Source organism: Trachypithecus francoisi, unplaced genomic scaffold, assembly GCF_009764315.1.
Source record: "Trachypithecus francoisi isolate TF-2019V2 unplaced genomic scaffold, Tfra_2.0 Lachesis_group6, whole genome shotgun sequence".
In the NCBI taxonomy this organism is placed as follows: domain Eukaryota; kingdom Metazoa; phylum Chordata; class Mammalia; order Primates; family Cercopithecidae; genus Trachypithecus; species Trachypithecus francoisi.
In genome coordinates, this window is record NW_022681471.1 from 88172748 (window position 1) to 88242301 (window position 69554).

General features: G+C 51.9%; 4 protein-coding genes, 1 non-coding gene and 1 pseudogene across 5 annotated transcripts in view; 4 read left to right on the forward strand and 2 right to left on the reverse strand.

Moving 5' to 3' along the window:
• Window positions 1-19481: 19481 nt before the first annotated feature.
• On the reverse strand, window positions 19482-19621 carry LOC117078718. Its single transcript, XR_004435133.1, has one exon. It is a non-coding gene; the product is annotated as a U4 spliceosomal RNA (small nuclear RNA).
• A 1678-nt stretch (window positions 19622-21299) lies between these two features.
• Window positions 21300-27306, forward strand: WDR45 (WD repeat domain 45). The gene is given in 14 exon segments (XM_033201789.1): window positions 21300-21697; window positions 23871-23942; window positions 24071-24145; window positions 24235-24339; window positions 25220-25234; window positions 25237-25324; window positions 25445-25538; window position 25932; window positions 26021-26100; window positions 26213-26421; window positions 26501-26602; window positions 26689-26834; window positions 27057-27134; window positions 27137-27306. Coding segments are annotated over 14 exon segments (1152 nt in total). The 5' UTR covers window positions 21300-21639; the 3' UTR covers window positions 27166-27306.
• Window positions 27307-27737: 431 nt separating this feature from the next.
• Window positions 27738-30803, forward strand: PRAF2 (PRA1 domain family member 2). Its single transcript, XM_033201788.1, has 3 exons — window positions 27738-28154; window positions 29344-29561; window positions 29987-30803. Exons 1-3 carry the CDS (start codon window positions 27976-27978, stop codon window positions 30124-30126), a joined length of 537 nt encoding a protein of 178 aa, XP_033057679.1. The 5' UTR covers window positions 27738-27975; the 3' UTR covers window positions 30127-30803.
• A 1284-nt stretch (window positions 30804-32087) lies between these two features.
• Window positions 32088-41771, reverse strand: CCDC120 (coiled-coil domain containing 120). The gene is given in 16 exon segments (XM_033201400.1): window positions 32088-33409; window positions 33412-33458; window positions 33460-33489; window positions 33941-33955; window positions 33957-34512; window positions 34515-34852; window positions 36242-36340; window positions 36459-36633; window positions 36994-37008; window positions 37011-37055; window positions 37424-37718; window positions 38106-38246; window positions 39386-39428; window positions 39542-39674; window positions 39816-39906; window positions 40037-41771. Coding segments are annotated over 16 exon segments (2124 nt in total). The 5' UTR covers window positions 40106-41771; the 3' UTR covers window positions 32088-33377.
• A 16406-nt stretch (window positions 41772-58177) lies between these two features.
• Window positions 58178-59078, forward strand: LOC117077781 (annotated as a pseudogene).
• Window positions 59079-60117: 1039 nt separating this feature from the next.
• Window positions 60118-69554, forward strand: part of TFE3 (transcription factor binding to IGHM enhancer 3) — a 15598-nt gene continuing 6161 nt past the window's right edge. The window contains 5 exon segments of the mRNA XM_033200843.1: window positions 60118-60521; window positions 63090-63203; window positions 64245-64548; window positions 65213-65458; window positions 65541-65645. Of these exon segments, the coding sequence (XP_033056734.1) occupies window positions 60406-60521; window positions 63090-63203; window positions 64245-64548; window positions 65213-65458; window positions 65541-65645 (885 nt within the window). The 5' untranslated portion in view covers window positions 60118-60405.

Genomic DNA, 69554 nt, shown 5'->3' on the forward strand with positions numbered 1-69554 from the left:
GGCAATATGAGACCCCATCTCTACAAAAATTACAAAAAAATTAGCCCAGTTTGGTGGTGCACACTTGTGTCCCAGCTACTCAGGAGGCTGATGTGGGAGGATCACTTAAGCCTTGCAATTAGAGGCTGCAGTGAGCCATGATCGCACCACTGCACTCTAGCCTGGGCAACAGAGTGAGACCTCATCTCAAAAAATAAATAAATAGGCCAGGCACAGTGGCTCATGCCTGTAATCACAGCACTTTGGGAGGCCAAGGGAGGTGAATCACCTGAGGTCAGGAGTTCAAGACCAGCCTGACCAACATGGTGGAACCCTGTCTCTACTAAAATATAAAAAATTAGCCAGGTGTGGTGGCTAACGCCTGTAATCCCAACTACTCTGGAGACCAAGGCAGGAGAATCACTTGAACTTGGGAGGCGGAGGTTGCAGTGAGCCAAGATCACGCCATTGTACTCCAGCCTGGGCAACAGGAGCAAAACTCCGTCTCAAAAATAATAATAATAACAATACAAATATTAGCTGGGGGAGGCCGGGCGTGGTGGCTCATGCCTGTAATCCCAGCACTTGGGAGGCCGAGGCGGGCAGATCACCTAAGGTCAAGAGCTTGAGACCATACTAGCCAACATTGTGAAACCCCATCTCTACTAAAAATACAAAAACATGAGCTGGGCATGGTGGCACACACCTGTAGTCTCAGCTACTTGGGAGGCTGAGGCAGAAGAATCGCTTGAACCCAGGAGGTGGAGGCTGCAGTGAGCCCAGATCACGCCACTGCACTCCAGCCTGGTGACAGAGTGAGACTGCATCTCAAAAAAAAAAAACAATTAGCTGGGGGTAGTGGTGGGCGCCTGTAATACCAGCTACTCAGGAGGCTGAGGCAGGAGAACCACTTGAACCCCAGAGGTGGAGGTTGCAGTGAGCTGAGATCATGCCACTGCACTTCAACCTGGCAACAAAAGTGAAACTCCATTTCAAATAAATAAATAACAGAAACACACCCTTTCTTATCTGTTCTACATACTTAAATAAAAGAAACAGCTGGGCGCGGTGGCTCAAGCCTGTAATCCCAGCACTTTGGGAGGCCGAGACAGCGGATCACGAGGTCAGGAGATCGAGACCATCCTGGCTAACGTGGTAAAACCCCGTCTCTACTAAAAAATACGAAAAAAGGCCGGGCGCAGTGGCTCACGCCTGTAATCCAGCACTTTGGGAGGCCGAGGCGGGTGGATCACCTGAGGTCGGGAGTTTGAGACCAGCCTGACCAACATGGAGAAACTCCGTCTCTACTAAAAATACAAAATTAGCTGGGCCTGGTGGCACATGCCTATAATCCCAGCTACTAGGGAGGCTGAGGCAGGAGAATTGCTTGAATCTGGGAGGCGGAGGTTGCGGTGAGCCGAGATCGTGCCATTGCACTCCAGCCTGGGCAACAAGAGTGAAACTCCGCCTCAAAAAAAAAAAAAAAAAAAACGAGAAAACTAGCCGGGCGAGGTGGCGGGCGCCTGTAGTCTCAGCTACTGGGGGGGCTGAGGCAGGAGAATGGCATAAACCCGGGAGGCGGGGCTTGCAGTGAGCCGAGATCCGGCCACTGCACTCCAGCCTGGGCAACAGAGCGAGACTCCATCTCAAAAATAAATAAATAAATAAATAAATAAATAAAAGAAACACACCCAAAAGTATTATAAATAAAGAAGATGGAGGAGGAAAATAAAATCTTTAGCTTATTAATAAAAGAATGGGCCTATTTGAATAGTACAAATGCTAAAATAAAAATTCTTCAATGTGTATAGCTTGCCTTTTAAGTCTGTAGCCATTTAAATTATAAGAATTTCATCACTTGCTGGCCAGGCACGGTAACTCATGCCTGTAATCCCAGCACATTGGGAGGCTGAGGTGGGTGGCTCACGAGGTCAAGAGATCGAGACCATCCTGGCCAACATGGTGAAACCCCGTCTCTACTAAAAATACACAAATTAGCCGAGCATGGTGGTACGCACCTGTAGTCCCAGCTACTCAGGAGGCTGAGGCAGGCGAATCACTTGAACCCAGGAGGCAGAGGTTGTAGTGAGCTGAGATTGTGCCACTGCACTCCAGCCTGGCAACAGAGTGAAACTCCGTCTCAAAAAAAATAAAAAATGAAAAATTTCATCACTTGCCAAGCCTGGTGGCTCATGCCTGTAATACCAGCACTTTGTGAGACTGAGGCAGGAGGATTTCTTGAGTCCAAAAGATTGAGGCTGCATGAGCTGTGATTGGGCCACTACCCTCTAGCCTGGGCAACAGAGCAAGACCCTATTCAACAACAACAAACAAAGGAATTAGGTGATGGGAAATGCCTACCATTTGAATCTATAAAGATAAGCAAGGCAGGGTGCAGTGGCTCATGCCTATAATGCCAACATTTTGGGAGGCTGAGACAGGAGGATCGCTTGAGCTCCAGAGTTCAAGACCACCCTGGGCAACATAGTGAGAACCTAGTCTCTACAAAAATAAACAAATTTAGCTGGGTTTGGTGGTGTGTGCCTGTAGTCTCAGCTACATGGGAGGTTGAGGTGGGAGGATGTGTGAGCTCAGGAGGTTGAGGCTGCATGAGCCATGATTACGCCACTGCACTGCAGCCTAGGCGACAGCAAAACCTGTCTCAAAAAAAAAAAAAAAAAGATAAGCAAGAGTTACTCATGATGCTTGAACTTGGGGGAAGATGCCAACTCCGGCATATATCAGTTACTACATAAAAAGTCAAGTGCAGTGTCAAATCCAAAGCATCAAGAGGAAAAAAAGTTCAGTCCCAAGAGAACATGGATAGCTTAACAATGTAAAACTTGGCCAGCACAGTGGCTCACACCTGTAATCCCAGCACTTTGGGAGGCCGAGGCGGGTGGTTCACGAGGTTAGGAGATCGAGACCATCCTGGCTAACATGGTGAAACCCCGTCTCTACTAAAAATACAAAAAATTAGCCAGGCGTGGTGGCAGGTGCCTGTAGTCCCAGCTACTCAGAAGGCTGAAGCAGGAGAATGGCCTGAACCCAGGAGGCGGAGCTTGCAGTGAGCCGATATCGCTCCACTGTACTCCAGCCTGGGCGACAGAGCGAGACTCCGTCTCAAAAAAAAAAAAGTAAAACTTAATCTAGACTATATCTGCATTAAGTTAGTACTGCTGAAACAATACATTGAGGAATTACAGTAGCACCTGCAAGTTCCTTCTAATGGTTCTAATAAATAGAACCATGGAAGCTTTTATATTATCTGTTTTATGACCTTATGGAATTAGTGAACCAAATAAAAACTAATCATTATTTCAAATAATATAATTTATTTCTAGACAAAATATTTCTTATTTTCAAGGTAGTTTAGTGTCAATATTTCTTTTTTTTTTTTTTTTTTTTTTTGAGGCGAATCTCGCTCTGTCGCCCGGACTGGAGTGCAGTGCCGGATCTCAGCTCACTGCAAGCTCCGTCTCCCAGGTTTACGCCATTCTCCTGCCTCAGCCTCCCGAGTAGCTGGGACTACAGGCGCCCGCCACCTCGCCCGGCTAGTTTTTGTATTTTAGTAGAGACGGGGTTTCACCGTGTTAGCCAGGATGGTCTCGATCTCCTGACCTCGTGATCCGCCGTCTCGGCCTCCCAAAGTGCTGGATTACAGGCTTGAGCCACCGCGCCCGGCCAAGTGTCAATATTTCTTAAGCCACAATCATGGAAATCATGTCTTAACTTTTTTTTTTTTTTTGAGACAGTCTGCTATGTCACCCAGGCTGGAGTGCAGTGGCATGATCTCAGCTCACTGCAACCTCTGTCTCCTGGGTTCAAGCGTGCACATCTGCTAATTTTTAAGATGGGGTTTCACAATGTTGGCAGGCTGGTCTTGAACTCCTGCCCCACCTCCCAAAGTGCTAGGATTATAGGCATGAGCCACCATGTCCAGCAAAAAATACTTTTTCATGTTTAAAGATAGCCAACCTTTCGAAACTTTTTTTCTGATTAAGTATTAATAGTCTTACTGGCCGGGTGCAGTGACTCATCCCTGTAATCTCAGCACTTTGGGAAGCCGAGGCAGGTGGATCACCCTGAGGTCAGGAGGTCTAGACCAGCCTGGCCAACATGGTGAAACCCCATCTCTACTAAAAATACAAACATTAGCTGGGTATGGTGACGCACATCTGAAATCCCAGCTACTCGGGAAGCTGAGGCAGGAGAATCGCTTGAACCCAGGAGGCAGAGGTTGTTGCAGTGAGCCAAGATTGCACCACTGCACTCTAGCCTGGGTGACAGAGCAAAACTCCATCTCAGAAAAAAAAAAAAAAAATTAGCCAGGCGTGGTGGCGGGCACCTGTAATCCCAGCTACTTGGGAGGCTGAGGCAGGAGAATCGCTTGAACCTGGGAGGCAGAGGTTGCAGCGAGCCAAGATCGCACCACTGCACTCCAGCCTCTGCAACTCTGCCTCAGAAAAAAAAATTATAAAAATAAAATTTGCGTTATAGGCCAGGTGCAGTGGCTCATGCCTGTAATCTCAGCACTTTGAGATGCCAAGGCGAGCAAATCACTTGAGCCCAGGAGTTCATGACCCACCTAGGCGACATAGAGAAACCCCGACCCTACAAAAAATTAGCCGGATGTGGCCGGGTGCGGTATCTCACGCCTGTAATCCGAGCACTTTGGGAGGCCGAGGCAGGTGGATCATGAGGTCAGGAGTTCAAGACCAGCCTGGCCAACTTGGTGACACCCCATCTCTACTAAAAAAATTACAAAAACAATACCCAGGCATGGCAGCGGGCGCCTGTAATCCCAGCTACTCAGGAGGCTGAGGCAGAGAATTGCTTGAACCTGGGAGGCAGAGTTTGCAGTGAGCCCAGATCATACCATTGCACTCTAACCTGGGTGACAGAGCGAGATACCGCCTCAAAAAAATAAAATAAAATAAAAAAGCCAGATGTAGTGGTATAGTCTCAGCTACTCAGGAGGCTCACCCACCTCGGCCTACCAAAGTTCTGGGATTACAGGTGTGAACCACCATGCCCAGCCTGTATTTTTTGTAGAGATGGAATTTTGCCATGTTGCCCAGGCTGGTCTCGAACTCCTGGGCTCAAGAAATCCTCCCACCTTGTCCATGCCCAGCCGCAACAGTAATTTTCACAAATGGTCCCCTGTAGTCAAGTAGTCAATTTTCATCCATGAAAGTGATATCACTGTAATTCTTCTAAACTTTCACTAAAATGCATGCTCCCTTTGCAGAGGGAAAGCTGAATCACAGGGTCAAGAGATGTCCTGGATGGTTGGGCACGGTGGCTCATGCCTGTAATCCCAGCACTTTGGGAGGCCGAGGCAGGCGGATCATGTGAGGTTGGGAGTTTGAGATCACCCTGACCAACATGGAGAAACCCCGTCTCTCCTAAAAATACAAAATTAGCCAGGCGTGGTGGTACATGCCTGTAATCCCAGCTACTAGGGAGGCTGAGGCCAGGCTGGTCTCGAACTCCTGACCTCAGGCGATCCGCTTGCCTCAGCCTCCCAAAGTGCTAGGATTACAGGCTTGAGCCACCATGCCCAGCCCTATGAATTATTTCAAATGCATTAGATCCATCTAATCAAAACTCTCTCATTCAGCATATAATTTTGAGTGCCAACTGTGTCTCAAGGTCAGTGTTCAGCCCTACAGTAAACAACATGGACAGAGCTTCTGCCTTCACAGAACCTCCATCTAGGGAGCAGGTGAATATATCATCAGGCTGTAATTGGTTGCTTAGCTCCAAAATAGTGAATTTAGGGTCAATTAAGATAATAATCTACCTAACTCTAATGACATCTCTAGTGTATTGTGTCTTTTAAAGTACAGTTACAGCCTGGGCAACCTGGGAAACCCCGTCTCTACAAAAAAAAAAAAAAAAATTTTTTTTTTCTTTGAGTCAGTCTATTCTTTCACCCAGGCTGGAGTGCAGTGGGGCGATCTCAGCTCACTGCAACCTCAAACTCCCAGGTTCAAGCAATTATGTCTCAGCCTCCTGAACAGCTGGGATTACAGGCGTACACCACCACGTATGGCTATTTTTGCAATTTTAGTAGAGACGGGGTTTTGCCATGTTGGCCAGGCTGATCTCCAACTCCTGGCCTCAAGTGATCTGCCCACATTGGCCTCCCATAGTGCTGTGATTACAGATGTGAGCCACCGCACCTGACCCTTCCTGTCTCTCTTAACATACATTGCCTCCTTATAGAGGTCCAAGCACCATGCTAAGCCTGGGAGGTAATACAAAATGAATGAGCGGACCTTGTGGGTTCCATGCTAGTTAAAGACACCCTATGAGACCAGTCTGGCCAACATGGTGAAACCTGGTCTCTACTAAAAATACAGAAAATAACCAGGCGTGGTAGTGCATGCCTGTAATTCCAGCTACTGGGGAGGCTGAGGCAGGAGAATTGCTTGAACCCAGGAGGTGGAGGTTGCAGTGAGCTGAGATCACACCACTGCACTCCAGCTTGGGCGACAGAGTGAGACTCTGTCTCGAAAAAAAAAAAAGACACCCCGGGCCAGGTGAGGTGGGTCACACCTGTAATCCCAGCGCTTTGGGAGAAGAAGGTGGGAGAATCACTTGAGGCCAGCAGTTTGAAACCAGCCTGTCCAACATAATGAGACCGCATCTTGACAAAAAAAAAATGTTTTAAAAAGCTGGGCATGGTGAAGTGCGCCTGTAGTCCCAGCTACTCGGGAGGCTGAAGTGGGAGGATTGCTTGAGCCCAGGAGTTCGAGGCTGCAGTGAACTATGATCACACCACTGCACTCCAGTGTGAGTGACAGAGGGAGACCGTGACTCATTTAAAAAAAAAAGAAGAAGAAGATAAAGAAGGCTGATTGTGGTGGCTCACGCCTGTAATCCTAGCACTCTGGAAAACTGAGAAGGGAAGATTACTTGAGCCCAGAAGTTCAAGATTAGCCTGGACTGGCCGGGCTCGGCAGCTGAAGCCTGTAATCCCAGGCAGGAGAATTGCTTGAACCCGGGAGGTGGAGGTTGCAGTGAGCCGAGATCATGCCATTGCACTCCAGCCTGGGTGACAAAAGCAAAATTCCGTCTCAAAAAAAAAAAAAAAAAAAGATTAGCCTGGGCAACATAGTGAGACCTCGAGACCTCTCTATTAAAAGAAAACAAAGTATCAAGCTTAAAAACATAATACTGGAGGCCGGGCGCGGTGGCTCAAGCCTGTAATCCAGCACTTTGGGAGGAGGCCGAGACGGGCGGATCACGAGGTCAGGAGATTGAGACCATCCTGGCTAACACGGTGAAACCCGTCTCTACTAAAAATACGAAAAACTAGCCGGGCGAGGTGGCGGGCGCCTGTGGTCCCAGCTACTCGGGAGGCTGAGGCAGGAGAATGGCGTAAACCCGGGAGGCGGAGCTTGCAGTGAGCTGAGATCCGGCCACTGCACTCCAGACCGGGCGACAGAGCAAGACTCCGTCTCAAAAAAAAAAAAAAAAAAAAAAAAAAAAAAAAAAAAAAAACATAATACTGGGCCCGGCACGGTGGCTCACACCAATAATCCCAGCACTTGGGAGGCCAAGGAGGCGGGTGGATCATGAGGTCAGGAGATCGAGACCATCCTGGCTAACACAGTGAAAGCCTGTCTCTACTAAAAATACAAAAAATTAGCCAGGCACAATGGTGGGCGCCTGTAGTCCCAGCTACTCCTGAGGCTGAGGCAGGAGAATGGCATGAACCCGGGAGGTGGAGCTTGCAGTGAGCCGAGATAGCGCTACTGCACTCCAGCCTGGGCGAAAGCGCAAGACTCTGTCTCAAAAATAAACAAAAAAAAACCCATAATACTGGTCAGGTGCGGTGGCTCATGCCTGTAATCCCAGCACTTTGGGAGGCCGAGGTCAGGAGATCAAACCATCCTGACCAACATGGTGAAACCCGGTCTCTACTAGAAATACAAAAATTAGCCAGGCGTGGTGGTGGCCACCTGTAATCCCAGCTACTTGGGAGGCTGAGGCAGGAGAATGGCTTGAACCCGGTAGGCAGAGGTTGCAGCGAACAGAGATCACGCCACTGCACTCCAGCCTGGCAACAGAGCAAGACTGCATCTCAAAAAATAAAATAAAAATATTAATAAAGGCGGGGCGCGGTGGCTCAAGCCTGTAATCCCAGCACTTTGGGAGGCCGAGACGGGCGGATCACGAGGTCAGGAGATCGAGACCATCCTGGCTAACATGGTGAAACCCCGTCTCTACTAAAAAAATACAAAAAAAAAAAACTAGCCGGGCGAGGGTGGCGGGCGCCTGTAGTCCCAGCTACTCGGGAGGCTGAGGCAGGAGAATGGCGTAAACCCGGGAGGCGGAGCTTGCAGTGAGCTGAGATCCGGCCACTGCACTCCAGTCCGGGTGACAGAGCGAGACTCCGCCTCAAAAAAAAAAAAAAAAAAAAAAAAAAAAAAAAATATTAATAATACTAGGCCGGGCACAGTGGCTCACGCCTGTAATCCCAGCACTTTGGGAGGCCAAGGCAGGCATATCACCTGAGATCGGGAGTTTGAGACCAGCCTGGCTAATACGGTGAAACCCCATCTCTACTAAAAATAAAATTAGCTGAGCGTGGTGGCGTGCGCCTGTAATCCCAGCTACTCGGGAGGCTGAGGCAGGAGAATTGCTTGAACCCAGGAGGCACAGGTTGCAGTGAGCCGAGATGGCGCCACTGCACTCCAGCCTGGGTGACAGAGTGAGACTCCCTCTAAAAAACAAAACAGAACAAAACCAAAAAAAAAAAAACATAATACTAAGTGAAAAGAAACAGAACAAGGAAACACAGACCTGCATGAGTTAGGATTGCAGTTCCCAAACTGTGTTGAGGCACCTCAGAATGCCATAGTGAATTCTCAGGGACGCTGCAAGATGCTTAAATTGTTTGAGGGAAATATATGGGTACTCAACATATCGGATACATCATAAACTATTCAAGGGAGTTCAAAGTTTCAAAGTACATTGAACTACTTTTCTTTCAATGACATCTCTTTGCAAAGCTGGGTTTACAGCAGTTACTGTGATAAAAAGCAAACACCTGACAAAAATCAGCATGGATCAACTCATTTAGGTGATATCATACAATCTGATTAAGGTTTGGGAAGGTGTGCAGAGTCTAACAAACATGCATCAATTAATAAGCAATTGTAGTTATTTAACAGTTTTTTTTTTCTATGTGTTGTTGATTTTCTAAAATGCTACTTTTTTTTTAGGACATAAATAGGTATTACATTTTGGTCCAAGCAGGTGGTGGGAGCAGGGTAAGTAAAAAAAATTTGGTCCAAGAAACAGAAGTGTTAGGTATTTGTTTTGAAAAAAATAACATATGCATACACTCATGAAACCATCACCATAATCAAGATAGTGAACATATCATCGTCTCCAGGTTTCCTCATGCTCATTTGTAATCCCTTCCTACTGCCCTACCTCATCCCCAAGCAACCATTCATCTGCTTTGTTACTATGGGATACACAATATAACAAAGCATACAAAATATACTTTGTTATATTTTGCCTTTTTTTTTTTTTGAGATGGAGTCTCGCTCTGTTGCCCAGGCTGGAGTGCAATGGCGTGGTCTCACTCACTGCAACCTCCGCCTCCCAGGTTCAAGCACTTCTGCCTTAGCCTCCGTAGCTGGGACTACAGGCAAGTGCCATCACATCTGGCTAATTTTTTTGTAGACACAGGATTTCACTGTATTAGCCAGGATGGTCTCGATCTCCTGACCTTGTGGTCCACCCTCCTCGGCCTTCCAAAGTGCTGAGATTACAGGCGTGAGCCACTGTGCCTGGCATATTTTGCCTTTTTAAGAGCTTTATATAAATGCATCTGAATATGAACTCTTTTCTAAATTCCTTCTTTCTTTCTTTTTGAGACGGAGTCTCACTCTGTCACCCAGGCTGGAGTGCAGTGGTGCAATCTCGGCTCACTGCAACCTCTGCCTCTCGGTTTCAAGTGATTCTCCTGCCTCAGCCTCTGAAGTAGCTGGGATTACAGACGTGCACCATCACACCCAGCTAATTTTTATATTTTTGGTAAAGATAGGATTTTGCCATGTTGGCCAGGCTGGTCTCAAACTCCTGAGCTCAAGTGATCTACCCGCCTCAGCCTCCCAAAGTGCTGGAATTACAAGCATGAGCAACTTTTATAGAGTCACTCTATAAAAGTTATTGGAGGCGGGCGCAGTGGCTCACACCTGTAATCCCAGCACTTTGGGAGGCCGAGGCGGGTGGATCACGAGGTCAGGAGATGGAGACTACCCTGGCTAACACGGTGAAACCCCGTCTCTACTAAAAATACAAAAAAAAATTAGCCGGGCAAGGTGGCTGGCGCCACTCGGGAGGCTGAGGCAGGAGAATGGCGTGAACCCGGGAGGCGGAGTTTGCAGTGAGCCGAGATCGCGTCACTGCACTTCAGCCTGGGCGACAGAGAGAGAGAGACTGTCTCCAAAAAAAAAAAAAGGCCTGGCGTGGTGGCTCACGCCTGTAATCCCAGCTACTCGAGAGCCTGAGGCAGGAGAATGGTGTGAATCTGAGAGGCGGAGCTTGCAGTGAGTTGAGATTGCGCCACTGCACTCCACCTGGGCGACAGAGCGGGGAGACTCCATCTCAAAAAAAAAAAAAAAAAAAAAAAAAAGGCCTGGCTTGGTGGCTCACGCTGTAATCCAGCACTTGAGAGGCCGAGGCAGGTGATTCACCTGAGGTCAGGAGTTCAACACCAGCCTGGCCAACGTTGGGAAACTGCCCATACTAAAAATATAAAAATTAGCCGGGCGCAGTGGCAGGCGCCTGTAATCCCAGTTACTCGGAAGGCTGAGAATCACTTGAACCTGGGAGGCGGAGGTTGCAGTGAGCCAAGTTCATGCCACTGCACTCCAGCCTGGACAGAGTCAGACTCCTGTCTCAAAAAAAAAAAAAAAAAAAAAAAACCTTCATTTCATCACCTCTAAAAGAAACCCCATAGCCATTACCACTCACTACACTCACCCCCTAGCCTTTAGCTCCTAAAAACCATGAATGTATTTTCTGTCTCTATGAAGTTGCCTATCTTGATTTTTCATATAAATTAATCACAAAAATATGTGGCCTATTGTGGTGTCTGGCTTATTCCATATAGCACAATATTTTCTTTTTGAGACGGAGTGTCGCCCAGGCTGGAGTGCAGTGGTGCGATCTCGGCTTACTGCAACCTCTGCCTCCCAGATTCACGCCATTCTTCTGCCTCAGCCTCCCAAGTAGCTGGGACTACAGGCGCCTGAACCATGGCCAGCTAATTTTTGTATTTTTAGTAGAGACGGGGTTTCACCGTGTTAGCCAGGATAGTCTGGATCTCCTGACCTCATGATCCACCCGCCTCCTTGGCCTCCCAAAATGCTGGGATTACAGGCGTGAGCCACCGCGCCCAGCATAGCATAATATTTTCAAGGTTCATCCATGTTGTACCACGCGTATAAGTACAGTACTTCTTTTTTTCTCTTTTCTTTTCTTTTTTTTTTTTTTTGAGATAAGATTTTGCTCTGTCACCTAGGCTGGAATGCAGTGGCCCAATCTCAGCTCAATGCAACCTCCACCTCCTAGGCTCAAGCGATCCTTCTGCCATAGCTTCCTGAGTAGGTGGGACTACAGGCACGCACCACCACGCCCAGCTAATTTTTTGTAGAGATGGGGTCTCACTACATTGCCTGGCCAACATGGCGAAACTCCGTGTGTACTAAAAATACAAAAATTAGGGGGCGTGGTGGCACACGCCTGTAATTCCAACTACGTTGGAGGCTAAGGCACAAGAATCGCTTGAACCCAGGAGGCTGAGGTTGTAGTGAGCTGAGATCACACCACTGCACTTCAGCCTGGATAACAGAGTAAGACTCTGTCTCAAAAAAAACTTTGTCTAGTAATTACAACATCTGAGGTTCCTCAGTGGAAGTTTTTATTTACTTTTTTTCCTTTTTTTTTTTTTTCCTGTGTATGGTCCACTTTCTAGTTTATTTATTTTTTGAGATGTAGCCTCCCTCTGTCACCCAGGCTGGAGTACAGTGGCGTGATCTTGGCTCACTGCAGCCTCCGCCTCCCCAGTTCAAGTGATTCTTCTACCGCAGCCTCCTGAGTAGCTGGGATTACAGGCGTGCATCACCACGCCCAGCTAATTTTTGTATTTTTAGTAGAGACAGGGTTTCACCATGTTGGCCAGGCTGGTCTCGAACTCTGACCTCAAGTGATCCACCCGCCTTGGCCTCCCAAAATGCTGAGATTATAAGCGTGAGCCACCGTGCCTGGCCTACTTTCTAGTTTCTTTGCATTTTTTAATCCGGACATTTTAAATAATGTGGCAACTCTGAAATTCAGATTATCTCCTTCCCAGGGTTTGTTGTGGCTGCTGTCTTTATTATCACTGCTGTTTAATGACTTCTTTTTGTTTGTTTGTTTGTTTCTGAGACAGGGTCTCCCTCTTGTTGTCTAGGCTGGAGGGTAGTGGCATGATCATAGCTTACTGCACCTTAAACTCCTGGGTTCAAGCCATCTTCCCATGTCAGCCTCCCAAAGGCATGAGCTACTATGCCTGGCTGTTTAGCAACTTTTCTAACTAATTCTATAAAGTCTGTATTCTTTGTTGTGTGTGGCCACTGAAGGTCCTGCTTCATTAGCTTACTGACTAGTTAACAGTTAGGCAAAGTTTCCCTTAAATGCCTTGAACCATTACTTCTTCCAGCATTTGCCTAATATGTGTCCGTGTTTGTTGGAGAATGCCTTGAACACTCCCTCAGGTAGTTCACAACTGTGCCTTAGCCTTCACTTTTTCCTTGCCCAAAGCCTGAAGTTCCCCCACAAATAACAGCTTAAGGCCTTCTTGGTTCACTTTGTTGTTGTTGTTGTTGTTCTTGAGACCGAGTTTTGCTCTTGTTGCCCAGGCTGGAGTGCAATGACGTGATCTTGGCTCACTGCAACCTCTTGCGATTCTCCTGCCTCAGCCTCCCGAGTACCTGGTATTACAGGCATGCGCGCGCAACCACGCCCGGCTTTTTTTGTATTTTTAGTAGAGACCGGATTTCACAACGTTGGCCAGGCTGGTCTCAAACTCCTGACCTCAAGCGATCCACCCGCCTCGCCCTCCCAAAGTGCTGGGATTACAGGCGTGAGCCACCACGCCCGGCCTTTTCTTAGTTCTTTCTTGGGCATGCTCACAGCCCTATGCATGTACGTGCATATGGCATTCCAGATATCCAGCAATGTGTCAGAACTTTTCATAGACATCTCTTTCCCCAGCTTTTCCTTTCATGCTTTTTGGTCAGCTGCTTGTTTACTCCAGCTCTTATCACCATCTCAAGGAGCTATGATGTTAAACAACTGCCACTGATTTTTTATGTTTTTAAAAATTTTGAGACTGGGTCTCGCTCTGTTGCCCAGGCTGGAGTGCAGTGGTACAATCATGGCCCACTGAAGCCTCAACCTCCGGCTAAAATAATCTCAGCAATTGCTCAGTCTTCCCACCTTGGCCTCCCAAAGTGCTCAGATTACAGGCATGAGCCACCGCACCTGTCATTGAAATGCTTTTTCCTTTGACTTTCTGGAATCCTCTCTTGGTTCTACTCCTGCCTCACTGGCTTCTCCTATTCAGTCTCGCTAGTTCCTCCTGGTTCCCCTGAGCCCTTTATCTTAGCAATGTCCCAAGTGTTAGTCCTCTAACCTTTTCTTTATTTACATTCACTTGCTAGGTGATCTCTTTCATTTTAATTAATTTATTTATTTGATACAGAGTCTCGCTCTGTTGTCCAAGCTGGACTGCAGTGGCACAATCTCGACTCACTGCAACCTCCGCCTCCCGGGTTCAAGTGATTCTCCTGCCTCAGCCTTCCGAGTAGCTGGGATTACAGGCATGCGCCACCATGCCCAGCAAATTTTTTTTCTTTTTTTGAGACGGAGTTTTGCTCTTGTTGCCCAGGGTGGAGTGCAATGGCGTGGTATTGGCTCGCTGCAAACCTCTGCCTCCCGGGTTCAAGAGATTCTCATGCCTCAGCCTCCCAAGTAGCTGGGATTACAGGCATGCGCCACCATGCCCAGCTAATTCTGTATTTTAGTAGAGGCGGGGTTTCACCATGTTGTCCAGGCTGGTCTCGAATTCCTGACCTTAGGTGATCTGCCCGCCTTGGCCTCCCAAAGTGCTGGGATTACAGGCGTTAGCCACCATGCCCAGCCTTCTTTATCTTTAAAACAAACAAAACAAAACAAAACAAAACAAAAGTGTACTGAGGGCTCCTAAATTGCACTGAGAAAATAAAACTAGTCTGGGAGCGGTTCCTCATGCCTGTAATCCCAGCACTTTGGGAGGCAGAGACAGGAGGATCCAGACCCTGTCTCTAAAAAAGAAAAAAAAGAGGCTGGGCATGGTGGCTCACGCCTGTAATCCCAGCATTTTGGGAGGCCAAGGGGGGCAGATCATTTGAGGTCAGGAGTTCCAGACCAGCCTGGCCGACACAGTGAAACCCCGTCTCTACTAAAAATACAAAAACTAGCCCTGCTGTGGTGGTGCACGCCTGTAATCCTCATTACTTGGGGGCGCTGAGGCAGAAGAATTGCTTGAACCAGGAGATGGAGGCTGCAGTGGGCGGAGATCATGCCACTGCACTCCAGCCTGGGCGAAAGAGCAAGACTCCGCCTGGTTGGGGGAGGGGAGAAAAGACAAATAGCCCAAGGGCAGTCTGAGCTATGTAAACTATGCAAAATTATCAGTCTCAGAGAGAAAGGAGCATCTCAGCTCAGTCACATCCTCCACCCACCCACCCATGCCCAGGGGCAGTTGTTTAAAGAGATGTTGTTTGGCCAGGCACTGTGGTTCACGCCTGTAATCCAGCACTTTGGGAGGCAGAGACAGGAGGATCCAGACCCTGTCTCTAAAAAAGAAAAAAAGAGGCTGGGCATGGTGGCTCACGCCTGTAATCCCAGCATTTTGGAGGCCAAGGGGGGCAGATCATTTGAGGTCAGGAGTTCCAGACCAGCCTGGCCGACACAGTGAAACCCCGTCTCTACTAAAAATACAAAAACTAGCCCTGCTGTGGTGGTGCACGCCTGTAATCCTCATTACTTGGGGGCGCTGAGGCAGAAGAATTGCTTGAACCAGGAGATGGAGGCTGCAGTGGGCGGAGATCATGCCACTGCACTCCAGCCTGGGCGAAAGAGCAAGACTCCGCCTGGTTGGGGGAGGGGAGAAAAGACAAATAGCCCAAGGGCAGTCTGAGCTATGTAAACTATGCAAAATTTATCAGTCTCAGAGAGAAAGGAGCATCTCAGCTCAGTCACATCCTCCACCCACCCACCCATGCCCAGGGGCAGTTGTTTAAAGAGATGTTGTTTGGCCAGGCACTGTGGTTCACGCCTGTAATCCCAGCACTTTGGGAGGCCCAGGTGGGCATATCACTTGAGGTAAGGAATTCGAGACCAACCTGACCAACATGGTGAAACCCCATCTCTACTAAAAATACAAAAATTAGCCGGGCGTGATGGCACGCACCTGTAATCCCAGCTACTTAGGAGGCTGAGGCAGGAGAATCGCTTGAACCCAGGAAGCGGAGGTTGAAGTGAGCCGACCTGAGCAACAAGAGCGAAACTCCATCTCAAATAACCCTCTCTTGGGGTCTGGATCGGGACCCCTTTCTGGTAATAAAGGAGGGACACTAATATTAAAGCTGGCACAACTGGGTCTGAGCAGAGTAATTTTTACCTTACAGATTTGTGTTTTAGGTGTACACTTTCAGTTTACATTGGAAGCTGTCTCCCCAATAAAAAAAAAAAAAAAAAAATCATGTTTCGAGGAGATTTTCTCTGAGATATAGATACAATTAATTTGCACAAGTCTGGAATACCTAAATTTTCATCCAAGTTTCCACAGATTGGAATATTGTCCTTTTCATTTTATTTATGTATTTATGTTTAGCGACAGAGTCTCACTCTTTGTCACCTAGGCTTAAGTGCAATGGCCCCATCATGGCTCACTGCAGCCTCGGCCTCCTGGGCCCAAGCAATCCTCCCACCTGGACCTCCTGAGTAGCTGGGACTAGAGGCACACGCCATCACTCCCAGCTAACTTTTAAAATTATTTGTAGAGACAGGGTTTCACCATGTTTCCCAGGCTGTTCTCCAACTCCTGGGCTCAAGCAATCCGCTCACCCTCGGACTCCCAAAGTGCTGGGATTACAGGCATGAGCCACTGCACCCAGCCTCCTGATTCTTTTTATGCCAGGTAATCTTTGTTTGGATAACAGACATTGTCAATTTTACCTTTTTAGGAGCTGGGTCTTTTTTTATTCCTATCAATCTTTGTTATTCCTAAGGATCTTTTCCGGTCTTCTTTTATGATGTGTGAAGTGAGCCTGGAGCAATACTAAGTCTAGGGCTAGTTACTCCCCACAACTGAGACGAGATGTTCCTGTGTACTCTATGCCCTGTTGAATTATGAGTTTTCCACTCTAGTTGGTGGATGCAGGCACTATTTTCAAAAGCTCCATGTGAGCGTCAGGACCTGTTCCCTCCAATCCATTCGGATGGTTCTTTTCCTGGCCTTAGGTAGCTGCCTCATATGCATGTGTCGATAAGTACTCTGCTAAATACTGAGGGGCGACCCTCTGCAGATCTCTGCGATTCTCTGTGCTCTCTATCTGACATTCTGTCCTTTTAACTACAGCTGCCCATGTCTCTCTGGACCACCTCAACTTAGGGAGTCCACCAGGCGCTGCCTCAGTTTCCCCTTCCAGTGCCATAGCATGGAAGCTCTCCAGGCAGTGTGCTGGGACAGTTGTAGTGTTCACCTTGTTCCCATCTTTCAGGGATCACTGTCCTTTGGTGCCTGATGTCTAGTGTCTTAAAAATCATTGTTTTGGCTGGGCACAGTGGCTCACACCTAATCCCAACACTTTAGGAGGCTGAGGCGGGCAGAATACCTGAGGTCAGGAGTCCAAGACCCGCCTGGCCAACATGGTGAAACCCCATCTCTACTAATACAAAAATTAGCCGGGCATGGTGGCAAGGCGCCTATAACCCCAGCTACTCAGGAGGCTGAAGCAGGAGAATCACTTGAACCTGGGAGGCAGAGGTTGCAGTGAGCCGAGATCTTGCCATTGTGAGATTGTGCCTGGGCGACAAAGTGAGAGTCCGTCAAAAAAAAAAAGAAAGAAAATTATTGTTTCATGTATTTGGTTTTTTGTGGGGGGCAGAGTTGGTTGTTTCCTGTGAGAGGGCAAATTTGGTCCCTGTTATTCCACTTTGACACAGTGCATGACACCTTTTTTTCTTGTAGAGACAGGGACTTGCCCAGACTGGTCTCAAACTCCTAGCCTCAAGGAATCCTCCCACCTCAGCTTCCCAAAGTGCTGAGATTACAGGCATGAGCCACCATGCCCAGCCCATGATAACTTTCGACAGTGGGACCAACAGAATTTGCCAATGAAAATATAGGGGAATCAGCTGGACGTGGTGGCTCACGCCTGTAATCCCAGCACTTTGGGAGGTTGAGGCAGGTGGATCGCCTGAGGTCAGGAGTTCGAGACCAGCCTGATCAAGATGGTGAAACCCCATCTCTACTAAAAATACCAAAATTAGCTGGGTGTAGTGGTGGGAGCCTGTAATCCTAGCTACTTGAGAGGCTGAGGCAGGTGAATCGTTTGAACCCAGAAGGCAGAGGTTGCAATGAGCCGAGACCACGCCATTGCACTCCAGCCTAGGCAACAGAGCAAGGCTCCATCTCAAAAAAAAAAAGAAAGAAGAAAAGAAAGAAAAAAGAAAAAGAAAACATAGGGGAATTAAGCATGATATATCTGCTCTTTGACTCAAGTAACAAAATATATTTTTATTTTTATTCTTTTTTTTTTTTAGACGGAGCGTTGCTCTGTCACCCAGGCTGGAGTGCAGTGGTGCAATCTCAGCTCACTGCAACCTCCGCCTCCCGGGTTCAAGCGATTCTCCCACCTCAGCCTCCTGAGTAGCTGTGATTACAGGCACGCACCACCACACCCAGCTAATTTTTGTATTTTTAGTAGAGATGGGGTTTCACCGCGTTGGCCAGGCTGCTCTCAACTCCTGACCTCAAGTGATCCACCCGCCTCACCCACCCAAAGTGCTGGGATTACAGGCGTGAGCCACCATACCCGGCTACAAACTGCAATGTGTGTTGGTTGAGATAAAGGAGACAGTGGGGGAGCATCTGAGTAAGGGAAATAGGATAAATATCTGTTTGGATGGATAAGCAATATGCGACACCCACATGAACGTCAAACAGGTCACTGCAGTATGTTTGTGTCTGGTGTTCCAGAGAAAGGTCTAAGCTGAAGGCCTAGAGGATCTTCCAAATATCTGCAATAATGAAGGCTATGGGAGAAGAGGCAGTCACTTAGGAAGAGAGGATCAGACAGGATTATACCCAAGGATATTCTAATACTTGGAAGTTTGATACAAGTGGAGTAGCCAGAGATGGAGAAAAAAAAAAAAGAGAGGCCTGGCATGGTGGCTCATGCCTGTAATCCCAGCACTTTGGGAGGCCGAGACGGGTGGATCACGAGGTCAGGAGTTCCAGACCAGCCTGACCAACATGGTGAAACCCCATCCCTACTAAAAATACAGAATTAGCTGGGCGTGGTGGTGCGTGCCTATAATCCCAGCTACTCAGGAAGCTGAGGCAGGAGAATCGCTTGAATCCAGGAGGTGGAGGTTGCAGTGAGCCGAGATCGAGCCACTGCACTCCAGCCTGGGTGACAGAGTGAGACTCCGTCTCAAAAAAAAAAAGAATTCTGGGCGTGGTGGCACATGCCTGTAATTCCCAGCTACTCGGGAGGCTAAGGCAGGAGAATCACTTGAACCCAGGAAGCAGAGGTTGCAGTGAGCAGAGATCGTGCCACTGCACTCCAGCCTAGGTGACAGAGTGAGACTCCATCTTAAAAAAAAAAAAAGAAATAAAGAAAGAGAAAAACCAAGAGAGTGAGAGGAATTGTGGGTTTCACTAGAAAGTCACAGGAGAGGGCAGAGAATTGATGCTGGTTTGGCAAGATTATTATGCATCGGTGGTCTGGTTAAGAGCAGTCCCAAAAACATGGGAGTCACACACACCAAATTGAATTGAGTTGAATATGGTCTGGGATATGAGGAAGTGGAATCTGAAGAAAGCCAGATGACTGGCCTTGTTGAGCACAGTAGGGGAATCATGCCAAGGGGAGTATATAGGGCCAAAATTCACAAGTAAATATGTCCATGGGAATTAACAACACAATATCTGAAACAACCTAGGCAGCCATCAGTTGGGGAAGGGCTGAACAATGCTACATAATATCACGAACCAGTTAAAAAGATGTTCTTATATAATATATGAAGAAACAGAAGCATCAAAACAATACTTCAAAAAAAGTAAAGGATGGAGGGATTGCATCAATGTGAAACCCTGATGTATTAAAAGTATGAGATTTCTCTGTATTTTTTCATTTTTTTTTCTTTAATATTCAGTCTCCATAGACTGTCAAAAATTGCCAATGCCGACTATATTGCAAGTCTTCGGGGTGGGGTACTGGGAAAAGTTTCCAATTAGCAATAACCATACCTTGGCTAAACCTCATTGGCTATGATACTGCCACTGCAAAAAGCATATTTCTTTTTCTTTTTTTCAAGAATATTCTTTTTTTTTTTTTTTTTTTTTTTTTTTTTTTAGAGACAGGTTTCCCTCTGTTGCCCAGGCTGGAGTGCAGTGGTGTGATCTTGGCTCACTGCAACTTCTGCCTTCTGGGTTCCAACGATTCTCCTGCCTCAGCCTCCCAAGTAGCTGGGACTTACAGGCACGTGTCACCATGCCCGGCTAATTTTTTGTATTTTAGTAGAGAGGAGGTTTCACCATGTTGCCCAGGGTGGTCTCAAACCCCTGAGCTCAGGCAATCCACCTGCCTCGGCCTCCCAAAGTGCTGGTATTACAGGCATGCACCACCATGCCGGTCCTTTTTTTTTTTTTTTTGAGACGGGAGTTTCACTCTTGTCACCCAGGCTGGAGTGCAATGGCAGGATCTGGGCTCGCTGTAACCTGCCTCCTAGGTTCAAGCGATTCTCCTGCCTCAGACTCCCCAGTAGCTAGGATTACAGGCACGTGTCACCATGCCCGGCTAATTTTTTTTTTTTGAGACAGAGTCTCACTCTATTACCCAGGCTGGAGTGCAGTGGTGCGATCTTGGCTCACTGCAACCTCTGCCTCCCGGGTTCAAGTGATTCTCCTGCCTCAGCCTCCCGAGTAGCTGGGACTACAGGTGTGCACCACAATGCCTGGCTAATTTTTTGTATTTTAGTAGAGATGGGGTTTCACCATGCTGACAAGGCTGATCTTGAACTCCTAACTTCGTGATCTGCCTGCCTCGGCCTCCCAAAGTGCTGGGATTACAGGTGTGAGCCACCACGCCCAGCCTATTTATTATTTCTTAATGTAAAGTTTAATAAAAATCCTTCCAGCCGCGCGCAGTGGCTCACGCCTGTAATCCCAACACTTTGGGAGGCTGAGGCAGGCGGATCACCTGAGGTCGGGAGTTCGAGACCAGACTGATCAACATGGAGAAACGCCATCTCTACTAAAAATACAAAATTAGCTGGGCGTGGTGGCACATGCCTGTAATCCCAGCTACTTGGAGGCTGAGGCAGGAGAATCCCTTGAACCTGGGAGGCGGAGGTTGTGGTCAGCCGTGAGATCGCGCTAATTGCACTCCAGCCTGGGCCAAAAGAGCCAAACTCTGTCTCAAAAAAAAAAAAAAAAAAAAAAAAAATGCCTTCCAGTATGCATATAATTTGGGGCCTTTTTAAAAAAAAAAAAAAAAAAAAACCTTTATCGTAGGTAGGACCTCTTTTTTGTTTTTTCTTAACCCAAAGTATTAATACCTTTTACATCAAAAAGCTATTTTGTATTTTGTAAAAATAAAAGCAGAGGCCGGGCGTGGTGTCTCAAGCCCGTAATCCCAGCACTTTGGTAGGCCGAGGCGGGTGGATCACCTGAGGTCAGGAGTTCGAGACCAGCCTGACCAATATGGTGAAACCCCGTCTCTACCAAAAATACAAAAATTAGCTGGGCGTGGTGGCGCATGCCTGCAATCCCAGCTACTCCGGAGGCTGAGGCAGGATAACCGTTTGAACTCGGGAGGCGAAGGTTGCAATGAGCCGAGAACCCGAGTCTGTCTCAGAAAACAAAACTAAACAAAACACAAAAGACAAAACTCGGAGCTGGCGGGGCGGGGGCAGGGGGTGGGGAGAAAGAAAGCGAAATCTGTTCCTTGGCTTCCCGGAGCCAAGGTTTCACCACTTTCGAGGTCTCCAGGTCCGCTGCCGCCTGTAGCCCCGGCACCGCCCCTTTGGAAGCCTGGGAGGACTGTGTGTTGCGAACGGGGGCGGATACTCTCGGTCGCCGCGGAGGTCCACATCTTGTTCGCAGGGAAGGTTTACTCTCCCATCGTGGGTGACCGAGGGGCTGAGGGCTCAGCCGGTTTCGCTCTGCTGGGGGCAAGGCACGCTCTCTCTCCCCACCTTCCCGGTTCCTCAGACAGTCTCGGCCTTGAGGAACACCCTTCGCCTCCGGTCCCGCAGCCGACCTTCCTCCGCTCCCCACGCCCTCCCCGGAGGACCCCGCTGTCACTCGCGATGCTCCGAAGACCCGGGAACTGGGCGAGGAAGGCGGTGGCCGCCTTTTCCAGCTGGGGTGAGTCATTTCCTGCGACAGGCTCCCTCCCCCGGAAGTAGGGCCCGATGTAAACACCCAAGCCGGGCTCCAAGGCCCGGGAGGTCAGAAAACCGGGCCGCGGGCGGCACCGACAGCTGGGGCCCGGGGCAGGGACACGCGGAGGTCAGGCCGGTGAAGGCGGCAGGAAGCTGGAGCACGATCCCAGGGTTGGTTGCGGTCTGGGGGAGGCTGGGAGTCTTTCGAGTAGGGGTCTAAGGCAGAGGTCTTGAGTGGGTGCTGGCGTTGTAAGGAGCATGCTGGTCTTGGGAGAGGGGCGAGGCATCCCGGACACAGTTTGGGGTGTTGCGGGCGTTTGGAATGGAGGTGCAAAAAAGGGGTCTTGAAAGTTGGAGCTGTCTAGAGAATAACTCTAAGGCAGAGCTGTCCAAGGAAAGAACATGAGGCATTCCAGTGGAGGGTGTAACTGAAAGAAAGGAAGATTTGGGCTCTTGGAGGATGGGGAGGGAGTGTGTCTGGCCAGAGGTCTTGGGGAGTTGAGGGTTTGAAGGGAACTTGGGGACTCTATGGCAGTAATCTTAGTAGGGGACTGCGCAGGCATCTTAGGGGTTGAGGTTCTCGTAGGTAGGAGTTTTGGGTGGTTTGTTTTGGGCGGTTTGTTTTGGGCAAGCGTCTTAGAGGGTAAGGGTGCCCTGAGGCAGGGTCTTGGATAGGGGTCTAGAAGGGAATCTTAGGAGGATGGGTGGGGTTCCTGGGGTTGGGTCCAGGCCAGGTTATGTTGTAGTCAAGGTCAGAAGAACACAAGGAAGGAGATGTCCCGGGGTGGAAAATTTAAAGTGCTAGGGGGAATCCTAGGGTAGAATCCCCAGGGCATAAGCCAATCTAGGGAAGTGTCTAGGCTGGCCCTGATGGGTAGTTACCAAGGCCCTGATGGGTAGTTACCAAGGTAAGCATCCTGAAGGGGTTTGGGGAAGCTGGTGAGGGGAAAAGGTGTGAGAGGACTCTGGGGTGGTCGAATAGGTTGGGGCAGAGTCAGAAGGGTGGGAGCAGAGGAGTTCCTGGGGATGGCAGACCAAGCATAGCAGTCTTAGGGCCAAGTCAGGGAGGTACAAGTGGATCTCCTAGCCCACTTTTGTCTATTTATTGACAGAGTCCGGTGCTAGGTCGGGTGTGAAGATGAGAAATGGGTTGGGAGTGGTTCCAGGCCATGTCTGGCATTGGGATCAAGATTGTTTGGGGGTGGGGAAGACATCACGGGGGCACCCCCATCACATTATTTCCTGACAAGTCAGTGAGGGCCAGCATGTAAAAAGGAGGTGTGGGGTTCACGTCAGTGTGGGCCTGGAGCTTGCCAAACCTGAAAGAGGGAGGTTCCTGGCCACGCTGTTTGGGATCTTGGGAGCTTAGAGCAGAGACCCTGAGACTCTCTCTGTTTTTTTTTTTTTTTTTTTTTTTTTTTTTTTTTTTTTTTTTTTGCGGAGTCTCGCTCTGTCGCCCAGGCTGGAGTGCAGTGGCCAGATCTCAGCTCACTGCAAGCTCCGCCTCCCGGGTTTACGCCATTCTCCTGCCTCAGCCTCCCGAGTAGCTGGGACTACAGGCACCCGCCACGTCGCCCGGCTAGTTTTTGTATTTTTAGTAGAGACGGGGTTTCACCGTGTTAGCCAGGATGGTCTCGATCTCCTGACCTCGTGATCCGCCCGTCTCGGCCTCCCAAAGTGCTGGGATTACAGGCTTGAGCCACCGCGCCCGGCCGACTCTCTCTGTTTTTATCTTTTTTTTTTTTCCCCGAGACGGAGTCTTGCTCTGTCACCCAAGCTGGAATGCAATAACTCGATTTCGGTTCACTGCAACCTCTGCCTCCTGGGTTCAAGTGATTCTCCTGTCTCAGCCTCCTGAGTAGCTGGGACTATAGGTGTGCCCTACACCTGGCTAATTTTTTATTTTTACTAGAGACGGATTTCACCATGTTGGCCAGGCTGATCTCAAACTCCTGACCTCAGGTGATCCACCTGCCTCGGCCTCCCAAAGTGCTGGGATTACAGGCATGAGCCACCACACCCAGCCTGTTTTTACCTTTTTTGCAGTCGCTCCAGAGTCAGTAGTTAGCAGAGTGGGAGGAGGAGGAAATCAGGTGAGGCAGAACTTGGAGGGGAGACTCCAGGACTCTTCTCATCTTTATCCCATTTGTATCCAGGGGAACAATCCTGGACCATGACTCAACAGCCACTTCGAGGAGTGACCAGCCTGCGTTTCAACCAAGACCAAAGTGAGAGAGGCTTGGGCCTGTACCCTTGTGGGAGGAGCAAGGGAAAGAGGGGGCAGAAGTGGGCCATGGGCCCCCAGCTTCCTACCTGGGCATTCTTTAAGGCAGTCTGGATTCTTTCCATCCCCCAGGCTGCTTTTGTTGCGCCATGGAGACAGGTGTGCGCATCTACAACGTGGAGCCCTTGATGGAGAAGGGGCATCTGGGTGAGCTGTTGGCAGGGGAGGGGCAATGGGCAGAAGACCTGGGCTGGGCATTGGTTCCTACCTCCACTGACACCCTGGTCCCTGTCCAGACCACGAGCAAGTGGGCAGCATGGGCTTGGTGGAGATGCTGCACCGCTCCAACCTTCTGGCCTTGGTGGGCGGTGGTAGTAGCCCTAAGTTCTCAGAGATCTCAGGTAAGTGCCCTCATCCTGCCCTTTGGCCTAGATTTCTCAGATTCCTGGCCTCCCACAGGCACCCCAAGGTACTGGCAGATGAAGATGTCAGAGTACTTCAGAGTCACACAGTGAGGAGGCCTACAGCTTGGAAGTCATGGATCTTATAGCTTGAGAAGCTTGGTGCTTTGTTTTCATTTTAAAAATGCTGATTGAGTGCCTCTGTGTGCCATGCCCTAGAGCACTTACTGTGAGCCTGGGACTGCCCTAAGCACTTTACGTATATTAACTCATTTAATCCTCACAGTAACTCTATGGGGTAGAGTTATCCCATTTTACCGATGAGGAAACTGAGGCCCAGTGCAGTTAAGTGACTCATCCAAGGTCACACAAGCAATAGGTTTTAAAATCTTGGAGCCGTCTCCCAATACCCACTTGGCTTGAGCCTCAAGTGCCATCTTGCTTTAAGGATTTTTCTTGCTGATCCCATCTGGACAGGGCAGGAGTCACCCTAGGTGAGTCACAGAGCCCTAGGATTCCTCACGGAAATCTCCAGGGTGCATGGACTAGGACCCTGGAGGCAGAAATAGTTACCCAGGGGAAGTTACAGGCCTGAGTGTGAGTCCCTGTTTGGTTGCTGATGGGCTTTGAGGTCCTTGGCCAGCACTCAACCACTTTGAACCTCAGTTTCCTCATCTGTAGATGAGTGTAACAGTCTAGAACACTCCTCTCAGGGATCATGTCCACAAGTGCTCATACTGTGTGAGGATCTCACTGGGTGTTTATTGAAAGGCTAAGTAAGTAGGTTGAGGTCCCTGGGAAGCAGGGGTGGATCCTGTGTCACCAGGGCTGCCCCTTACCCTAAACCTTGGCCCCGACAACCCACCCACCTGCCCAGCAGTGCTGATCTGGGACGATGCCGGGAGGGCAAGGACTCCAAGGAGAAGCTGGTGCTGGAGTTCACCTTCACCAAGCCAGTGCTTTCTGTGCGCATGCGCCATGACAAGTGAGCCTGAGGAGGACGGGGGTGGGAGGTAGGAGGTCCCCACAGCAAGTGAGAGGGATAGTCCTCCCTGGGCATCCTGCCGCCCCCTCACGGCCATCCTGTGTTGTGTGATACCCACAGGATCGTGATCGTGCTGAAGAACCGCATCTATGTGTACTCCTTCCCTGACAATCCCCGAAAGCTGTTTGAGTTTGATACCCGGGACAACCCAAGGGTGAGAGGGCTCAGATACACAGGTGTAAGGACATGAAACAGTGGATGGGACAGAGGGGCAGAGATGAGGAAAGAAAGGAAGGGGCACACACACACAGAGAAATGGGGAAAGAGGCAGGGAGATGCTCACACTCACAGCCTCTCCATCTTTCCAGCCCTCAGCCAGTTCTCCCCACCTGCGGCCCTGCCTCACCCCTGGGTGCCCCAGTGGCAGAGCAGAAACACCTCATGAGGACATGGGTGGGTGTGTCAGGGATCCCTGAGCCTCCTGGGGCTGTTATAGCAGCTTACTAGATTCCACAGCTGCAGAGCAAGGAATGGAATCTGCCTAGCTGGCAGGGCGTGCAGCTGAGGTGAGCTCCCTCAGGTTCTTTGGGTTAAGCTTATCATGGAGGGTTGAAGTCTGGTCCTCATCCAGCTCTGTCCATTCTGAGATGCTGCCTCCTCTTCAGCAGCCCACCCACCCTCATATTCACACCCTAGGGCTCTGTGACCTCTGCCCCAGCCTGGAGAAGCAACTGTTAGTGTTCCCGGGACACAAGTGTGGGAGTCTGCAACTTGTGGTGAGCCATCCAGTGGACAAGGGTGGGAAGGTTGGTGGACTGGCTTTCCTTGTGGACTCTTGGCCCTTCCCTCCATACCATCCCAACCTCAGACTCCTCCCTCCTACCCCAGGACCTGGCGAGCACAAAGCCTGGCACCTCGTCTGCTCCATTCACCATCAATGCACATCAGAGTGACATAGCCTGTGTGTCTCTAAACCAGCCAGGCACTGTAGTGGCCTCAGCCTCCCAGAAGGGTACCCTTATTCGCCTCTTTGACACACAATCCAAGGAGAAACTGGTGGAGCTGCGCCGAGGCACTGACCCTGCCACCCTCTACTGGTGAGCACAGGGTATGCATGGTGGGCTGGTGACCCCATACCACATGACATGTGGGCATCACTGCTGATCTGTCTTCCAGCATTAACTTCAGTCACGACTCCTCCTTCCTCTGCGCTTCCAGTGATAAGGGCACCGTCCATATCTTTGCTCTCAAGGATACCCGCCTCAACCGCCGCTCCGCGTGAGTACCCCCTCCCCACCCTACCCTGTCCCTCCCTGTCCCCCTGCCCGTTTACCATACCTGGGCTTAGCCAGTGCTGCCTGCAGGCTGGCTCGCGTGGGCAAGGTGGGGCCTATGATTGGGCAGTACGTGGACTCTCAGTGGAGCCTGGCGAGCTTCACTGTGCCTGCTGAGTCAGCTTGCATCTGCGCCTTCGGTCGCAATACTTCCAAGAACGTCAACTCTGTCATTGGTGAGTGGGAACAGCCCCTGGTTGGGGGTACTGCATGGGGCAGAGGCCTGCAGGTTGGACCTGAAAGAATTTTAGGGCCACGTGAGGCTCAGCTTCATCTTCAGTAAAGGGGACAGCACTGGGCAAAGGCCTGGAGGCAGACCCTAGGTCCTGAGATGCCTGAGAGGATTGGAACCTGTGTCTGTGGCAGCCTCTGACCTTTTACCACTCCCCCTCCCCCAGCCATCTGCGTAGATGGGACCTTCCACAAATATGTCTTCACTCCTGATGGAAACTGCAACAGAGAGGCTTTCGACGTGTACCTGACATCTGTGATGATGATGACTTTTAAGGACCCTGGGGGCTGTGCTAGGGACCTGCAGTGGCAGATTGCAGAGCTGAGCCTTGGCAGTGGGGCGTGCTTGGAAGCCACCAGCCAGCAAGCATTAATGGGGCCGTGCCCACTTTCCACTCAGCAGAGCTATGTCTAAATAAAGAGCTCACTTCCCCCACACTTCTTGATGACTGTGTGCCCCAAGGGCTAGGCCAGAGACCAGGAAGGCAGCGACCCCTTGGATCCCTAACTTGGAGGAAATTGCCAGGGACCCAGAGGGAGTGCCCTAATCCAACCTGGGGATTTTTTAAAAGCTTCCTAGGAAGAGATGATTTCCAATGTGATGAATACGAATAAAAGGCCCTTAATGGCATTTACGGCTTGACCTCAGGAGCGGGGCATGGAGTTTCCTGGAGAAATGTGACCCTTTTGGACGCTGACAGGACGGAGGTGGAATCCAACTCGGATCCTTGTGACAGTCCCTCCTTTCTTATCTGTCTGGCTACTTTGTGCTTGAGCCGCTGGCACCGCCCGGAGCAGCCCCTGCGGCGCCCTGCGCGGGGGTGGAGAGCAGTTTTAAGGGTTGGGAGCTTCTAGCTCCGTGGCCAAGGCTTGATTTCCCGGCAGCCTTTGCTGCTTTTCTGAGCGGCGTGTTAGTTGCTTTTCCGGTCACGTGCATCGCCGCCCCTGCGCAATCCAACTAGGAGATTAGGAAAATAGCTGCCCAGCCCAGACTCCATTTCCCGGTGTGCCCCGCGGTGGCGAGGGGCGTAACGGTTGTTGTAGTCCGGCCCCCTCCTGGCTGGTCCAGCCACATTAACCGGCAGGATGTCGGAGGTACGGCTGCCACCGCTACGCGCCCTGGACGACTTTGTTCTGGGGTCGGCGCGTCTGGCGGCTCCGGATCCATGCGACCTGCAGCGATGGTGCCACCGCGTCATCAACAACCTCCTCTACTACCAAACCAACTACCTTCTCTGCTTCGGCATCGGCCTCGCTCTTGCCGGGTGAGGGAGGGAGGCGCCGGTTGGCCGGGGACGTCTGCAGAGCGTGGGGGGGTAGACCCACAGGTCTTTGAGGACCAGGACAGGGAACCCGAGTGGGGATGCAAGGCCGGGAAGGGCGAAGTCAGTAGAGATGGACGGCCTGAGGGGCTTGGAAGGGAGACCTTGAAGGAGGTGGAGCCTGGTTATGAGGAGGGCCTCAGGGAGATGGAGCCTGGCTGATGAGGAGGGCCTGCGGGGGATGGGGGTCTAGAGGGAAGATCTGGGGAAGATGGAGACAAGTGTGGGACTGAAGGGGAAAGTGGGCTGGAAGGTGAACCGGAAAAAAAGGAGGGCCCGAAAGGGGGACTGAGAGTACTTGAGGGGCGTGGTGGGGGGGTAATGTGAATGATGGGGCCAGATTGAGGCCGACCCTGGAGTACTTAGGGCAGAGACTGGGAAATAGACGGTAAAGTTGGAGGATTTGGAAGATGTATTTATTGGGGATCCGGTCTTGGAGGGGAGCCTGGCTATGATTGGAAGGCGCCAGGGGCAGGTACCTATTGGGGAACTTGGGCCAGGAGGACGATCCATGGTTGGAAAGCGTGAGACCAGAGAGGGATGGAGAATCTGGAGGAGGAACTTGAGCAGTGCTCGAAGTTCAGAGTGGGGCTGACAACCTGGAAGAGGTTCTAGCAATGATGGAGGGAGGAATCTATAGGGAAATGGAGCCTGGAGGGGGCATTGGAGGGGAGGAAGCCTGGAGGGGGCTCCTATAAGGACCCTAGGCCTGGGGAGAGGGTAATGTGTGGAGACAGAAGGCCTGGAAGAGGGATTTGCAGGGGCTGGGGTTAAAGGGGGAGCTTGCGGCAGGCTGATGAGGGGCCCTGTGGGGGTAGAGTCGGAAGGAAAGTCCAGAGAAGTGTTGGGAGCTCGGGGGTGTGGGGAGTCTTCTCTAGCTGGATGGGAGGGCCTGAAGCGGGGACTTGAGGAAGACAGGGCAGTGGAATTGACAGGGAGGAAAGGAGGGGTCTCCGGGGGTGAGTCGGGAGCCCTGGCAGATGGGCCTGCTGGAGACAGGGCTGGTGGGAGGATGTGCCGAGCTGGAGTGTCCGGAGAAGGGAGACCCTGGCTCTTGGGGCCCAGGGTGGGTGGTGGTCCCGGAGGCCGTCTCTCCGCCCGGCCGGCTAGCTTAGTTCCCTTGTACCCGCAGGTACGTGCGTCCGCTGCACACGCTTCTGAGCGCGCTGGTAGTGGCGGTGGCCCTCGGCGTGCTGGTGTGGGCAGCTGAGACCCGCGCAGCTGTGCGCCGCTGCCGCCGCAGCCACCCTGCTGCCTGCCTGGCCGCAGTGCTTGCCGTCGGCCTCCTGGTTCTCTGGGTCGTGGGCGGCGCTTGCACCTTCCTGCTCAGCATCGCCGGGCCGGTGCTTCGTGAGTCTCCACTACCCCGAGATAGCCAGGAAAGCGGCCAGAACATGCTTAAGGCACCAGGCCAGCCCTGCCCCGGTCCCCGGGTTGAGAGGGGGCTGGGAAACCCGAGGGCCTGACCACGTCCCCGCTAAAAGCGCCTTCCCGGACTTCGTTCCCCCTTCTGGGAACACCCCTTTTATTATCGCCTTTCCCATCTCACTCCTGGTGTTAAGTGCCTTCCACTGCCCACGTCCCCGTTACCGGGCGCCTTCCCCGGCCATGCCCACGTTGCCAAGCCAATTACTCGCCACGCTTTCAGTATCTGAGGCGTCCTGGACGCTCACCACTCGATTGGCCTGCCTGCGCGCCAATTCCCTTCGGTGGGCCCCGGTTGGCTGCAGGCTGAGGTCTGTTCCACTGACCACCCCTCTCGGTGCCGCCCACAGTGATCCTGGTGCACGCCTCGTTGCGCCTGCGCAACCTTAAGAACAAGATTGACAACAAGATCGAGAGCATTGGTCTCAAGCGGACGCCAATGGGCCTGCTACTAGAGGCGCTGGGACAAGAGCAGGAGGCTGGATCCTAGGCCCCTGGGATCTGTACTCAGGACCTGGAGAATACCACCCCACCCCCAGCCCAAAACAGGAGCCTAGAGCCCCTGCCCAAACAAAACAGGACATCTATGACCACCCTACCCCCATGCCAGCCCCAAACTAAGATATCCCTCGCACCCAGCCTCCATAACCTAGGGACAAGAGTCTTCCCCAGCCCTGAACCTAGAACCAAGAGCCACCTACATCCAGGCCCAACACCGGGGCTTCAGGCCAGAGCATCCATGGCCAATTTCAAATTGTGAACCCAGAGACACTCCCATCCACCCTTCTCCATGCTCAGTCCCAAACTGGGGCCTGAGGCAAAGCACTCTCAAATCTTGAATCCTTGGACCAAGCTTTTCCAGACCCCACCGTACCTTCCAACCCAGGTCAAGACATTGCCAAATCTTGAACTCAAAACCCAAGTGTTCCATGCCCCTGTGTGGATGGAGTTGGGTATCCTGACTGTTGGACCCCTGGTCCCAGGTGATCCCGACCCTCACCAGTCCCACTTGCCTCCCTCCAGCTCTGCTTAGGGATTTTGCCCCTCACCCCAATGTTCCACATCATCGACGACCAAGGGGTGAGGTGGGGACAGGCCTCAGCAGGGAATGGGGCATATATGTTAGTGTTGCTGCAACAATAAAGCCTGTTGCATCTCTCATGCCAATTTGAGCCTCCTGGGTAAAGTTCTTATACATTTCAAAGGACAGAAGTGGCCTTCTACTTTTCAATTCTGCTAGACTCTTCCTGAATATGCAGGCTGAAGAGGTGATCTCTGAGGCCCTTCCTTGAAACTTACCTCTGGATCAGCATTAAAGCACAGGGAAGGACAGGTGTGGTGGCTCATGCCTGTAATTCCAACACTTTGGGAGGCTGAGACTAGAGGATCACTTGAGGCTAGGAGTTTGAGACCAGCCTGGGCAATATAGCAAGACTCTATCTCTACAAAAAAATTAAAATTTAGCTGGGCATGGTGGTGTGCTTTTGTAGTCCCAGCTACTTGGGAGGCTGTGGCAGGAGGATGGCTGGAGCCTAAGAGGTAGAGGCTGCAGTGAGCTGATTGTGCCACTGCACTCCAACCTGGGCAACAGTGAGAACCTGTCTCAAAAAGCTGGGCGTGGTAGCACTTTGGGAGGCTGAGGCAGGAAGACTGCTCAAGCCTAGGAGTCCGAGACTAACCTGGGCAACATAATGAGACCCCATCTCTACAATTTTTTTTTTTTGAGACAGACTCTTGCTCTGTCACCCTGGCTGGAGTGCAGTGGCGTGATCTTGGCTCACTGCAATCTCTGCCTCCTGGGTTCAAGTGATTCTCCTGCCTCAACCTCCCAAGTAGCTGGGATTATGGGCATGTGCTACCACGCCCGGCTAATTTTTTGTATTTTTAGTAGAGACGAGGTTTCACTGTGTTAGCCAGGATGGTCTCAATCTCCTGACCTCGTGATCTGCCCGCCTTGGCCTCCCAAAGTGCTAGGATTACAGGCGTGAGCCACCACGCCCAGCCTACTTTTTTTTTTTTAATTAGTGGGTATGGTGTGGTACACAACTGCAGTTTCAGCTATTCAGGCAGCTGAGGTGGGAAGATTGAGTCCGGGAGGTCAAGGCTGCAGCGAGCCGTTATTGCGCCACTACATTTCAGCCTGGGCAACACAGTGAGACATTGTCTCAAAAAAAAAAAAAAATTAAAAACAATGCATAGGGAGGTTAAGGACAGAGTCTTTGTTATCATCATTTATATTACCAAGAGTTATTGTTTGAGGTTGGCTAGAAATCTGAGTGCAGACAGGCAAAGAAGTTGCCCCACATCACAAAGCAAGTAAAGTCAAAACAGATGACACTATCACAGGCTATTCCCAAGGTATGTTTTTTTCCTGTAAAAATATATTATCTGGTCTTAACTAGAGGTGTGGGCTCTCAAGGTGAGGCAGACAGAGCAGCAGCAACACATGGGTTCAGTTTACACATTTATTATACAAATCCCCTTCCAGTGTGGGTAATGTCTTGGGCCCAGATCCATTGGTATAAAAAGAAAAGTTTAACACCAGGAAAAGGGGGTAGGGGAACCCCCAGCTCCGAAAGTCACAGACAGGTATCATAGAAAACACAATTTGTGTGGGTTTGCTTAAAAAGTGGTGGATGGGGGCTGGGTGCAGTGGTTCACGGCTGTAATCCCAGTGCTTTGGGAGGCCAAGGTGGGCAGATCATGAGGTCAAGAGTTCAAGACCAACCGGGCCAATATGGTGAAACCTTGTCTCTACTAAGAATACAAAACTTAGCTGGGTGTGGTGGCGTGTGCTGTAATCCCAGCTACTCAGGAGGGTGAGGCAGGAGAACCTAGGAGGCGGAGGTTGCAGCGAGCTGAGATTGTGCCACTGCATTCCAGCCTGGCGACAGAGCAAGACTCCGTCTCAAGGAAAAGAAAAAAAAGGGGAGGTGTGGATGGAAGGAAAGCTAAGGAAGGTGTGAGTGGTGAGCGGCCCGCGGCCCACAGCCTGTAGCCAGACCTCACCTGAGGATTTTACTGGCATCTACCAGTGCCAGGTCTGGTAGATGCCAGGTTCAACCCCCACAGGATCCCAGGACACGGCACACCTGATGGCTCTGCCCTTTGCCCCTCCTGTGGGGCCTCCTGACTGGGGGTGGTCAGGGCAGAGGCCGTGGGCACAGACAGGGTTGGACTCCTTCAGGCATCCCACCCAGACTGCAGTCCTTCCAAGTGTGGGCAGAGAGCCCACTGCCCCAACAACTGCCCTGGCAATGCGTGGCAGGGATTTCTGTTCACACTGGAGTCTCCTGGCTGCCCTAAATGGCCCTGAGACCCGATATGGTCCATTTTATGGAGGGGGTTACTGAATGGAACCCGGTTGGGCATGGCAACAGGAATGAACCCAACCAGATGAGATCACAGTTTCCCTTTTATAAAACGCCTAGTGTTGGAGGAAGACAGTGAATACCTAAGTCACAACTGTAAACATAAATGGATGAAGGCTTGGGGTCCCCATGACATTATCCTCTCTCTTTTAAGCTGGCTGAGGGCCCCCAGTCCCCAGCACAGTGTGAGAGAAGAAGCAGGGTGTCAGACACCTTCCTGGGCCTACGGGGAGCCAGGGGCCTTGGAAGATTAGGTTGGCGCACTGCGCTCAGGACTGAGAGCAACCACACCCCAGGGCCCAGCGAGGTCAGCTATGTGCTCCCCAGATTGGAATCGTGCCCAAGCCAACAAGGGACATATCAGAAGGGGTCAGACCAGTGTCCCCGGGGTCTGGGTGTCAAACTGGAGGACTGCTCCCCCTCTAGCGTCAGGTCACTTAACGAGCGCTCAGCTCCGGGGATACAGGAAGTCCGCGTAGTATCTTTAGAAGGGGTAGCAGGAATCCGGAGGACAGGGCGGGGAAGACAAGAAAAGGAAAAGACAGACAAGACACATAAAAAGAAAGGAAAAGAGGCTCGTTAAAGAGGTGGAGGCAGGCACAGGACAGCACTTTCAGGCTCCACGGCATGGAGAAACAAGGAAGAAAATGGCGAGGGGCATGAGATGTCCCTTCCTCCCAGCACCCTGGCTTCAAGACTCATCTTCAGCCTATAACTTGATAAAGAATTGCTGCTACCAGTGCCCAAGATCCCCTCCACCAGGACCCCATGGACTAATGCAGGTCATGTGCAGTAGTGACCCTGTGCCATCACGGCAGCTAGTTTCCTCATGCTCCAATTCATTAGCTATCATGACTAGCCACTCCCTGGCCTGGATATCTTCGCCATCTGCCTTAAGAGACCCCTACCCATCAGTAAAAGCACCCCCCATACCTGCCAGAGACAGGGCGCCGTGAAACTCCTCGAGTGTGGGAGTGGCGCCTGGCTGGGGGCCCCGTACAGCGCCTGGCCCACCTCATAGCAGCGGGCATGGAGGAAGGGTGGGTGTGGCGGGCCCACGGAAGGGAGCACAGGCCGGCGCTGGGGCCCCGCGGCCAGTCCCGAGTTCCGGATGTACCAGTCCCGCAGCCCCTCCAGAGCCAGGTTCTTGTGGCCACTGCGTTCACCAGCCGAGGGGATACGGGTGGGTGGGGGCATCCACAGCAGAGGGTTTGGATGCACCTCAGGGCCCTCGGCAACCTCTGGGGGCAGGCCACAGGGCTTGGTGCGGGTGGCACGGGTGTGGGGGTCCTTGGTGCGGAGGAGGGGGCTGTTGCTGTCAGCTGCATACACAGGTGGTGGGCCGGGGAGCATGGTGAGGAGCCCATCCCGGCGGGAGAGGGGTCCTGGGACCTCAGCTGCAGGCAGCAGCTCCCCCCAGCCTGCTCCACCACCACTGCGGGGCAGACCTCGGTCCAAGGAATAGTCCAAGAGGAAGTCCCCACACACAGGAGGGAGCCGGGGGCACCTCGGGAGGCAGGGGCAGCTGAGCTAGGCCGGGCGGCCCGGGGAGGGTCTGGGGGGCCTGCTGTGCGGGAGGAGAAGGCAGAGGTTGGTTGGGGGCGCTCATACAGCACCTCACTGCTCTTGCAGACTGGGGGGCCAGAGGCAGAGGGAGCCAGAGGGGTGGGTGGGGAGCCAGCTCCCCCACCAGCAGCCCGGTCCACCAGCAGGGCCTCAGAGCTGTTGCTGCGGCGGGTGCGAGCTACGAAGAGGGAGGCGCGATCGGAGGCAGGGTCCACCCGGGGGAAGCCCATCTGGGAGTCCTGGCTGCCGGACCACTGACGAGAATGAAGGCCTTCAGGTCTGAGGTGAGAGGCGAGGGTCATGGGAATAGGGTCAGAAAAATCAGGCAGAAGGCGTGCAGTGCCCTCCCTACCCTACCCCTTTCTGAGCCTTCACTTTCACATCTCCAAATGGGCCCAGGGTTGGAAGCTGTGTGTATAAAGGTGGCAGGTAGTGACATGTAAAGAGCAGCTGAAGTTCTGTCCTAGGCTAGGGGTCGGGGGTAGAAATGCGTGGGGGAGGCCTGGCACTGTTAGCTCCAAGGGAGGTGTAAATCTGTGTAGGGACTCAGAGGAAAGGCTAGCAGAGTAGGTGCTGGGCGGGAGGCTCTTCCTAATCCAGCTGACCCCTCCCCATGCTAAGGCCCTTCTCACGGCTCCCATGCCCTCCAGGACTGAGTCCTAGGCCTTAGGGCCCACACGTAAAATGCTGCCTGAATTCTCTATCCGACCATATGTATGAACCACCCAAAGCTACCATCCCAACAGCCACCATTCACAGAATGCAAGCCCCACAAGGACGGGGACTTGGTTTTGTTCAGAGCCTGGGGAAAGTAGGCACTCTATTTAAGAAGCAGAAGACGACAATGGTTAAAAGCATGGACTCTAGAGTAAAACTTGCCTGGGCTCAAACTCCAGGACTTCAGTTTACTAACAAGTTACTTAACCTTTCTGTGCCTCATTTGCCTCATCTATAAAATGGGAATAACAATAGCACCCACCTCATAGGGATCTCATTATGATTGAATGAGTTGGTGCCACTAATTCCTAGCAGGTGGCAGGCACTCAGTATATGTTAACCAGAAATTATTATGTCCCTGTTTTTCAAAGGCAGATACTATTATTTCCATTTCACAAATGAGGAGACTGATTCAGAAAAGGAGAATGGCTTGTCCAAAATGCACAGAAAAGCCCATACTCAAAACTTTGATGCTTCTGCCCCAAATCCCTACCCATTATCCACCGAGATGCCTGCTCACTTTTAACTCCCAGCCTTCCACGTCCCACACCTTTTGTTTTTTTGTTTTGAGACGGAGTTTTGCTCTTGTCGCCCAGGCTGGAGTGCAATGGCACAATCTTGATCTCAGCTCACTGCAACCTCTGCCTCCCAGTTCAAGCGATTCTCCTGCCTCAGCCTCCCAAGTAGCTGAGATTACAGGTATGCCCCACCATACCCAGCTAATTTTTATATTTTTAGTAGAGATGGGGTTTCACCATGTTGGTCAGGCTGGTCTTGAACCCCTGACCTCAAGTAACCCGCCCACCTCAGCCTCCCAAAGTGCTGGGATTACAAGCGTGAGCCACCGCGCCCAGCGATCCCACACCTTTTGATAATGCCGTCCTCAAGCTTCCAGTGAGAACTAATGGTTCCCTCCCCTCTGATCCTCCAGGCCACCCTGATTCCCCTTACTTGCAGAGCTGGGGGCCAGCGCCCCGGGTGAGGACTGGGGTGGCAGGCACACTTCGCCCCTCAAAACTGGAGGCACTCCTGGGCAGCGAGCGTGTGGGGCTAGACAGAGACAGGCAGGCCTAGGTTAGAGACTGTACCCACCAGCAGACCCTCTGCCAGCCCAAGCTTGCTATCCCATTCCCAGCTCCCGTGGAGGGGAGGAGGGGCTCATTCTCACCTGGTGGGGCTGGCCACAGAGTTCCGTCGGCTCTTCAGATCCCCGTAAAGATCTGATGGGGGTGGTTTCCATGGGGTTCGCCGCTCAGGGCTCCCCCCGGATACTGCCCGCAGCTGGTCCCAAGCCTTGGGTGGTGAGGGGCGCTCGGCCAGAGAGAAGCAGCCATGGGGCTCCTCTGAGTGGAAGAGAGCAAGTGGGATAGAATTCAATGAGGGGGGCCCAGAGGGGGCAGGACAGGCTGGTGGGCAAGGCCATGGGGAGGGGCAAAGTGCTGAGACAGGTTAAGCAGGCTGAGGAGCAGCTAAGGCTGACGAGTAGGTTCTGGGGCTGTGGGGCTGGGGGCTGGGGTGGGGTGAGGCTAAGAAGATGGGGACCCACAGGAAGATGGAGCATGGCTAAGGAGAAGCTGAAGCAGCACAGGAGGGGCTGGGCATCAAAGGATGGGCTGATCATGCAGAATGTGGTCGGATGAATAAAGGGGATGGGCTGAGGGGACATAGGAGTCGGGGGCAGGTTTGGGGGATAGGAGTCTCACCGTTGTCATGGCTGGCCCAGACTCTGAGAGGGAGCTGCTCTCTGAGTGCAGAACTACGTCCTCTATAGGTGAGAGGGGGAGAAGTGGGCCTCTCACTCCCAGGCCTGGGTGCTGCCCCCTTACACCACTGGTGGGCACCTCTACTTGGGCCACCTTCTGGCCAGTTTCTGCTCATCCTGTTCCCTTCCCAAGAATCTGCTTTTACCAGAGCCCAAGACCACCCCAGCTTGGTTCCTGACTGTCCCGGCAGATATTCATCAGTCCCCCACAGTTTGTCCTTTCCGGTAAGCCAGTTTGTCACAACTCTTCTCACGGTTGGGCCACTTGAGTTGTGCCTACCTCCTGGTTTTCACTGGCCACTCGGCCACCCCAGCCCTACCACGTTCATTTGCCAGTGTCCACTCTCCCACCCTCACCAGGGGATGCTCACCTTGGCTGAGCTGAGTGAGGCGCATGCCCAGGCAGACTCCCTGGGTGGTGATCACTGACCCCGTGGACAGTGGCAGTGGCTGGGGCAGCGGGAGCACTGGGAGGCCAAGGCGGGCCCGGACATCCCCGAGCTGCTCCTCTAGCTCGTGCAGCCTCCTCAGTGCGTCTGCCTGGACCTGGCGACGGCGCCGGCGCTGCTCCGTGCTCAGATCAGGGGCCAGGGCCAGGCGACGGGCGGCTGCCGCGATCTGCTGCTGCACTGACACCTCACGCTCCAGGGCCTCAAGAGCCAGCTCCTGTCGGGCCCATCCAAATGTTGGAAATGGCCAGGAACAGGGACCTGATGGGGCCAAACCCACTAGAGGCTGGCCTGTACTTCCTGCAGCCTATTCAGGCCTATTCACGTATAGGTGGAGCTTATTCACCTCGGGGAGAGGGCGGGTCAGGGCCTCTCGGTGAAGGGCTGGGTCGATTTATCTTCCTGAGGGTGGGAGGCCTGTCCTGACAGTTAGGGATCAGCATCCTCCCTCATCGCAGGAACCTACCTCCAGAAGCCCTTTTCCTTCTCATCTTAGCCTTTCCCTCACCTGGCCACAAGCCCCCTCCCCACACCTTCCTCCTGGCTACTCCTCTGTACCTGTCCCCTCTCCCCACCCTCTTGCTCTCCACACCCATCTGCTCACCTCAGCAGGGCACAAGGAGTGGTGTGCTTGGTTGGGGTGCGGTGGAGGGTAGGCACGGGCTGTGGGGGGCCGCCGGCGGACCAACTGGGGCCGTTCACCAGGCTCTAGTGGGCACTCAGGGGGCAGCTGGCCAGTCAGCTCCTGGTGGGAGGCAGGGGTCAGAGACTACCAAGGGTTAGTTGGAAGGATGGGGTGAAGCATTAATGATCCCAGAAGCTACAGAAGTCCTACCAGGAGCCTGGTCCGGCTCAGCACCCACGCACGACACTCCCCTTCCTCCTCCCAGTATCTCCACCAGGCAGGTGTGCCCAAACTTCAGTGGCCCAAACCCCTGGGGTGGTGGGCATGGGAGGCAGGGAAACCTGCTTTGGAATCCAGAATTGTTTCGTTTTTACAAAGGGGACACCATTGAGATCCTAAGTATTACATAACTCCCTTCAGGGGCTGTGGCTGCATGGTCTGAGCTATAGTATTATTTCTGGCACACTGTGGGCATTATAGTAAGAGGGGTAAACTGAAACTACAGATCGCCCTGTGCCAGTTCAGGTCAGATTGTGCTGCCAAATTTTGGACAGAACCTGTTTTCTGAAGTTTGTTGGATTTGAAATAGTCAACAGTGGGCCTGTATTACCATATTTCTTTTTTCTTTTTTTTTTTGAGGTGGAGTTTCACTCTTGTTGCCCAGGCTGGCTGGAGTGCAATGGTGCAATCTCGGCTCATCACAACCTCCACCTCCCGGGTTTAAGCAATTCTCCTGCCTCAGTGCCTCCCAAGTAGCTGGGATCACAGGCGTGAGCCACCACGCCCAGCTAATTTTGTTTGTTTGTTTGTTTGTTTTTTGAGACAGTCTTGCTCTGTCGCCCAGGCTGGAGTGGAGTGCAGTGGCGTGATCCCAGCTCACTGCAAGCTCCACCTCCCGGGTTCAAGCCATTCTCCTGCCTCAGCCCCCCAAGTAGCTGGGACTACAGGTGCCCACTACCACATCCGGCTAATTTTTTGTATTTTTAGTAGAGACGGGGTTTCACCGTGTTAGCCAGGATAGTCTCAATCTCCTGACTTCGTGATCTGCCCGCCTCAGCCTCCCAAAGTGCTGGGATTACAGGCGTGAGCCACTGTGCCCAGACTAATTTTGCATTTTTAGTAGAGATAGGGTTTCTCCATATTGGTCAGGCTGGTCTCGAACTCCCAACCTCAGGTGATCCACCTGCCTCAGCCTCCCAAAGTGCTGGGATTACAGGTGTGAGCCACAGCACCCAGCCTCATATTTCATTCATTCTAACGTATCTAAGCTGAGCTTTGAGGAGAAAGTGGGTGACAGAGAATCTACAGCCAAGACAAGTGATTGAGGAATTGCCACCCAAGTCTGTCTACCTAGGGCCCCCAGCTTCCCACCTCCTCCAACCTCCCCGCCTGATAACCCTAGGCCAGGCCCTCACCGCCTCCTGAGACACACTTTGCGGAGCTCCTGAAGTTTCAGGCTCAGGGCCTCCTGCAGGGTCCGCTGCCGGTCAAGCAGCCCCCGCAGACGCTCTGACTTCACCTGGGGGGCAGCCTCTCCGAACAGGGCAGCTGGACACAGAGGGAGCAAAGATCAGTGGGACAGCCAGGGCATTCTGGAGCAGCTGTGGAGCAAGGGACTGACTCTTCCCGAGCAAGCAGGTGGTGATTTAGAGCAGGGGAGGGGCAGCAAGAGGGGAAGAAGCCACCGACCTGGGGCATTGAAGGTAGGAGAGCTGATCAGCTGACCTTTGACTTCCATCTTGGTGCTGTAGAGAGGCCGTGGCTGACGGCTGGACAAAGTCTGGCAGTGACACACAGGAGCCATTAAGGAAGCACGTCCCATGATACCCCAACACCCAGCCCTTCCCAGCTTCCCATGCCGCAGTGGGGAATAAGGGGTAACCTGGGCCCCACGTGCCTGCTTGACCTGCCCTTTCAGAATCCGTGTGGATGTCTGGACCCACTTGGCCCTGGTACCTTGGCCCTGGTTCCCTTTGCATTGAGTGGGAGCACAGCAAGTGGGGAGCTGGGCGGACTTACAACGCCTCCTCAGAGGCCCATGGGTCACAGCCACGAGTCTTGCCTGGGGAGGAGAATTAATGGGACAGATTCAACCAACTACAACAACAATGTACATGCAGTCAACACCTGGGTGCCTGCAACAGTTATCTATGATGCCACACTAATCTTCAGAGCCACCCAGAAAGATTCGTATTCCCATTTTAGAGATGAGGATAGGCAGGCACAGAGGTGAAATAACTGGCCCACAGCCACAGACATAACCCAGACCCACCCCTCTGGTCCTACACTCTCACTCATGAGAACCGCTCTAACTCCACCAACTTCCTCATAAGCTCCCTGGTCCCTCAGGCCTCAGGGTCTTTGCCCAGGCTGTGGCTGCTGCCTGAAGTGCTTTCTTCAACCTCTCACCACCCCAGCCCCTGCATCACACTTATCATTCTAGAGCTTAAATATCACTTCCACAGTTATATCCTCTCACAAACAGTTGTCCAACAAGAGATTGTGCCTCCTGGAACATCGACGAGGACAAGAAACATTATCTGTCCCACTTTCATCAGCATCACCAGCACCCTGAACACGGCTGTACGCAGAAGTGCTCAATGAATGGGTGCCAGCTGAATGAATAAAAGACGGAGTAAACGAATGAGGAGGCAGTGGAGCCAGGGTTCAAGCCCAGATCTGTGGGTCTGTGCTTGTCCCAACTCCATTCTGTAGCTCTAGTGCAGCAAGGAGAATGTTCACTTGACCCAGGGTCCCTCCAGCTCCTCTCCCCACGACAGCCTGTCCTGAGCCTCGCGTAGGGAAGTCCTCCTGCTGGGATTTGTGAGAAGCAAAGTCCACACCTGCAAATAACGAACCACCTGCCTCCTGCCTCCTTCTCTGCCCGATGGCTCAGCTGACCATGGAGCCTGCCTTGGCTGGCCACCCCTCCTCTGGAGTTTGCTCCCTCCCTTCCACATCATGCTCAGTCCCCAGCGGGGCAGCCAAGTAATATCACCTCCCACCACCTGGCCTAACCTAGGTGACAGGTGACTGCGAGGGCTTTATGGGGCCACAGAGTTCCCGTTATCACCTACCTTGAAGTCGGTAGCTTGTCATGATGTTAGCCTGGTGTGAGGAAGACCCAGCCAACCAAGAGGCATGGGTTCAAGCCCCTTCCCCATCTGTATATTGTGGGGTGAGGCCAAGCTGCTTATAAAGTGTCATGTTTCTCTGCAGTCCTCCTACCTGCCCCATAGGGCATGTACCCCTCTCTTGAGGCAGTGGTGCCCTGCCTTCAACAGCAGGGGTGGGGATCAGTCCCTAAAGCCTTTTGACAAACCTAGGCCCCAGCAGAGGCATTCACATCCCCACTCATCTAAGGTCTGACATTTCCCAGCATGGCAGGGGTTCCTCGACATCCCAGTTCACTGGGGCTCCAACTTTCCAGCCCCCATTTAGGCCCAAGGAACTCTCACAGGGTTCCCTGGAATCTTCCTCCACCTCCACAGGAACCCCAACTCTGTCCATGGTTCCCCTTGCCATCATTGGTCCCAATCCCATGCTGGGCTGCTTCAATTCTCTTTTTTTGGGGGGGGCGGGGGACGGGGACGGGGTCTGGCTCTGTTGCTTAGGCTGGAGTGCAGTGGCAAGATCTTGGCTCACTGCAGCCTCCACTTCCCAGGTTCAAGCAATTCTCCCACTTCAGCCTCCACTTCAGACTCCAGAGTAGCTGGGATTACAGGTGTACGCCACCACGACTGGCTAATTTTGTATTTTTAGTAGAAACGGGGTTTCACCATGTTGGCCAGGCTGGTCTCAAACTCCTGACCTCAGGTGATCCACCCACCTCAGCCTCCCAAAGTGCTGGGATTACAGGCGTGAGGCACTGCACCCAGCCAATCCTTTCTTCTCTAGTTTCTCAGAGCATCCTAGAAGTCCAGACAGGGTCCACACAGGAACCCCAACTCCTCCCTGTCAGCCCGACCTCGGGGGGACATAGTTAGAGCATGAGTCATGGGGTCACTGGGCAGGCTAGACACAGTCACCGCCCCACACCCCCACACCCAGTTCCTAAGCCTCTGCCTCCGCTCACCTGCCCTCTGCCTACTTGCCTTGGGGCCTCGTCCCCACCCAGATGGTGAGAAAGGGATCCCAGCAAACCCCTTCCCAGCACACCCCCACACCAACCCCAGGTCTCCCCGCACCAGTGACCCCATGGCCCCCATCCTATCCCAGGGATGAGCTGCAGCAGGAGAGCAGCAGAGGGCACCCCGTACACCCAGAGGCGGGCCCGGCAGGTTTTCAGGTCTGCCATTCTGACACCACAGCTGAGAAAGAAATTCCTGGCTGTAATGACTGTTTACAATCAAGATACCTCACCTGGGTGGCACCCCAACACTTGGGGGGACATTTCCACATCCTGCCACTATTAGAGCAAATACAAACTCTCAATGTCTGGGCCATTCCCCTCCCCAGAGCCCCCGCTTCCTCCACTGTAGTGAACAAATCAGGCGTAGGCAGGCAGGTGCCTGAGTAATGGTTTCTTAGTAGCCCAGTCTGGTCTTTCTTGGAGAGCTGGGCCCTGGGTTGGGGGAGGACAGAGGCTACTCCTGGGGGAGGAAAGGAAGCAGGGATAGGGTGGAGAATGGGGGACTCATACTTCTCTTTTCCCCGATCCCTGCTCATCCATTTCCGGCCGAGAATCAGCTCGGTGCCAGGAAAGGAAATTGGTGTTTTGGGCTTTGCCCCCGTCCTCAGGCCCTCCATTCTCACTGCCCCTACACACACACCCCCGCCCCCTGCCACCCTGCCCTGCATTGTTGGTGTGCCTCTTCCACAGACCTGGCTCTCTAGCGAAGGGAACTTCAGTACACACTGCCCCAGCTCCCCAATGCCTTCATCCCCCTCGAACCCTGGGCCCACTGCTCCCAGGTGCTCACCAATGCCAGAGAGTGCTGTGGGGTACCTCAGATACCTCAAAAATAGTTGTCTTGACCAGGCCCTGGCTCCGGCTGGTAGTGGCAGTGAGCAGCAGTGGCAGATGCCTTAGCCACCTCCCACTAGGTAATGGCCCAGCCTACCTGGCCAGGAACTAGGCCAGCCCACACCTTTTAACCCTTGCCTGTCTGCCACCAGGACTAGGGTCACCCCTGGGGGCAGTTTCAGGGCCAGGTCCACTCACGGTGCCCAGCATGTCTAAGACAGCCTGGGCCAGGCAGGGTAGCTGGTGCCTGTAATCTCAGCACTTTGAGAGGATCGCCTGAAGCCAAGAGTTCAAGGCCAGACTATGCAACATGGTGAGACCCCTATCTCTACAAAAAAATTTTAAAAAACTGGCCAGGCATGGAGGCATGTGCCTCCTCACCCCATACACTTAGCAGAAAACTGGGAAGAAGGGCTGAGAGTGGTGGGAGTAGCAGCTGCCTCTCCTACTGCTCAAATTCCCAGAGGATTAGACGCTGCCCACCCAAGGGACACCTTGGATCTGGGCCATAGAGGTGTAAAGTACATGGAGGCTTCGGGTGTAAACTGGGTTTTTGTCTCTTGGCAATAAGCATCACATTCTGAGGCCCCTACCCTTTCCTCCCAGGGCAAGGCAATGGTAGAAGGCCTTGGGGCAATTCCCACCCTCACTGGGGAATAGTTTCCCAAGTTGGGAACAGAGGAAGTCGACCTTTCTAAGGAGAGGCCAGGTCTCAAGATCCTTCTGTGGCTCCAGAAGAAATAATCTCAATAAATCAAGCACAACTTACGCCCTACAAAACACTTACGGGTTTTGACCCTTCTTGGTTCCTACAAATGTAGGAGGATGGCACAGACCCAGCCTCCTCACAGCCATTTTATAGATGCAGAAGCTGAGGCTTGGAAAGGTGAAGAGGCCCAATTCAGATCACAGTGGCAGAAGAGCAAGTGAAATCAGAATTTCCAGGGACTGAGTCCTGGCTGGGAGGCAGACAGAGGCTACTCCTGCTAGTGGGGAAGAGAAGTAGGGAAGGGGGCTCATGCTTCTTCACATCCATGCTGGGTCTCTCTTCTTCGGAGAGTTAGGCTTCATGCCAGACAAGGAAATGAGAGCTTTGAGTCCCTACGATGTACTGTTCCTGCCTCCCCTCACCCTGCCCACCACCACCACCACCTGGGCTCTGGGCCAGTCTCAGCACACAGCACACATCCTGCGCTCCCGCTCCCTTCAGGACCATCTGCTCTGTGACCTCAGGGCCCAAGTCCCACCCAGCCCCCTGCAGCAGCCCACACCATGACCTGAAGTAAGGAAAGCTGCAGATGGGCCAAGCCTAGAGAGGAGCTCACTCTGAATCAGCAACGCCCCAGACTCACACTATTAAGGACCCCTGCTATCCCTGCCCACCTTTCTTCCTGGGTGTGAGATTTTCAGCATGGAACACAAAGGCCCCTTTCATGGCCCTCCCCGCTTCACTGCCTGGGGCTGGTGGAGGCGAGCAGTGGTAAGGTGGGCATTGAGTGTCTGTGGGGAGTGTCCTCTCGGCCACAGCCTCTCCCACCTCTTGTGGGCCACCAAGGATGTTGGGAAGCGGGACAATAATAAAATCAGAGCCAAGAGGGATGACAATCTGGCTGGCAATGTAGATTGAGTCTTAAAGCTTAGGTCTCCTCATCTGTAAAATGGGTAAAAGGTGGTTACAGGCCGGGCGCGGTGGCTCAAGCCTGTAATCCCAGCACTTTGGGAGGCCAAGACGGGCGGATCACGAGGTCAGGAGATCGAGACCATCCTGGCTAACACGGTGAAACCCCGTCTCTACCAAAAAATACAAAAAAACTAGCTGGGCGAGGTGGCGGGCGCCTGTAGTCCCAGCTACTCAGGAGGCTGAGGCAGGAGAATGGCGTAAACCCGGGAGGCGGAGCTTGCAGCGAGCCGAGATCCGGCCACCGCACTCCAGCCTGGGCGACAGAGGGAGACTCCATCTCAAAAAAAAAAAAAAAAAGAAAAGGTGGTTACAGAGACAATGGAGGCCAAGTAACTTTCAAAGGCATTTCAAAGTGCAAGGAAACACACCATGTCATTAATGACTGTTACTAATAACAATTAATACACTCACACAGAGGTGGGCTGTTGTGAGGGTAACTGGGGGAGAGCAGGTAACCGGACCTCCTGGGCCAGCAGACAAATGGGGCAGAGTCACTAGCACACATCATTGCCCTGGTCCATGACTTTTAACAGCCTCGAAGACGACCCAACCTCTAAGCCCCATCCCAGCTGGGTCCTGGGCCTCACGTGACCCTGGTATCACTAGTAAATGGTGAGTCTAGGATTCAACCCAGTTCTGCCACTTACTGGCTGTGTGACTGCTTGAACAAGTCACTTAACCTCTCTGTGCCTCTCTGTCAATTGGGAATGATGATAACAGTATGTACCTCACGAGGCTATTGTGAGCATTAAATCAGTTAATACATTTAAAGCTTGTGCAGAACAGTGCCTGGGAAGAGCTCAGTTTATGTTGGCTGTCACACTTACAAGTATTCTTCCCCACAGGAAGTCAGGAATCAAGTAGATACATTCAGATACATTTTTTCCAGACAGAGCTAGTGTCCTTCAGTCTCACTTGATACACTTGAAACAGTTGTTTTTCCTCAGATAACTTGTCTGAACTCTTGCTATCCCAAATCAGAGACTAAATGTATTCAAACACAATTTTTTTTTTTTTTTTGAGACGGAGTCTCGCCCTGTCACCCAGGCTGGAGTATAGTGGCATGATCTCGGCTCACTGCAACCTCCATCTCCCGGGTTCAAGCAGTTCCCTGCTTTAGCCTCCCGTGTAGCTGGGATTACAGGAGCCTGCCACCACACCCGGCTAATTTTTGTATTTTTAGTAGAGGCGGGGTTTCACCATCTTGGCCAGGCTAGACTCGAACTCCTGACCTCGTGATCCCCCCGCCTCAGCCTCCCAAAGTGCTGGGATTACAGGCATGAGCCACTGCCCCCGGCCTCAGATCCATTTTTGAGACAGAACTAGTATCCCTCAGCTTCCAAATCCTACTTGCTAACTAGACACGGTACCCTCCCTGCTCACCAAATGAGACATATTTGAAACAGAGCTGTTTTCCCTCATGATTCAACCTGTCCTTTCTCAACATCAAAAATGCAGGAACCAAATACATTCAGAGAAACTGTCTGAACTCTCACCATACAAATGCAAGAACTGAATGGATTTAGAAACATTTTTGAGATACGACTGGTATCCCTCATTCTTGAACTTTCGTTACTCTCCAGGCAAAATGCAGGAACCTTTATATAACAGGGTACCCTCACTATCCCAACTCTTGTCCCTGGAGCTCAGGAGAGTTCATAGATTTGGATATATTTTTGAGTTAAAGTCATTATTCTTCATTATCTCAATTTTCCCCACTCACTATGTAAGATGTGAAAACAAAATACCTTCAGATAACTTGGTAGGTTTCACTGTCTGAACTTCGGGCGCTCTCCCTCTCAGAATTCAGGTACCAAATAGATTGGGACAGTGAGGAATGCTTGTGTGGTTATCAATAGGTTGGGTAGATGTTCAGGATAAATAAGATAGGTCTGGCATCTTGTTATTCAAACTCACTAGTCTCTGTGAGAAATGCAGGAACGAAACCTAATTGAGTAACACATTACCCTCTAGCCATCCAAGTTCTCCCCATCATCCTCAGAATCAAGGAGATTCGGACAATGAGGGGAACCCTGCATTATTGTTGTTACTGTTACTACTGGACAGGCCTGATTCTTACATCCAGTGACTGCCTGGCCTTCTCTCCCACAGACAAGCCCCACAACGGTGGGCTGGACTTAGCACCAAGATTTTTATTGCTTACTGCTGAGAGAAGGAGGATGAATCCTTGATGCCATCCCTCCTCTATACCAAGTCCTGAAGCCTTGGCCTAGAATAGACTTCTTCTCTTTCAGGCCGGGAAAACAGGGATCATGCACCCAGAATCAACATCAGGGAATAGGGGTAACATGGCCTAGAAGATTCATACATACCCCAGCATCCCCCATCTCTTCATATTTTCTCAAATCTTCCCCACAACGTGAGGCAGTCCCCAACATAGCAAGGCTGGAAACATGACCCAGACCTCTCAGACTCCCAGAGAGTCACTGAATAATTTAGGGTATTCTTTCACACTTGCAGAGGGCAGCAGCGTAGGAACAGTTGCATGCCCTCCTGGGGCAGGAAGAGAAATGTAAGCTCTATGTGAGATCACTAGGGTGGGGGTAGGGGAGATTACACACAAAAACCCCCATCAGCCACGCAAGGTGCACAGGGATGCTTGCTCTTGCTAAGAGAAGCATTTGGGATGTACTTCAGAGGTCCTGGTAACAGCAGAATCTTCGAGTTCCAGGCACAGTATAATGGGACCCCGTCCTGGGCTCAGAAGGGATGGCAAATGGATATTAGGAAAGAAGAAGATCTGAACAGGGTGGAGGGGCATGGTAAGGGGGAGAACAGCCTGGGGCTGGGATAGGAAGGGACAGAACAGGAAGGAGCATAGGGGACAAGATAGAACCAGAGTTATTACAGGATGGAGGTCAAGAGGCAGGATGGGGAATGAGCCAGGACACTGGCCAGGGGATGGGATAAGGTGGGGTTCAGGACAAGGGTCAGAGAAAAAGTACAAGAAAGAGACAAAACAGCGGGGCAGACATGACTAGGAAAGGCTAAGCCAGTGGTCAAATGAGGGGACAGGGAAAAGGGCAGGTTCAGGATGGAGGTCAGGAACAGGAAAAGACCAAGACACAATGAGGATAGGAATGAGTATGGTGATGGGACAAGAAAAGAGGGAAAAACAGGACAGAGTCAGGGGCAGGGACAAGGCAGGAGACGGGGGTATTTAAAGGTGGTGAGCCAGGATGCAGATCACGAGTATATGGAGAGGATATCATATAGGGTGCAGAGAAAGGACAGAAGTTAGAGGGCAGGAATCAGGACAGAACTAGACCAGACTGTGGTTAGGGGGACAGGACATGACTGGTAGAGGTTCAGAGACTGGATAAGAGTTTAGGGAACAGACAGGTCAAGCATCAGGGCAGAAACCGGGGTCAGTGTTGGGCATTAGGATAGGGCAAGATGTTTCAGAGATGAGACGGGGTCGGGCAAAGATCAGGGTCAGGTCAAAGATCCCCAGGACAGAACTGGATGGGGTTTAGGGTCAGGATTGGATTTAGGGGGAACAAAACAGGGGTTGAGGATCATACCAGGCCAGAATATGGTTAGGTCAGAGCTCTGACGGAAGGTACTGAGGCCAAGGCCAACAGGGGTTGAGGTTTAAAAAAGATGTAGTCAGGTCGGAAGGGGTCAGGGCTGAGGCCACGGGGTCAGAGGTCGCGGGTGCGCGCGCAGGTACGCCCCGTCGGCGTTTCTGGGCCTTCACCCCACCCTGTCCCCTCCCTTCCTCCGCAGGCGGGGCTGGTTACTCACCAAGGGTCCCAGCGCAGCGGTAGGCGGGGTCGGTGTCGGCCGGCCGGGGTAGTGGGCGCGCCCCTCCCTCACTGCGCCCTGCTCGTCCCCGGGCGCGCGCTTGCTTCCCTTCCGCGCCCTGCCCGTGGGCAGTGTTTGGCTGCGCGACCGTTAGCCGTGGGGACCAAACGGGGGTCGCGGGGAGGGTGGGAGGGGAGCGCCGGCCCGGCCGCGGGCGACGGACCCCCGCCCCCACCTCTAACTCGGGTCTGTCGGCTTCCAGCGGCACGGCCACCTTCGCCGCTCAGCCGAGCCTAGGGGGTGGGGGGACCAGGGGGCGGGGCGCGAGACCACAGCAGCGGCGGAGACGAAGTGCGCAGGCGCCGGCTGGGTCTTGGATTTTTTTTTTTTTTTTTTTTTTTTTTTTTTTTTTTTCCTTGCTCTGGGAGCGCCAGGAGCGAACAAGCTGGGAGCGCGTGCGCACACTCTTTCTCGAGGGCGGCGGAGCCCTCCCTCGCCGAGGCCACGCCCCCTCAGGGAGCCTACTGGCGCCCCTCACCCCAAGTCGTCCCCTAGGGAACCGCAAGCAGTACCCCAAGCTGCTCTCTGCAAGTTATCCCCACACCTCTAAACCCCAGCTACCTTCCCTATTGTCCCTCAAATGCACTCCAAACCAACCTCCATTATCCTCCAAATTATATCCCCAAACTACTGTCTGTTGATTCCAAGCGGTACCTCCAGTCCACCCTCTATGGACACCCAAGCTGTAGCAGTAAACTACCTTACACTACCCCCAGTTTTGCTCCACCAAACCATCTGCAATCAGCCCTGAAACCATTACCCTCCAAACAGCATGTCCAAATCACCTGCTATCTACTTCCAATGTGCACTCATAACACCCTCCATTGACCCCAAACCCCTCTCCATGAACCCTCCAAGCCATATTCCATTGACCCAAAATGGCTGTCCAGGAGCCCCCAACACCAGTCCAAACATTCCTAATTACCCTGAACGTGGGCCTCATCTGCACCACAAAATAATTCCAACAGTCACCCACATTACCTCCAAACCATGTTCCATGGACCCCTCTGACCCAGCCACCTTTCATTGACCTCCCCTCATATCCCCACAAAATTACCTTCCAACAGCCCCTATCACTGTGCCATGTAACCCAACTACACTTTCTGTGGTCTTTCAACTGCATTTCAAGCCACCCTCCAGCACCCTCTACACCTCTAACCCACACTCCACTGACCCAAACTGCACCTTAAACCACTCTCCAACAGTCCTCAACTGTACCTCCAAATAGCCACCAACCATCCTGCTGTAGTTACCCAATTGGGCCCCCAAATCATACTCCAGTGGCCCCAAATGTGTCCCCTAAGCCCTCCAAAGACTTACATGCACCCTGGATCATACTTAAGGGACCTAAATTACAAAGAACTCTCAGTAATTTTTTTCTTAAAACAACTTAACTGGGATATAATTTACGTACCAGGCTGGGCACAGTGGCTCACACTTGTAATCCTAGCACTTTGGGAGGCCAAGGCGGGTGGATCACTTGAGGCCAAGGGCTCAAGACCAGCCTGGCCAACATGGTGAAACCCCGACTCTACTAAAAATACAAAAAATTAGCTGGAGGTGATGGCTCACACCTGTAATCTCAGCTACTCAGGAGGCTGAGGCAGGAGAATCACTTGAACCCAGGAGGTGGAGGCTGCAGTGAGCCAAGATAGTGCCACTGCACTCCAGCCTGGGCAACAGAGTGAGAATCCATCTCAAAAAATAATAATGATAATCATGTACCATAAAAGCCATCCACGATTAAGTGTGCAGTGCAACATAGTAAATTTACCTAAGTGAGGCACAGTGGCTCACGCCTGTAATCCCAGCACTTTGGGAGGCCAAGATGGGCAGATCACCTGAGGTCAGGAGTTCAGGATGAGCCCGGCCAACATGGTGAAACCCCATCTCTACTAAAAATACAAAAATTAGTCAGGTATGATATATCAGGCACCTGTAATCCCAGCTACTCAGGAGGCTGAGGCAGGAGAATAGCTTGAACCTGGAAGGTGGAGGTTGCAGTGAGCTGAGATCGTGCCACTGCACTCCAGCCTGGGCGACAGAGTGAGACTGTCTCAAAAAAAAAAAAAAAAATTACCAAAGTGTGTAACAATCACTATAGCCCAGTTTTAGAGCATTACCATTACCCCCACAAAAATCCCTCATGACTGAATGCCATTCCCATTCCCAACTATAGGCAACTACAAATCTACTTTCTGTCTCTATAAATTTGCCTTTCTTGGACATTTCATAAAAATGTAATATTTTTATGAAAAAATGTGGATTTTTTGTGTCTGGCATCTTTCAGTTAGCTTGATGTTTTTGAGGTTCATCCGTGTGGTAGCATGTAACAGTGGTTTATTCCTTTTATTGCTGAACAGTAGTCTATCCAATGTTCTTTAACTTCTCTCCAAATTACCCACCAATAGCTCCTCAACCAGAACTCAAAACACCCTTCTGACATCCAGACTTCAAAACAGACCCCCAAACTGCACCCTGGACCATACCCACCAGCCCTCAACTGTACCCCAGACCACTCTATAATCCCCAAATATCATCACTAAACTACCCTCCCGAGCCTCACCTTCACTCCTAAACCACCTTCCAGCAGTCAGCTCTACATCCTCAAGCTGCCCTTTATCAACTCCCAAGAATATCCCCAAAATGCCTTTTCAATAATACCCAAACCTAACTCTAAACTACTATCCAACAATTCCAACCCCCACCCCTAAAATTCCCCTTCCAACAGCCCCAACCATGCCTCTACCCCCTAACTACCTTCCTTTGGTCCCAGAACTGCAGACCCAGACTGTAACCCCAAACCACTCTTCACTAACCGCCATGCCCAACCTTGTCTTTTTTTTTTTTTTTTTGAGATGCAGTTTGGCTGTCATTGCCCAGGCTGGAGTGCAATGGTGAGATCTCTGCTCATTGCAACCTCTGCTTCCTGGGTTCAAGTGATTCTCCTGCCTCAGCCCCCTGAGTAGCTGGGATTACAGGCATGTGCCACCATGCCCGGCTAATCTTGTATTTTTAGTGGAGACGGGGTTTCTCCATGTTGGTCAGGCTGGTCTCGACTCCCGACCTCAGGTGACCCACCCACCTCGGCCTCCCAAAGTGCTGGGATTACAGGCGTGAGCCACCATGCCCAGCCCCAACCTTGTCTTAAATTATGAACAACTACAGCCATGAAACATCTTCCAATTTTTCCCAACAATACCACCCAAACCACCCTCCAAGAACTTCCAACTACACCCTAAACTGCCCTTTAATAGCACCCAATGCTACCTGTAAACAGTTCCCGTCGGCCGGGCGCGGTGGCGCAAGCCTGTAATCCAGCACTTTGGGAGGCCGAGACGGGCGGATCACGAGGTCAGGAGATCGAGACCATCCTGGCTAACACGGTGAAACCCCGTCTCTACTAAAAAAAAATACAAAAAAACTAGCCGGGCGAGGTGGCGGGCGCCTGTAGTCCCAGCTACTCCGGAGGCTGAGGCAGGAGAATGGCGTAAACCCGGGAGGCGGAGCTTGCAGTGAGCTGAGATCCGGCCACTGCACTCCAGCCCGGGCGACAGAGCGAGACTCTGTCTCAAAAAAAAAAAAAAAAAAAAAAAAACATTTCCCATTTACCTTCCCACAGTCTCCCAACTATACCTCCCTTCCACCCTCCAATGACCCCCCAAATCCCACTTCAATTTTCCCTTGATGGCTCCAAGTGCACCCAAATGTTTTCCAACGGCCTCTAATTATACTCTCAAACTGCTCTTGGTAATCCCCCCCAACGTAGCCCTAAGTCCTTCCAGTGACCCCCAACTCTTCCCCAAAGCCATCTGTAGTTCTTCCCTGTGGCTGATGTAACCAATTACTGCAAACTTGGTGGCTTAAAAAAACAAAGAGGGCCAGGCACGATGGCCCACACCTGTAATCCAACACTTTGGGAGGCTGAGGCAGGCGGATCACAAGATCAAGAGATGGAGATCATCCTGGCCAACATGGTGAAAGCCCGTCTCTACTAAAAATACAAAAATTAGCTGGGTGTGGTGGCATGCACCTGTAGTCCCAGCTACTCAGGAGGCTGTGGCAGGAGAATCACTTGAATCTGTGAGGCCGAGGTTGCTGTGAGCCGAGATCGCGCCACTGCACTCCAGCCTGGCGACAGAGCGAGACTCCGCCTAAAAAACAAACAAACAAACAAACAAAAAAAAAAACAAAAAGAAACAAAAACAGAAATTCGCAGTGGCTCACCCTGTAATACCACCACTTTGGGAGGCCCAGGCAGGTGGATCACTTGAGGCCAGGAGTTTGAGATCAGCCTGGACAACATGGCGAGATCTCGTCTCTACTAAAAAATTAGCCAGGCGTGGTGTAGTCCCAGCTACTAGGGAGGCCGAGGTGGGAGAATCGCTTGAACCTGGGAGGTGGAGGTTGCAGTGAGCCAATATCACACCACTGCACTCCAGCCTGGGTGATAGAGCGAGACTCCATCTCTAATAAAGAAATAGCTACCTCTCAAAAACAAAACAAAACAAAACAAAAAACAAAAACACAGAAATGTATTCTTTCACAGTTCTAAGGGCCAGAAGTCTAAAATCAGTTGCACTGGGCCAAAATTAAGGTGCCAGCAGAGCTGTACTCCCTCTGGAGGCTATAAGGCAGGGGTCTCCAACCCCTGGGCCAAGGACAAGTACCAGTCAGTGGCCTGTTAGGTGCCTGAGTGACAGGCAAGCAAGCATTAACACCTGAGCTTCAGCTTCTGTCACAGCAACAGTGGCATTAGATTCTCATAGGAGAGCAAACCCTATTGTGAACTGCGCATGCAAGGCACCCAGATTACTTGCTTACGAGATTCTCCTTTTGAGAATCTAACCAATGCCTGATCATCTGAGGTGGAGCAGTTTCATTCTGAAACCATCCCCCCACCACACTCCATGGAAAAATTGTCTTTAGGCCAGGTGAGGTGGCTCACACCTGTAATGCCAGCATTTTGGAAGGCCGAGGCGGGTGGATCACCTGAAGTCAGGAGTTCCAGACCAGCCTGGCCAACGTAGCAAAACCCCATCTCTACTGAAACTACAAAAACTAATCAGGCGGCCGGGCGCGGTGGCTCAAGCCTGTAATCCCAGCACTTTGGGAGGCCGAGACGGGCGGATCACGAGGTCAGGAGATCGAGACCATCCTGGCTAACATGGTGAAACCCCGTCTCTACTAAAAATACAAAAAACTAGCCGGGCGAGGTGGCGGGCGCCTGTAGTCCCAGCTACTCTGGAGGCTGAGGCAGGAGAATGGCGTGAACCCGGGAGGCGGAGCTTGCAGTGAGCCGAGATTGCGCCACTGCACTCCAGTCTGGGCGACAGAGCGAGACTCTGCCTCAAAAAAAAAAAAAAAAAAAAAAAAAAAAAAAAAAAAACTAATCAGGCATGGTGGTGGGCGCCTGTAGTCCCAGCTACTTGGGAGTCTGAGGCAGGAAACCGCTTGAACCCAGGAGGCAGAGGTTGCAGTGAGCCGAGACTGCACCATTGCACTCCAGCCTGGGCAACAGAGCAAGATTCCATCTCCAACAAACAAAAAGGACTATCTGTTGCCTCTTCAGGCATTCCTTGGCTTTTGGCAGTCATATCACTACAGTCTGCCCCCGTGGTCAACTTGCCTCCTCCTTTTCTGTCAGTCGAATTTGCTTCTGCCTACCTCTTATAAGAACATTTAGGATTACAGTTAGGGTCTACCAGCTAATCCAGAACAATCTCTTCATCTCAAAATCTTTAACTTAATCACACCTGCAAAGTCCTTTTGTCATATAAAGTAGCACTCAAAGGTTCCAGGGAATTAACCAGGCATGCTGGCACACACCTGTAGTCCCAGCTACTCAGGAGGCCAAGACTCTTAAAAAAAAAAAGTTCCGGCCGGGCGCGGTGGCTCAAGCCTGTAATCCCAGCACTTTGGAAGGCCGAGACGGGCGGATCACGAGGTCAGGAGATCGAGACCATCCTGGCTAACATAGTGAAACCCCGTCTCTACTAAAAAAAAAATACAAAAAACTAGCCGGGCGAGGTGGCGGGCCCCGTAGTCCCAGCTACCCGGAAGGCTGAGGCAGGAGAATGGCGTAAACCCGGGAGGCGGAGCTTGCAGTGAGCTGAGATCCGGCCACTGCACTCCAGCCTGGGCGACAGAGCCAGACTCCGTCTCAAAAAAAAAAAAAAAAAAAAGTTCCTTGGCCAGATGCGGTGGCTCACGCCTGTAATACCAGCACTTTGGGAGGCTGAGGCGAGTGGATCACGAGGTCAGGAGATTGAGACCATCCTGGCTAACACGGTGAAACACCGTCTCTACTAAAAACACAAAAAATTAGCTGGGTGTGGTGTCGGGTGTCTATAGTCCCAGCTACTCGAGAGGCTGAGGCAGGAGAATGGCTTGAACCCGGGAATCGGAGGTTGCAGTGAGCCAAGATCGCACCACTGCACTCTAGACTGGGTGACAGAGTGAGACTTTGTCTCAAAAAAAAAAAAAAAAAAAAAATATATATATATATATATATAGGCAGGGGTTGAGGGGATTATTCAGCCTACCACACCATCTTATGACAGTTAACATATGTTCCTTAAACCACCTTACAGAAGGTTGAACTCTATCTCTAAAAACCCATCTTCCTGTATTGCCTCCAACTGTACCCCAATCCATCCTCCACCCCATTACCGTATTCCCAATCCACCCTCCCAATGGCTCCCACCTGCACTCTTAAACTGTCTTATTGAAGCCCCATTCCTCCCAAAGACCTTCAAATGATCCTTCAATTGCCTGCAATCTGTCCTGTTGTAGAACCCAAACTCACCCCCAAGCCACCTTCGATCACCACTCACATCTGTCCCTAAATACCCCCCAACTTCACCATCCAGCTGCCCTCCCACTTCCCTCCACATGTCCCCATCCAGCACTTGAAGTTTTCTTGCAACGAAACCCCAGATAAGGTTGCAGTGAGCCGAGATCGCACCACTGCACTCCAGCCTGGATGACAGAGCGAAACTCTGTCTCCAAAAAAAAAAAAAAAAAAAAAGGAAAAAAAAAGGAACTCCAACTATATGGCAGAGGTGCAAGTATTGAGAAAGTTGAGATTGAGATATAGAGAGAAACTAGGGTGGGTGTAGTGGCTCATGCCTTTTATCCCAGCACTATGGGAGGCCGAGGCGGGCAGATCACTTGAGGTCAGGAGTTTGAAACCAGCCTGGTCAACATGGGGAAACCCTGTCTCTACTAAAAATACAAAAAAAGTTAGCTGGGCGCTGTGGTGGACACCTGTAATCCCAGTTACTCGGGAGGCTGAGGCAGGAGAATCGCCTGAACCCAGGAGGCAGAGGCTGCAGTGAGCCGAGATAGTGCCACTGCACTCCAGCCTGGGTGACACAGTGAGACTCCATTTCAAAAAAAAAAAAAAAAAAGAAAGAAAAGAAAAGAAAAAAAGAAAAAGAAAAGACAGAGAGAAACCCAGAAAGATGCAAGGTGGGCATATCATGCAGGGTGCATGGGGTATCACTTGTCATGGAGACATTTGAGATGCATGTGTGAAGCTGGTGTTTGTAGGATTGGGATGTGTGACAGGATAATTACTCTGTGGCTCTACTGCTGTAAATATTTGTTGCCAGTTTGTTGTGAGTCTTTTAGCTTTGTAGCATCTTTCACCACACAGTATGTAGTTTTATTTATTGATTAATTGATACAGAGTCTCATTCTGTCACCCAGGCTGGAGGGTAGTGGTGCAAACATGGCTCATGGCTCACCGCAAACCACAACTTCAAACTTTCCAGGCTCAAGCGATCCTCCTGCTCAGCCTCCCAAGTAGCTGGGACCACAGGGTGCACCACCATGCCTGGCTAATTTTTTTTTTTTTTTCTTTCTTTTTTTTTTTTTTTCTGAGACAGAGTCTCGCTCTGTTGCCAGGCTGGAGTGCAGTGGCGCGATCTTGGCTCACTGCAACCTCCACCTCCCAAGTTCAAGAGGTTCTCCTGCCTCAGCCTCCCAAGTAGCTGGGACTACAGGCCAGGCGTGTGCCACCATGCCCGGCAAATTTTTGTATTTTTAGTAGAGATGTGGTTTCACCATGTTGGCCAGGATGGCCTCAATCCCTTGACCTCGTGATCCTCCCACCTCGGCCTCCCAAAGTGCTGGGATTACAGGCATGAGCCACCACGCCCAGCCTAATTAAAAAAATTTTTTTTTGTAGAGACAGGGGCTCCCTATGTTGGCTGGTCTCAAACTCCTGGGCTCAAGCAGTTCTCCCACCTTGGCCTCCCAAAGTGTTGGGATTACAGGTCGGAGCCACCTCCCTGGACCCTCCTCTTTCTTCTTTTGTAAAATTAGCCATTCTTACATGTTTGTTTTTGTTTTTGTTTTGAGACAGAGTCTCGCTCTCTCTCCCAGGCTGGAGTGCAGTGGCATGATCTCGGCTCACTGCAACCTCCACCTCCCAAGTTCAAGCGATTCTTGTGCCTCAGCCTCCCTGGGATTACAGGCGCACGCCACCATGCCTGGCTAACTTTTTTTTGTATTTTTAGTAGAAACAGAGTTTTGCCATGTTGGCCAGGCTGGTCTTGAACTTCTGACCTCAAATGATCCACCCACCTCGGCCTCTCAAAGTGCTGGGATTACAGGCATGAGCCACCGTGTCCGGCCATTATTTTTGTTTTGAGACAGAGTCTCACTCTGTCGCCTAGGCTGGAGTGCAGTGGAGTGATTTCGGCTCACTGCAACCTCCGCCTCCCGGGTTCAAGCGATTCTCCTGCCTCAGCCTCCTGAGTAGCTGGGACTACAGTCCAGGCGTGTGCCACCATGCCTGGCTAATTTTTGTATTTTTGTAGAGACGAGGTTTTGCCATGTTGGCCAGGCTGGCATCAAACTACTGGCCTCAAGCAACCCACCCACCTTGGCCTCCCAAAGTGCTGGGATTATAGGTGTGAGCCACCACATGCCCGGCTCATTCTTACATGTTTAAGGCATCATAGGAATTTTAACATTGGATCTACAAGTTCCGTTTTAGCATTTTGATTGGTACAATTGGTAATGTATTAGTTTTTTTGTTTTTGTTTTTGTCTTTGTTTTAAGACAGTCTCACTCTGTCACCCAGGCTGGAGTGCAGTGACTCCATCTTGGCTCACTGCAACCTCTGCCTCCCGGTTCAAGGGATTCTCCTGCCTCAGCCTCCCGAGTAGTTGGGATTACAGGCACCCACCACCACGCTCGGCTAATTTTTTGTATTTTTAGTAGAGACAGGGTTTCACCATGTTGGCCAGGCTGGTCTCGAACTCCTGACCTCAGTGATCCGCCCACCTCGGTCTCCCAAAGTGCTGGGATTACAGGCGTGAGCCACCGCGTCAGGCCAGAAGTCATCTTTATTATGTAGAGGTTTCCCCCTTGTACAAGATGGTTGTGTGTGAGTATGGATGTGCGAGTTTACGAAAGCAACTGACAGACCTGTGAAATAAGGATGCCAATACAGGAAGATCTGAGGTAAATGGGAGCCCGGTGAAATTCCTGGAGGCACAACTCAGGTCGGGGTCTTGGGATGTCAAGAAAGAGGAAGGGGCTTCTTCTCCGAGAAAACACCAAATGGCGGATGACGCCGGTGCAGCGGGGAGGGGGTGGGGTCCGGAGGCCCTGGTGGCCCTGGGATGGGGAACCGCGGTGGCTTCCGCGGGGTGTCGGCAGTGGCATCCGGGGCGGGGTCGCGGCCGTGGACGGGGCCGGGGCCGAGGCCGCAGAGCTCGCGGAGGCAAGGCCGAGGAAAGGAGTGGATGCCCCTCACCAAGCTGGCGGCTTGGTCAAGGACATGAAGATCAAGTCCCTGGAGGAGATCTACCTCTTCTCCTGCCCATAAGGAATCTGAGATCATTGATTTTTTCTTGGGGCCTCTCTCAAAGACGAGGTTTTGAAGATTATGCAGGTGCAGAAGCAGACCCGTGCTGGCCAGCGCACCAGGTTCAAGGCCTTTGTTGCTATCAGGGACTACAATGGCCACGTCGGCCTGGGTGTTAAGTGCTCCAAGGAGGTGGCCACTGCCATCCGTGGGGGCCATCATCCTGGCCAAACTCTCCATTGTCCCCATGCGCAGAGGCTACTGGGGGAACAAGATCAGCAAGCCCCAGACTGTCCCTTGCAAGGTGACAGGCTGCTGCGGCTCTGTGTTGGTGCACCTCATCCCTTCACCCAGAGGCACTAGCATCGTCTCAGCGCCTGTGCCCAAGAAGCTGCTCATGATGGCTGGTATCGATGACTGCTACACCTCAGCCCGGGGCTGCACTGCCACCCTGGGCAACTTCGCCAAGGCCACCTTTGGCCATCTCTAAGACCTACAGCTACCTGACCCCTGACTTCTGGAAGGAGACTGTTTACCAAATCTCCCTATCAGGAATTCACTGACACCTTGTCAAGACCCACACCAGAGTCTCCGTGCAACGGACCCAGGCTCCAGCTGTGGCTACAACATAGGGTTTTCATACAAGAAAAATAAAGTGAATTAAGCCTGGGAAAAAAAAAAAAAAAAAAGAAAGAAAGAGGAAGGGAAGGCTGTGGGTCGGGGTGTTTTGTGAGCTATGTGCACCTGAGGATATGGGTGAGACCCTCCACCGTGTGCAAGCCGGATGGCATGCGTCTGGCATACAGAAGCGCTCAGTGAATGTTGAATAAGTGAACAAATGAGCGAATCAACTAATTTTGGGAAACTTCTTGTATGCCAAACAACCTGCTAGCACCTTTCATACCGTAGAACAACCCTGCCAGACAGGTATTTTGACTCCCAATTAACAGGCCAGGAAAGCTGAGGCTGGGAGAGGGAAGGTCCCCTTCCCTATTCAAACCTGGATCTTTGTAATTCCAGAAGTCGTCATTCACCGAAGGGACCAGATTCATCCACCCGTCAAGAATTTATTAAGCACATGTTGCGCAGCGCAACGAACATAGTACAACAACCGCTCTCGAGGGCATGGAACAGGCGGAGTACTCCCGGAAGGCCAGCTGGGCTGTTGGACTGCGGATACCGAAAGGGCGGGGTTTCTGGTCCGCACCTCCAGGGAATGTAGCTGCCTCTGCCTCATAGTTATGGCTTTGGCTGAGAGAGCACAGCTAGATCGAGGTTGGAGCGCGGTCTAGGGCTCAGATATTACGAATATTGGCCGAGAGAGGGCGCAGTTCCGCAACTAAAAGTTGGCCAGGAGACCCTCCGTGCGCCGACGGCCATCGACGCGCAGGCGCAAGAGGACCCAAGAGCGGCTTAATATTATCTTGCAGAGGATAATTTGAGAAGAGGGGGCGTGGCTCCGAAGCGACGCAAACATAGAGGCGTGGCTCAACCAAATCACCCCTCGCCTATTTGTCGCTGCCCCTGAGGGCGTGGTCTGGGTGCTTCTTCTCGGAATGAGGGCGGGCCGAATCGCGTTTTTCCTCCGCGTCGGAGGCGTCGCTTAGGGCGGGCCCTCAAATCGCCGTTCAGCGATTGGCCGCCTGGCTAATGGGTCGTGGCCAGACGGGCAGTCCATCCCCAGTGCGGTCACTTCCTGTGAGTTTCCCCATCCCTGGGAGGAGGGAGGAGGGGGAAGAAGACGAGGGGAGGAGGGCGGTCGTCCGGGGTTAGGTTCGGGGGGGCGTCGGTCCCTTCTGGGCGGGGGATGACTCACGGCCCATCCCATCTCCCCGACGCCGCCCGCCCGCGCAGTGCTAGCTCCATGGCTTAGCGGAGGAGGAGGCGGTGGCGAGCTGGGGGGGAGGGGGACTCTTATTTTGTTAGGGGGACCGGGCCGAGGCCCGACCGGCCTGGCAGGGCTCGCCCGGGGCCGGGCGTCATGTCTCATGCGGCCGAGCCAGCTCGGGATGGCGTAGAGGCCAGCGCGGAGGGCCCTCGAGCCGTGTTCGTGCTGTTGGAGGAGCGCAGGCCGGCCAACTCGGCTCAGCTGCTCAGGTGCGGTGCCGCCTGGGGCCGGGAGTGCCGACTGGGGCTCCCAGGGGCCTGATCTGGGGGGCCGCGGGGGCCCCGGACTGGGATTGGAGGCCCTCGGCCTAGCCTTGGAGGACGTCGGGGCGCCCGTCTTGGGGGGGCACCTAAGGAATCCGGCAGTGGCCTGCTTGGATCGTGGCTTTATTAAAGGAGTCGTGGGAGTGCATTAAACGGGGTCTGGGTCAGGTTTGGGGAGCCCTTGACTGCGTCTAGAGGGGCCTATTCTGGAGTATCCAGAAACTGGTCTGAGATAGCTGAACTTGGCAGACTGGGACTCTGATTAGAGGCTGAATTCGGGGGTTTTCAGTTGGACATGAGGGGAATGAATTTGAGGGGACACTGTCAGGTGAGGCACTGGTTTTAAGGGAATCCTGGAATCTTTTTCCCTCAGTGTGGGAGAAGGGGTCCTGAGGGACACAAGTGCTGTCCTGGGAGCTTGGTGCCTCTCAGTGACTGGTTGCTGTGTTTGGGGATAACATGAATCTGGAGGGATTTGGAGGTATCTCAGATATGCTGCCTGGGACCAGCCTTGTGAGTGCGTGTGAATGAACAAGAGAAGCAACAACATTCAGCAAGACTTGGCCTGAATAATCCTTTCCCCTCTGCCCGCCCACCCAGCTGGGGCAGATACCAAGGATAGTGGAAAAGCCCTCTTCCCACACCTGTTAAGGGCCTGAATGGGAGACAGCCAGCCAGACAGAGGGCGATGATGTTATCTCTTAGCTCAGAGAAGGCCTCAGACCTTGTTTGGGAACCCAGAGGAGGCTCTTGTTCATGCTGCTACTCGCTCTAGCCTCTCAGCCCTTCCCACTACCTAGCCCCACACCCCTTTTCTTTTTATCTTCTTTTCGATCTCTGAGCTTCTGGGGGTAATCTGTCCATAGAGCTGGAACCAGTACAGATTGCACCATCCCTGCCTAGGTGGATCCCCTCTGGCCTCTTCTCATCCTTACTTTTATCAATGGGCTTTGGAGCCCCAGCCCTCCCTGATCACCCCAGTGCCCATCTCTTCCAACTTCTGTGCAATGGGTGTGTGAGCCTTGGTGGTGACGGGGCTCTTTGCCTCCTTTGTGCCTGGGATTGTGCTGAGCTCAGTGGCTCCCCTGAGCTTCCTCTTCCCCACTTCCTGGGTGGTTTTAGGGCTCCATCTGAGGGTGAGGAGAGGAAGGAAGACAGATCCTTGGGGAGGGGAGAGGATTCTTGTCAAGTGAAGTCACCAGCAATCTCTCAGCATTCTAAATGTTTGGCTAAATTGAAGGATGCATATTCATCCACATGTGTGTTAACTGTCCCTTGCTCTCTGGGGCTGAGCAGAGCCTTTCTGTATATCGATTCACCATCTTCTAATTTCTCTGTAACAACCTGGATCATCGCAGTAGTGGACATAGTTAAAGGGAGGGGTGTATATGGCTTCTTATTTTGTATGTCAGTGGGTATTGGTGTTGGAGGTGTGTATGTGTTTTGATCTATCCAAAAAAACAGAAGGCTGGGCAAGCTCATCAGGCTAAGAAAAGAATGCTTGTATAAAGTGGATCAACCACCCAAATTCTCCCTCTTGTAAATCCAGTCTGTTGGAGTGAGGGGAGCCTTTGATATTTCTATTTTATATTTGGGCATGTGTTGGCATCCCATGAACTCTGACTGGGGCTGGGAGAAACTCATTTGTGAAATGGGTTTTCACAAATTTCACTTGACTTTACGTCAAGTGAATTATTCCCAGTTCTCTTTGTGATGCATTCAGTTGTGTTACAAGGGACTGTTATGCTGAGGGGTGCCCCTACTTGCTCTGTGTGTGTGTGTGTGTGTGGTGTACATACACATATACCTGGGCTCAAATTCAGCTGTAAAGAAAATATTAGGGGGTGGCCGGGCGCAGTGGCTCACGCCTGTAATCCTAGCACTTTGGGAGGCCGAGGCAGGTGGATCATGAGGTCAGGAGATCGAGACCATCCTGGCCAACATGGTGGAACCCTGTCTCTACTAAAAATACAAAAATTAGCTGGATGTGGTGATGTGTGCCTGTAATCCCAGCTACTCGGGAGGCTGAGGCACGAGAATCACTTGAACCCAGGGGGCAGAGGTTGCAGTGAGCCAAGATCACACCACTGTATTCCAGCCTGGCAACAGAGCAAGACTTTGTCTCAAAAAAAAAAATAAATAAAAAAGTGGGTGGGTATAGGGACTGGGAGAACTCTGATAGGAAGTCAGGAATCCTTCTATAAAGTGAATTGTTATTCCTAAATTCTGTTTTCCTCAAACCCAGGTTGTTACAGTGTGGGGGTTGGGATGCAGGCGTTCTTATTATTCTGACTCTTAAGGGACTATGAGTAACACAGTGGGGAGGGGAAAGGAGGATGGGAGAAAGGAGGTAGGAATTCATCGTTGTGTGGTACCCAGCAAGGTGGGCAAATATGAGGGGCTTGTGCCCTCCTCTTCGTTCTCCCCTTCTCTGTCTCTTTCTCTGTCTCAGGGGAGGGCTGGGGAATAAGGTCCTTCATTCAATCACTGACCACCACTCCACCTCCCCCTCAGCCTGAACTCTTTGCTTCCGGAATCCGGGATTGTTGCTGACATAGAATTAGAAAACGTCCTTGATCCTGACAGCTTCTACGAGCTCAAAAGCCAACCCTTACCCCTTCGCTCAAGGTACGTATGACTTGTCTGTCTGACTCCCTTCCCAATTCCTCAGCGCTCCTCTCCCCTTTTGATGGGCAGAGGCCCTCAGTACCAGCCCAACCCATTCTTTCACCAGTCTGTGTTTTCTAGGTGGTAAAATTAGGGGCCAGAAAGAGCATGTCACACAGGAAAGTAGGTGGCCAAGCTAGGATTCCAGTATCTCTGTCAAGACCCCCCTACCTCCCCCAGCCCACCTGCACACCCATTCATATGCAAGTGTTCCAGCCTCTGGTGTTCCAGCCGGCCTGGAGTGCTCAGAGATAGGGCGTGGCCTGCTTAAACTCTAGTCCCCCGGGTGGGCGGGGCCATACCTCTAGCCCCAACTCAGCCCCTTCCCACACTACCAACTCACCCACCCTCAGCCCTTGAGGAGCCCCTGCTGGTCTCTTCTTTCCCCAAGCTTGGAAGTCTAAATGTGCTGAGTCATCGGCCTGGGCTCTGAGAGAGGGGAGGGGAGGTGGAAGAGGGGCAGGAAGAGAGTATTGTGAAATCTCTGAGGTTTTCAAGACTGACTAGCTCCTGGGACCAGAGGCCCAGACAGGGGAGGAAGAGGAACCTGGGGCTCCTCCTATCACCTGACACCCACCCCCAGGAGCTCAGAGAGCTTCTCTAGCCTCACATGGGCTTAGGAGCCCTCTGTATCCACATTCTGCTGCCACAGCCTCAATTCTGCTTCTTCTGCTCTCCTGTGAATAGGACAAACACCCCTTGCAGAGCTGAACAATAGTATCTCCACTTAATATGTGAACAGGCTCAAATCTAGGCTTCACCATAAGGACCAAAGGCTAAAACTCCCCCACCAGACTGACCTCCAATGTGTCCCCCATCAGACTGTGACCCCTGAGAGCCACTACCAAGCCTGGTACCTGTGTCTCTGCTTCTACATTGTGGCCTCGGAAGGCAGAGAACAGGCCTGGTTCCTGTGTCTGCTCCATCACACTACGATCCTTTAGGCTTGGGACGAGACTTTTAGCTTACCTAAAATATGGCCCCATATTTCCCATTCCACAGCCTCCCAATATCACTGCAGGCCACACCAGCCACCCCAGCTACACTCTCTGCATCGTCTTCTGCAGGGGGCTCCAGGACCCCTGCCATGTCGTCATCTTCTTCATCGAGGGTCTTGCTGCGGCAGCAGCTAATGCGGGCCCAGGCGCAGGAGCAGGAGAGGCGTGAGCGTCGGGAACAGGCCGCCGCGGCTCCCTTCCCCAGTCCTGCACCTGCCTCTCCTGCCATCTCTGTGGTTGGCGTCTCTGCTGGGGGCCACACATTGGGCCGTCCACCCCCTGCTCAGGTGCCCAGGGAGGTGCTCAAGGTAAGGTGAGATCCAGATGCCCTGGGAGGGGGCTCCTGGTGACTGAGGAGTAGTCCTAGGAGCTAGGGATGGCCTCGATGTGCTGGTGATTTGGGGGCTAGGTCTTAGGGGCTCTAAGGAAGGTCCCTGGTACTGTTTAAATGATCTGTGTTCATGTCTCATGTGTTTCGGGTTTCTGAGGTGATCTTGTGAAATTGCGAGGAGTTCTTGGGGGCCATGAGGATGTCTTGGTGAACCATGGAGGCTCATGAGTGCCCCAAGTGGGCCCTGGCTTTGTAGGAAGAGCTTCATGTGTGTGGAATACGTTAGTTCTTTGGCCATCAGGGGGTCTTGGGAAGCATTGTATGGTTCCCAGGTCTATTAGGTGGTGTCAGAGACTAGGGTGGGGAATCTTGGGGACTGTGACAGGGTTTTCCAGAAACTACAAGGGATCCTGTCAGTCGTGGGTAGATCTTGGCAGCTGTGAAGGATTTCTGAGAAAGAGAGTTTGGGTCCTGGGGGAGACTTGCCAATGTTTTTGGGGTGTTCTCAGATTCTGGGTCCAGCTTGTCTGCCTGAGTCTAGGCACCGATGAGTTAGGAGGGTCAGGCTGGAGCTCAGAGTCACCCCTTTGAGTCCTGTTCTGCCTTGTCCCCTCCCTTGCCTTGTTTACCTTATTCCACAGGTACAGACCCACCTGGAGAACCCAACGCGCTACCACCTGCAGCAGGCGCGCCGGCAGCAGGTGAAACAGTACCTGTCCACCACACTCGGGCCCAAGCTGGCTTCCCAGGCCCTCACCCCACCGCCGGGGCCCACAAATGCCCAGCCGCTGCCTGCCCCCGAGGCTGCCCACACTACCGGCCCCACAGGCAGTGCGCCCAACAGCCCCATGGCGCTGCTCACCATCGGGTCCAGCTCAGAGAAAGAGGTAGGAGGCTACAGCCCAACCCCCTCCCACATTCCCCTCCCAAATTCTTCTAACCCTGTACAATATTTACTTCTTCCCCTAGATTGATGATGTCATTGATGAGATCATCAGCCTGGAGTCCAGTTACAATGATGAAATGCTCAGCTATCTGCCTGGAGGCACCACGGGACTGCAGCTCCCCAGCACGGTGAGGCCCTGAGATGGGAGGTTGGTCTGAAAATTAGGGCATTTCTGTATCACCAAGACCATACTCAGGCTGGCTGTGTGTATATGAGACCCTTGCCTGGATTGTGCTAAGATAGAGAGGGAGGCCTTATGACGAGAATAGGGTATGTCAATGCCCTTGGACCTTGTTGGACTGTGTTGAGAGGTGGGCCATGTAGACTGTGAAAGATACAGGTGGGGAGTTCACTGAGACAGCAGGGTATATCAAGGTGCTTAGGCTTTGCTGTGAGAAGTACCAAGAGATGATAATCTTTTTTTTTTTGTGGCGGAGTCTCGCTCTGTCACTCAGGCTAGAGTGCAGTGGTGCAATCTTGGCTCACTGCAACCTCTGCCTCCCAGGTCCAAGCAATTCTCCTGCCTCAGCCTCCTGAGTAGCTGGGATTATAGGCACGTGCCACCACACCTGGCTGATTTTTGTATTTTTAGTAGAGACGGGGTTTCATCATGTTGGTCAGGCTGGTCTTGAACTCCTGACTTTGTGATCTGCCCACCTCGGCCTCCCAAAGTGCTGGGATTACAGGCGTGAGCCACCGCACCCGGCCGAGATGAGAATCTTATAGCAACTTGAATATACCAAGGGATTCAGGTCATTGGGACATATACATCAGACCATGTAATGATTGGAGCATTTTGTTTTGTTTTATTTTTACCTTTTTTTTCTTTTGAGACAGAGTCTCGCTCTGTCGCCCAGGCTGGAGTGCAGCAGTGTGATCTCAGCTCACTGCAACCTCTGCCTGCTGGGTTCAAGTGATTTTCGTGCCTCAGCCTCTCAAGTAGCTGGGATTACAGGTGTACGCCACCACGCTTGGCTAATTTTTGTATTTTTAGTAGAGAATGGGTTTCACCCTGTGGGCCAGGCTGGTCTTGAACTCCTGACTTCAAGTGATCCACCTGCCTTGGCCTCCCAAAGTGCTGGGATTACAGGTGTGAGCCACCACACCTGGCCTTGAAGCATAACGAAAGTCTTCAAACTTGCTGTGGGTTATAACAAGTAGTTGGATCTTGTAGTGATTGGAATATACCAAGTGAACTGTGCCAGGAGGCAGAGTCCTTCTAGTCAGGAGATAAAACTTTCTAGAGCAAGGAATGTACCATTGTAACATTCTGGTTTTGTTTTTTTTTTTTTTTTTTTTTTGAGACGGAGTCTTGCTCTGCCACCCAGGCTGGAGTGCAGTGGCCGGATCTCAGCTCACTGCAAGCTCCGCCTCCCGGGTTTATGCCATTCTCCTGCCTCAGCCTCCCGAGTAGCTGGGACTACAGGCGCCCGCCTCGTCGCCCGGCTAGTTTTTTGTATTTTTAAGTAGAGACAGGGTTTCACCGTATTAGCCAGGATGGTCTTGATCTCCTGACCTCGTGATCCGCCCGTCTCGGCCTCCCAAAGTGCTGGGATTACAGGCTTGAGCCACCGCACCCGGCCACATTCTGGTTTTGAACACTCATAACTTGCTTTATTATATTTATTTATTTACTTTTTGAGACAGAGTCTTGCTCTGTCACCCAGGCTGGAGTGCAATGGTGCTGTCTCGGCTCACTGCAACCTCTGGCTACCAAGTTCAAGCGATTTTCCTGCCTCAGCCTCCTGAGTAACTGGGACTACAGGCGCGTGCCACCATGCCTGGCTAATTTTTGTATTTTTAGTAGAGACAGGGTTTCACCGTGTTAGCCAGGGTGGTCTCAATCTCCTGACTTTGTGATCTGCCTGCCTTGGCCTCCCAAAGTGCTGGGATTACAGGCCTGAGCCACTGTGCCCAGCCTAACTTGCTTTATTTATTTATTTATTTTAAGTCAATTTTTTTTTTTTTGAGACGGAGTTTCACTCTTCTTGTCCAGGCTAGAATGCAATGGTGCCATCTCTGCTCATTGCACCCTCTGCCTCCTGGGTTCAAGCGATTCTCCTGCCTCAGCCTCCCAAGTAGCCGAGATTACAGGTGCCTGCCAGCATGCCTGGCTAATTTTTGTATTTTAGTAAGACGGGGTTTCACTATGTTGGTCAGGCTGGTCTCGAACTCCTGACCTCAGGTGATCCACCCACCTCGGCCTCCCAAAGTTCTCGGATTACAGGCTTGAGCCACCATGCCCAGCCTATTTATTTATTTTTGAGATAGGGTCTTGCTCTGTCACCCAGGTGGAGTGCAGTGGTGTAATCTTGGCTCACTGCAGCCTCCACCTTCCGGGCTCAAGTGATCCTCCCACCTCAGCCTCCCAAGTACCTGGGACCACAGGCTTGTGTCACCATGCCTGGCTAATTTTTGTATTTTTAGTAGAGACAGGGTCTCACTATGTTGCCCAGGCTGGTCTCGAAGTCCTGAGCTCAAGCATCCACCCACCTTGGCCTCCTAAAGTGCTGGGATTACAGACATAGCCACCGTGCTGGGTCTCATAACTCGCTTAGAGCATGCCAAATGGCTGTAGTTTTGCTTTTTTCCAACTTATCAATAGGATGGAAGCATGTATAAAAATGGGACTAATTTATCAGAACTTTTTATTGATTTGGACACAGCTAGAGATTGGGACCTTATATGTGGCAGACTGGAAGTGGGTTCAAGAGATTAAAACTCATGAAGAGGTGGGATTTGGATATACTTTATTTTATTTTTATTTATTTACTTATTTATTTATTTTGAGATGGAGTCTCACTCTGTTGCCCAGGCTGGAGTGCAGTGGCGTGATCTCGGCTCAATGCAACCTCCACCTCCTGGGTTCAAGCAACTCTTCTGTTTCAGCCTCCCAAGTAGCTGGGACTACAGGTGCAGGCCACCATGCCCGGCTAATTTTTGTTGTTGTTGTTGTTGTTGTTCTTGTTGTTGTTTTGAGACAGAGTTTCGCTCTTTTTGTCCAGGCTGGAGTGCAATGGCGTGATCTTGGCTCACCGCAGCCTCCGCCTCCCGGGTTCAAGTGACTCTCCTGCCTCAGCCTCCCAAGTAGCTGGGATTACAGGCATGCGCCACCACCCCGGCTAATTTTGTATTTTTAGTAGAGACGGGGTTTCTCCATGTTGGTCAGGCTGGTCTTGAACTCCCGACCTCAGGTGACCACCTGCTTCAGCCTCCCAAAGTGCTGGGGTTACAGGCATGAGCCACCGCGCCCGTCTGTTTTGTATTTTTTTTTTTTTTTTTGAAACGGAGTCTAGCTCTGTCGCCCAGGCTGGAGTGCAGTGGCGCGATCTCGGCTCACTGCAAGCTCCGCCTCCTGGGTTTACGCCATTCTCTGCCTCAGCCTCCCGAGTAGCTGGGACTACAGGCCCGCCACCACCTCGCCCAGCTAGTTTTTGTATTTTTAGTAGAGACGGGGTTTCACCGTGTAGACCAGGATGGTCTCGATCTCCTGACCTCGTGATCCACCCGTCTCGGCCTCCCAAAGTGCTGGGATTACAGGCTGAGCCACCGCGCCCGGCCTGTTTTGTATTTTTAGTAGAGATGGAGTTTCACCATGTTGGCCAGGCTGGTCATGAACTCCTGACCTCAAGTGATCCGCCCGCCTCAGCCTCCCAAAGTGCTGGGATGACAGGCGTGAGCCACCACACTTGGCTCTGGGTGTACTTCAGATTAGCGTGCTGCTGTAGAGTATATCCAGGAAAGTGTGAGAAAAAAAACTAGGCTGACATAAAGCAGTGCTAATTGAATAGTTGGGCAAGAATCTCCTGAGAGAACAGAATGTGCAGGAAGATACTGGAGTCAGGACCTTGGTCCACAGCAGCAGGAGACCCTGATGTGGAAGATGGTACAACTTGATCAGAGTGAAAGACTGGAGATTAGGTTGGAATTCTCCAGAAGGCCAGATTTTGGATAGAATGTTGTCATGACAATTTACCAAGGTCAGAGAAGATTGGGTTGGAGTGTTCCAAGAATGCTGGATTGGAATGTTGTGCTGG

Coding starts and splice junctions, on each gene's coding strand:
- PRAF2 (XM_033201788.1), top strand. CDS start 27,976: ATGTCGGAGGTACGGCTGCCACCGCTACGCGCCCTGGACGACTTTGTT. Junction 28,155..29,343: donor ATCGGCCTCGCTCTTGCCGG/GTGAGGGAGGGA, acceptor TTGTACCCGCAG/GTACGTGCGTCCGCTGCACA. Junction 29,562..29,986: donor CATCGCCGGGCCGGTGCTTC/GTGAGTCTCCAC, acceptor TGCCGCCCACAG/TGATCCTGGTGCACGCCTCG.